This window comes from Morus notabilis, unplaced genomic scaffold (assembly GCF_000414095.1).
Source record: "Morus notabilis unplaced genomic scaffold, ASM41409v2 Scaffold2121, whole genome shotgun sequence".
NCBI classification, from domain to species: Eukaryota; Viridiplantae; Streptophyta; class Magnoliopsida; order Rosales; family Moraceae; genus Morus; species Morus notabilis.
The window spans coordinates 3678-63470 of NW_010357350.1; the positions used below are offsets into that span (position 1 = coordinate 3678).

Genomic DNA, 59793 nt, shown 5'->3' on the forward strand with positions numbered 1-59793 from the left:
ATATGATTCAGGGTCTCGGAATCCGGACCGAGTAATCAAAAGACATAAATCCATAAATAGGAGTTTGTTAAAAACTCAGGATTAAGATCATCCTATATATGACCATCAGTAGACTCAATTAGAATTTCTATGCTTAACGAAAATTATTAAAAATTCATATTGTGTCTTTGTCCTTGTTCCACATAATCTTATTATGCGAAATACACTCATTCAATATCTCACTATATTAACAATACGGATAACACCGTTCCATTCTAAATGGGAATGACATGTATTAATAATGTTTTAATTAAAGATTCCGAACTTTAATTAATTTCATCATGAACAATGTTTTTTATTATTATCCTTAAACACTATCCTCTCGTATATAATACTTATATACTATGTTTAAGGTTACATAAACAATCACGGAATTTTCATTTGATATTCATAAAATATTCATAAATATATGCACATAAAATGATGAATAAACTCTTTTATTAATTAAATAATAGATATCCTATTACATCTCATGCTTCTAGGACACTATTCCCAACATTATCAATCTCGTAACCAAAATACACAAGACATGCAGAAAAGTATGTAAACATAGTTTTAATTTCAAAGTTTTGTCTCCAAGACATCATAACCAAGTTTAGCATCATGGAGATTTCAACTAGACAAAAACCAACAATGTTACTAGGCTTTAAACATGAATATTAACTCTCCTAACCCTTTTTTCTGTGTTTCCCACAATTTATACCAACTCAATCAACGTAGAGAGGAGCAACATGCAAATCTTGAACCAAAGCATTAAACCACAATGAAAACAGAATAAGAAAAACAAGAGTAAATTCATATTACTCCGAAAAATTGATCAAAATCCTAAATTTGTATGAACCCTAGAAGGCCTGTCTTTGTGGCTTTTCACTTGTTTATGGGATTAGAACCTCATTCAGCAACAATTAAGACAAAGAGACCAAAGTTTAAACTAAAAACTGGATTTGGAGACAAAGGATAAGAAAAATCAAAGTCCCATCCCTCTTTGATCATGAAAACCGCCTGTAAAACTTCAAGGTTCTACAAGATCATTCTCAAAACTGGGTTACCTAAAGAATTTTGAAGAAATCCCTTTTGTTTTGTAACTAAATCAAAGCATTTTTTTTTTGGAAGGGAGATGGAGAGGGTCGGTAGAGAGATGAGAAGTGAGTGAAAATTTTTTTTCCTTCCTATAATATCCCATCCTCTCAACATGGCTTAAGAAGAAACATTAGTGGCTTGGCTGAAGTTCCAGCCATGCCACGTGAAAGGCAGCTGACCGCCAGATTGAAAGACACCACCCCCCCCCCCCCCCCCCCTTTTTTTCTTATATTGCAATATGGCTCCAAAATATGAAAATTCTTACAATCTTGCCCCCCAAGGCCTTACAATTTAATCCTTAAACTCCTTTATCATTTCTCTTACAATTCCTTCATACAAAATTAATACAAAATTTTAAGCCCAAAAATTAGGACGTTACACCTTCTGCCTGTGCAAAATTACCTGATCAGCTTCAACGGTGGATTCCTCGTAGTCTGCGCAAAGTGAAAACTTTCACCGGAGCCACCGTCGTCATGGACATTCGCATTCTCCTTCCAGGCACCGTAGTTGTTTTCCCGCCCAAAGTTCCCGCCACCGCCATTGCCAATAATTCTGGGCTCGCTGCAAGTCAAATTATTTGTTTGGAAAAATGTCGAAAATGAAAAGAAGAAAGAATTATATATAATTTCAAAAATGGAGAATCATCTAATAAGAAGGGTATAAGCATAATTGTGCTTTCAATTCTCACTAAATAAGTGGCACGTGACAATTCTGTCACTCATTGTAACAGAAGGATAAAACTTGTTAACGAAATAAAGTTTGGGAGAATGGATGTTGCTTTTTAAAATTCTGGGGCAAAGTATTATAATGGTCATAGTTCGGGGGGAATTTTTAAAATTAATCCTTAAGATTTTGTTTACAGAGTGTTGTTGATATTGTTTGGTATTAGTTTTAAGATTTTGTTTAGCTGGTACTTAATTGTGTTTAAATCTAATCTGGATTGTTGATATTGCTTATGAAGTGTTCTTGCAGATGATTTTTTTTAGATTTAATTTCTTCATATTAGATCTGGATTTTTGGTGGAGAAAGGATGACAGAGAATTTTGTTGCAGAGAGAGGAGAGATAGAGTGATTCTTTTTTTTTAGATTTTATTAGTATTTTTTTTACTATGTGCAAAGTATTTTTTTAATATGTGCAAAGCATTTTCTAAATTATGTTTTAAAAATTTTAGTTCCTAATTAATTAGGAAACCTCTATGGTGGAAGACTCACTTTTGCTCCATCATGGGAACACTATTTTATTACTAGTGGATTATTTTTTTTAACGGTCAGATTTACAGTAAGAGCAGTTTTATGCGGTGCGCTGTAAATTTTTAATACGGATCTGTACAGATCTGACCGTTAAAAAACTAATCTAATAGTTAAAAATATTCCACCATAAAGGTTCTCAATTAATTAACGATAAGGTATAAAAGCGATTTCACGTTTCAAAAATGCTCCAGAGTATCAAAAAGCAAGTTTTTGAAACGTTGATGTACTAGCATTAAATTATCAAAAATATAGGGTACTAAACGCATACTTTGGTATAACACAATGTGCTAAAATGATATTTTTCTTTAAAAAATTTAACTTTTTAGCTATAAATCTATAATGGGATTCTTTATGGTGGAACCCCAATAAGTGCTTCACCGATGGAGCACTATTTTTTTACTGTTGGATTACTTTTTCAACGGTCAGATATATAGCAACAACAGTTCTATGCGGCGCACTGTAAATTTTTAATATAGACTTACACAGATCTGACCGTTAAAAACTAATCCAACAGTTAAAAAAGTAGTTTTCCACTAATAGAGCACTTTTTGGGGTTCCACCATAAAGAATCTCATATATAATAGTGTATATCTATACAAGATTTATTTTTTGTTTCCTTTTTGTTCTTGAAAATATCAAAGTATCTAATAATGTTGCCATTTTTTTAAAACTTTCTCTGGTACACCAACATACCAGTAGGCTAAACTTTTTTTAAATTTTATGTCTGTCAGATTAAAAAATTTGGGCTTCCGGTACACCAGGTGTACTAGAAAATCTCTTTTTTTTATCATTTGTTTGTTGTATCTTGGATAGTTATTAGGGCACTTTATTTTTATTTTTAATGTATTAATTTCCATTTGTTACAACCATTTTCGCTCTTTAAGTTTCGTTCAAAAGTTCATAATCAAGTGAAGACATTTTCCTAAATATACTAGTTGAGTCACGTGCTATGCACATGAGAAATAAATTTATAAGTTTAATCTCGCATCAAAATACATAGTCTCCTTATTAATTCTGTTAATTAGAGTAAGAGAAAAAAAATTAAAAACTATATTGAAAAGAAATAAAATTATATAGGAGTTTTTGACAAAAAAGAAAAACAACTTAAGTATGGAGACATTTGAAATGGATTATTTTAACTAAACTAAAGTGAGGGAAAAAAGTAATTCAATGAAAGATATTGTAAAAAAACACATAGCCTCGTTAGAAGTTAAGTCTGTTAATTAGAGCAAGAGAAAAAAAATTAAAAACTATATTGTAAAGAAATAAAATTATATATGAGTTTTTAACTAAGAAAAAAACTTTAAGTATAGAGACTTTTGAAAGTGTATTTTAACTAAAATAAATTAAGGAAAAAAAGTATTTCAAAGAAATATATTATAAAAAATGTAACAGTTAAATAATGTTAGGAAAAAAAGTCAATAAGCAAACGAAAAGAAGAAAAAATAAAATTAAATAAACAAAATAAAAATATGAAAATATGAAAAGTTCAAAAAGAAAAAAAAATTAAAGTGTCACGCCCCGAGGCAGGGGTCGGTGATGTGGAGGCTCGATTAGGGGTTAAACGTGATTAAGAATAAAATATTAACAAAATTCCCAAACGAGCCCCACATGTAACGGAAATTAAATTATACATTCTAAGGGAGAGACTAAACTCAAGCCTCTAACACTGTTCAGGGCTACACCCACAGGATCTATCCACAGGATCTTCAGTATCGTACATACATGAACGTGTAAATAGAACATTACAGTCATCAACCACAGTCTAAAAATATAAATACCAGAGTTTACAGAATTTTACAATTCTTACTTTTATACACCAGGAGGATGGACACAATCCTCTCTTAATCGGGTGGTAGCAACTCAGCTACTCCGCACTACTCCTAGAGTCGCATGGGAGGGGTTTAACATTTATAAAATAATAAAACGTGAGCGAAAGGCCCAGTAGGATATATTTTGAAATAACTTTATAAATAAGTAAATAAGCAAATAAATAAATGAGTAAATGAATAAATATAGACATTCAGTTCCAACACAACAGCCGGAACCTCACATCCTTTTTCTCAAAGGAAATATAACTAAAAATCTCTGTATTACAAGCATCAGCAAGTAAGATATACTATGATAAATTACTTACACAACCAAATGCACAAGTCATATCACCCGGCTGGGGTTTCGGGTCCTACCCCTAAGGATGCACTCTCCACATCCTATCTAGGCCATCAGCCGGTTTATTGATTTGTAAGATCTCTTATCTTAAGAAATCATTCATTAAGCTTTATGAAACAGTTCAATATACTCCCCAGAATCTACAACAAGCAATGGGGGTAAAAATGTTTTTCTTTCGTAAACATGTCCTTTCTTTAAAATATTTGCAAGGCCAAAATCCTTTTGAAAATAAGCTCACAAAGGAAAGGGTAAGAAATTCTACTTCACAAGTACCAAACCTGGCTAGCGTTACACTATTCCGGCTTTCACTTCCTCAAAGTCTCTCAATCTGAGTCATCAGCTAGCACTGATACAAAACCACACTTTAGGATCCAATTCTCATTCCTAAAGCAATTCAATACCAATTAGACACTTTGATTTCCTATTAGTGTGCCATAATTCAATTACCGGTTTCACAAACCATTTCATGTTTCAAATCATCATTCCAAGGGTTTTCAATCTCAAAACATGGATTAAAGATGCTAATCCATTCACTCTAGGTCCCCAACTGAAGCTAATTTGGGTTCTCTTCAAAAACCAAGGTCAAAAAAGGTTTTTTCAGCAAAACAGGGTCAAACCCCGTGTACACCGGTCGACCGGTGACAACGCAGTGCAACACCACCGGTCGACCGGTGACAACGCAGTGCAACACCACCGGTCGACCGGTGGTGTGCACTTCAGTCAAACACATAGGTCGACCTGATGTAGTGCAGACCGGTCGACCGGTGGAATCAGGGCAGGATGGCCAAAAGGGCCGATCCGAAGAAAATCAGCACAAAGCCTGCAAATCCAAGTCTCAAATCGAAATATCTCAAAGGAAACCACTAGATCCGGGTTCTAGGTACTGAATCAAGTCTTAAGAACCCAAGATCTCCAATTTCTACCATGATTTTACTTAAAATCCATTAAAATCCATTTCGAACCAAAAATAAGTTTTTAAATCTGAAAATCCAAGAATCAAGAGAGGTTTTTCAGAAATCTTATCTCGAATCCTTCTCTTAACGTTGAAAACTTCTTTAAATCCTTTCTTGGTTCAAGATTCAGTTGATTTGAGACAAAAACATGAGAGATAGAGTGAGAGAACGAGAGAGAGTGAACGAGGGTGAAGAGAAAGAGAGAGTTGTACAGGCAGGGAAAGAAAGGACAGGTGTCCAATATTTAAAAGGCAGTCCAAAAATGTGCCCGTACACACTTCTGGGTTAAAATGTAAATATTGAGAATATTTAAATACCTTGGAATTATTTAAATTTACACGTCAGAAACATTTATTAATCCATAATCAATTAGTTAAACCAGATTAAGCACACTAATAAATCTTAATTACCTCAATTATTCTCATTTAATTCTTCGGGGTGTTACATAAAGTTATAAAGGAGTTTTATTAACAAATAAGGAGACATTCAAAAGGATTATTTTAATTAAAAGAAAGTATTTTAAAAAAAGATATTATAAAAAATATAAGAATTCTCATAGAATATTAAGAGAAAAAATAAAAAAGATAATTGTTAAAAATGAAAAATAAAGAGAAAAATTTTTTAAAATAGAAGAAAAAAAATAAGAAGAAGGATGAGACCAACACGTGGCCTCCTAAGTTAACTTGGTTGTTTTTATAGATGCTAAACTTTAGATTATATATATAGATAGTTGTGAAAAGAATAAACTATAAAGAGTTCTTGACAAAATTAAAAAAAACATAAAAAAACAAAAGAATTAAATTGTAAAAGAATTCTTTAAAAAAAATTTAAAAACAATAAAAAACAAAAAATAATAAAAGTAGAAAAAGAATAAAAGAATAAAAAAAAGAGCAAGAGAGAGTGGAGGGCTACCATATGGTAGCCTGGAAAGCGCTTTGAGGGAGCACTATAGAAAAATAGTGTAAAGATAACTTTTGATATAACAAGAATTACACGGAAAATAATTAAGAACAAACATATTTCAAGAAAATTATTTTAACCGTTGACAAAAAAAATTAAATAGAAACACACGTAAAAGAAATTACGTTTATTTGAGCAAAGTGAGAAAAGATTTTAAAAAAAAAATTACATAAACAAAAAAAATAAAAAGCAACAATTTAAAAGAATAAAGGATAAAGATTAAAATGTGAAGAAGGAAAAAAAGAGAGAAAAGGAAGGAAGAGAATAAGCTGCCACGTGACAGTCTAAGAAGACAGTACTTTTTAAGAGTTTTTGGCTCTTTTATATATTGTTAGACTAGTAAAAAGAGGCATATGCAATGCACGCGTTAGTTGCAATAAGACATGCATTTAACTATCATATTTATTGATTATTAGATAAACGATTTTATGATGCACACAAATAAGTTTTAACTATTAGTTGATTGTCATAATACAAACGTTATTTAATTTAAGCACCTTTTATTATTCCCTGAATAAGAAAAAAATTGATAATAAGTAAATAAAAAAATACAAAACGTGAAGAGCATAAGTGACTATAAAAATTAAATGTATGTCTTAAGCTCTAAGTGAGAGACGAGTAAATAATAAGTAAGTAAAAAGCATAAAAAGAGAAGGGCATAAATGAAAACTAAAATTAAACTGCTTTTACTTAAATTTTAAGTAAGGAAAAAAGAATAAATAACAAGTAAGTAAGAGATACAAAAGATAAAGGGTATAAATGTATAAAAAAAATGAAGGGTACAAATGGAAACACAAATTAAACGGTTTACTTCGTAAACTCTAAGTAAGAGAAAATAGTAGATAACAAGTAAATAAAAAGTACAAAAGCTTAAATGCATAAATGGAAACAACAATTAGCCATTTTTTCTTAAGTTCAAAATAAGAGAAAATAGTAGATAACAAATACGTGAAAACTAAAAAAGGTGAAGAGCGTAAATGGAAAAAAAAATGGTTGACAGCTGCATAATAGACAAACAATATATGAAAGACAAACACACAAGAAAGTAAAAACTAAAAAAGAAAAAGGCAAAAAAAGGGAAAAGATTCCATAAGGGTATAAATAGAAACACAAACTAAACTCTTTTTTCTTAAACTCTAACTAAGAGAAAAGAGTAAGTAAGAAAAATGTACAAAGATAAAGAACATAAATGATAATAAAAATTAACCGCTTTTTCTTGAACTCAAAATAAGAGAAAATAGTAGATAACAACTAAGTGAAAAGTAAAAAAGGTGAAAGACGAAAACGGAAAGAAAATATGCCATTATTAAAAAGAAAAGGGCAAAATTGGGAAAAAAATTCCATGAAAGGTATAATTGGAAACACAAATTAAACCATTTTTTCTTAAACTTTAAACAAGAGAAAAGAGTAAGTAAAAAATACAAAAGATGAAGGTAATAAATGGAAACAATTAAGCTCGAATAAGAGAAGAAAATAGACAATAAAAAAGTCAAAAGTAAAAAAAGTGAAGGAAAAAGAGAAATAAAATATTTCATGACAGCTGACTACTTTAAGACGCTTTTATTATATTATAAATATGAGTTAATTAGGTCACATACAACGTTGGAAAATCGCTTATTAATTTTTATGGTACTCGTTGGAGACAAGTGCTTTGCACGTGTGAATTTTGTTTGTTGAATTATTTGAAACACATATAATTTAGTTTATTTTCTTAATTTAATAATTATTCTTTTAATTAATGAGAAAAGAATATACAAGAGATTTGCAAAGTGGAAAACACTTAAGTAGGATAAATATTTATAACAGCTACATTTGAAATAAAATGATGCTTTAAAAATACTATGTTTATGTTTCTTGAAGGTATAAATTTGAGAAAAATTGTTTCGATATAGCATATAAAAAGATTGTTTTAAAGAGGCACATTTAAAGTATAAATTTCCAAAGCTAATAGGTGTCGCAAAATGTACGTTTTAATTAAAATAAGTTTTTAGTAAACAAACAATTTATGTATAGATAAATAAAACGCAATTGAAAATATATTAGAAAATTAAATAGAATAGTGATCATTAGGGCACATATGAAAAGCAAATTTTTTGTAAGTAAATTTCATTGAGAAAAATTATTGAAGTGGAGAAAATTTAGAAAGTATACTTATAAAGGTCACATTCAATAAAATAATATCTATAAATTTGTAAAAGTATTTAATTGAAATATATGTAAAAAGAATTATTGATATAATACTAAAATGAAAACAAAATTTAAAATGATAATATCATATTGGGGAACACGTAAAAGGTTGGAAGAATAATAAAATGATATTATAAGCTTAGAGGAAAAAAACTCAACAACGCTTTAAATAAATTTAGAAATTTTAGAAAACATGAAAAATGAAAGGATGAGAAGGAAAAAAAAAATGAAAAAGCACAAAAGACAAAATCATAAAAAACAAAATAACTTAATTAAATTTTTAAATACTGTTCTAAAAACAACTCTACTTTATTATATAATAATCACATAAAACTAAAATGAAAACAAAAATTAAAAGGATAATATTAAATTGGGAAAACGTAAATGGTTAAAAGGATAATAAAATGATATTAAAAGTTTAGAGGAAAAAACCTGAACAACACTTCAAATAAATTTAAAAATTTTAGAAAACATAAAAAATAAAAAGTTGAGAAGGAACCAAAAAAAAAGGAAGGGAAAAACAGCAAAAACAAAAGCACAAAACACAAAATTACAAAGAACAAAATAACTTAACTAAATTTTTAAGGGTTGTTTAGAAGCTATACTCAAACTCAAATTATGATTCTATTACAGTGATGTTATCTCACAAAGAGTTTCAATTGTAAAATTTTCTCTCTCACAAAATTCATGTCAATGAACTCAAATCATAATTTGAATATACCTTCCAAATAGACCCTAAATAGTACTCTACTTTATTACATAATAATAAATAGGATTGTTTTTATAATTGTCCCTCAAACTATGTACTATATTTCAAAAAGTTCCCTAAGGTTTCAAACAAATTCGAAACATATAGAAAACTGTCAAAATAGCCCTTCTGTTTTACATCTATTTATAATGTTAACAGCTTCGATGACGTGGCCTGTCATTCAAGGTATTAAATTCTAATTAACCTTATAATAAGTTAAATATTAAAAAACTAATCTTTAGCATGTGCGTTGTGCGTGTAATTCATTTAAAATAACAGTTTTACGCATTATTTGTTACAAAGAAAAGAAGAAAAGGAGAAAAGGACATCAATAAAAAAACAAAACAAAAGCAGGAAAACATCTCAAGTAAAAGACAATGGAAAAAAATTTATGCACAATTTATAAAACAAAAAAAGATTAAACAATTTATAAATAATTTATTTTTTTTAACGGAGCTCAATTTTTTTATTTTCATTTTAGAAAAAAATTATCTATGTTTTATCTTTTTTTCGGTGAACACCATGTGATACATGCCCACTTACATTGTTGCAATTTAAATTAGTTCTATTTATTTTTGTTTAATAACGTGTGATTTTTTTTTTATTTTATCTTAGTGTGATTTTAATTGATTTTATTTTTTTCAAATTATTTATATCAATTTTATCACAATAGTATCACAAATTCAGCACAAAACAATATTAAAACAGAAAAAATTAGACCACAAATAACTCTAAAATAAATAAATAACATAACATAATAAACAAAATAATAACAATACAAAATAAATTTTTGTACGAAAAACCATCATCTTTCTTACACGAGAGACCCACGCCCTTCCCTCTCTCTCTTCCCACGCAGGACCCACCACTCCTCTCTCTCTTTGTCTAGTAATGGAACTTTGTGTTGGCCTACAAATCAAATTCGGATTAGGAATTATACCTAGCGACCGATTATGATGATAACTTGAGTTTTTTAACCATGAACATTTATCGCTCCAAGAACACCAAAGCTTGTTTAGAAAACCCGAGCCTTCCTCATCAATTCATTGAATCTATGAAGACGTGTGTGTGGACACACTTAAAATAAAATGGGTTAACAAAAACACTCAAGAATTTCCACGAACACCAACGCATGCACGACGTGAAATTTTTGGAGAAAATTTTTCCTCTCAACTCTTGGAAGAATTCGGCCACCCTCTAAAATTAGGAGCAAAAATTGTGTTCAGAAATTGCTTTCAAATTCATTATCTCCTTATTTATAGAATAGTTGTTAGACTCCTAGAAGAAGTCTCATCTTTATCTCCAAGATAAAGCTTATCAATTATCTCCCATTTGAATTTGGAATAAAATTTCCTTTCTTTTATCCATTATGACTGGCCACATATGGGATCCTTATTCTTGTGGTAGGCACAATCTCCAGATAGGGAAGGAAGAGAAAATCATCTTTTGTCCTGCAGTTCAATTTTGACTCAAATTCAAATTTCAATTTAAGTCAAACTTATATTAATTTGAATTCTAAATTGAACAACTTATCAAATAAGTTTAAATTGATAATTCTAGATGTGTTCACACTATGTGTTCACACTGTGCCTTGCGTTCACATTATGTGAACACCTTTACATAAGTGATCTAAAATTCAAATTTAAATTTAAATAATCACATTATTTAAATAATAATTAATTCTCAATTAATTATCCTTGAGTGCTTAATTTTAGAATTCCGTAATTCCAAAATTTTCATTTTGCCCTTAAACGTCTTGTAGAATTACAAGGACGACGCGGGGACTTATGGACCTATAATTTTGAGCTCTAATAAAATTAATAATTAATTAAACATTTTAATTAATTAATTAATCTTATTAATTCCAATAGTTACTCTACTATAAACTTAGAATTGCACTCTCATAATTATAAAAATAAATTACTTCTAAACCGTGAAGTATCCATGTGATGTAGTCACTGCATATAAATCAATCCGCCATAAATAATTCATAATTAGAGTTAAGTGAAATTCGTTAACCTCTCTAATTACATCTTTATCCTTGAGTACTATTGATTCTCTAATGGACAGTGATTTATAAAACACATTCATGAATCGGAGCTCCTACTGGTCTAAGTACTGATTCAACCCTCAAGAGAATTATTTATCTACTTCTTTCTCAAGAAGGAATAGATTCCATCTCGTATAATAACATTCTCGGCTACCTACTTCATTATGTCTCCAAAATACAAGGAATAGGATTCAGGATCTCAGAATTCATACCGAGTAAATCAAAAGACACAAATATATAAATAGAAGTCTGCTAAGAACTCAGGATTAAGATCACTCTATATATGATCATCGGTAGACTCAATTAGAATTTCTATACTTAACGAAAATTATTAGAAATTCATATTGTGTCTGTGTCACTGTTTTAAATAATCTCATTATGCAAAATACACTCATTTAATATCTCACCATATTAACAGTACGGATAACATCGTTCCATTCTAAATAAGAATGACATGTATTAATAATATTTTAATTAAATATTCTGAACTTTAATTAAATTCATTACGAACATCGTTTTAATTATTATCTTTAAACATTATCCTCTCGTATATAACACTTTTATACAATGTTTAAAGTCACATAAATAAACATTAAATTTTCATTAATATTCATAAAATATTTATAAATATATACACATAAAATAATAAATAAATTATTAAATAATAAATATTTTATTATATCTCATGTACTTCTATTTCCTGAAATTGCATTCCATATTCCAATCAGATAATCATTTTTCTCAATTTTTGTTCAAACATTGTATCTTGTCAATTTTGATGCACATGGAAGAGAGAATCAGGGGAAAAAAAGGGCATTTGATAAAGTCACACAGATTGAGCAAGAACTTTAAAGCAAATACACACAAAGAAAGATTTGGGGAGGAAATAAAAAAAGATCCAATATCAATCAATATTGTCTTCGATTGATCTGGATCACGGTGGAGTTCTAGAAGCGATTCCTTTGGGTACAAAAGGAATGAATCTGGGCGAGGTCCTTTATGACATAGGAGAGCTTTGGGGAATCGGTAATGGCTAGAGGCGCTTGAGGCGTTCGACAACTCCTAACTCCGTCACTCGATTTCGCTGCCATTTTTCTTCTCCGTGGTCGTCATCGTCTTCTTCCAAGTGGGATCTGAGTTTGTTTATTTACTGATGGAGTCTTTGCTTTCCATCTCTCTAGTGCAAAAGAAGCAAAATGGAACGAAGATGGTGAATTTTACAGAGAAGAGAAGGAGAAAAAGAAGAATGAGCCTTGTCATCTAATTGGCTTAGAGAGAGAAAGAAGAGAGAGAAAAAGAAGAGAGAGAGAAAGAAAGAGGGAAAAAAAGTTAGAGAGATAGACAAGAGAGAACGGAGGAGAGAGGATTTTATCTGTTTTTTTTATTATATTCTATATCTTATATTTTTAGAAGGTATAAGCGTAATTATAATTTTAATTATTATTAAATAAGTGATACAGGTAATTTTTGTCACTCAGTGTAACGGTATGGGTAAATTTCTTAACAGAATAAAGTTTGAGGAGAGCTGATGTTATGTTTTGAAATTTGATTGGTAAAGTGTTACATGAGTCATAATTCATGTGAAATTTTTGAAATTAATCCCAAATTTAAAAATTAATATACAAAATTAATTTTTTAAATTGTATTAATAGTGTGTGTTGATTTTAATCTTAATTATAATGTTTATATAATTTTAATACAAAATAATTGAATAATTATTTATATAAAAATACAATTAATAAATAATAATCTATTATATCTAATATATATACAATATTATTAAAATTAAAAAATATAATAAAAAAACATTTTTTTTCGGGCTACTTTGGGCGGGCTCGGGCTGCCCGACCGAGCTCAGGCAGCTAAGACTAGGCCCACGGCCTGTCCAAGGAACCTCTTAGGCTCGGGTAGGCGGCCCGAATTTTTCAACTGACGGGTTCGGGTGTCAGGCATAAATTTAATTTTTTCAAGCAGTCGCGGACGATCCGTTCAAAATTTGAGCATTATCGTTGTCTCTTTCTCAAGCAAGCTCCCCATGTCTCTCATACCTTGCATGTGGGCCCCTCTGCTCCCCCTTCTCTCTCCACCAGGGAAAAAAAAAAAAAAAAAAAAAAAAAAAGAAGCCGCGTGGCTTATTTTGGGAGGGAGAAACAGACGAAAGCATTCGTCCCTCCGCTCCAAAAATGGACTCTTCCTTAGTAGATAGTATAGATAGATATAGATAAGGGTTAAAAATAATGAATAAATATAATATTGAAACCCAATTTTAATGTTCTTCTTCGTCCTCTTACTTCCCTAAAAGGCTCGAACTCCATTTCTACGGCAGAAGCTTTGATTGTGTGTCCAGATCACAAGAGATAACAATAAAGCAAATTTAGTATAAACAAGGTGATGTAGCGCCTGCTAATCTTTATGTTTAATTCAGAGATAATCTTTATGTTTAATTTAAAGAGATTATCTTTATCTTTAAATTTAAGTTTAGATAGTCTCCTTATTTTTAAAATTAGAAAGAGATTAATTAGAGATAGTTTTCTTTTTAATGATTGACATGATTGACATTTTGATAATAAAATTTTCAAAGAAATTTTCTCTCCACTTTGCTTGTTTTTCGATATTCTTTCGAATCAACAAATTACTCGCCTTCCATTTTCTAGTATTCTTTCGAATCAACAGAATTACGTGACGCCTTTTACGCTTCCACTACGTCATTTGGTATTAGAGCCTTGCTACGCTCCTCCGTCATGCCGCCCCGACGGTTTTCTAGTATTCTTTCGAATCAACAGAATTACGTGACGCCTTTTACGCTTCCACTACATCATTTGGTATTAGAGCCTTGCTACGCTCCTCCGTCATGCCGCCCCGACGTCGCCCACAACCCGCCAACGATTGGGATGAACTCTGTCAAACACTTGCCGAATTTCAGCAGAACATGCAACAATCCATGCAGCAAGCCATTCTCGCCGCCCTTTAAGCTAACACCCAGCCACCCGCTCCACCCGTTGTGCCCCCTCCGGATCACGTCCAAGATTTCAAAGACGAAGAAGAAGGAGATGCTGACATCGAAGAAAACCGATTTGTACAGTTGCAAGTCGCGCCTCCTCGTCATCGTGCTAACGTTGCTGCACCACGTTAGGAACACAACCACCGTTGGGAGTCAAGTTTCAAACTTGATATTCTCGAATTCGATGGAAGTCTCCAACCGGAAGAGTTTTTTGATTGGATTGGAGCCGTTGAAGAAATATTAAAATTTAAGGAAGTCCCAGACAATAAGAGGGTTTCTCTTGTCACTACCCGTTTTCGAGGCCGAGCCGCCACTTGGTGGCAACAACTCAAGGCAATCGGACGGTGAGTTTCTCTTCATCGGGAGACTTCACCCACAAGTTCAAAATATATTGAATCTCCTTGATCCGACAACTGTCTCCGAAGCCCATCAAAAGGCGTATTAATTGAACGACATAATCGATCCGGTGCCTCCCTTTCAAACTCGCCAGCCACTGCTGCCGCTCGCACCTCCACATGACCCCCTACTGCCGCCCTTACACCAGTCGCCGCCGCCACCCCTCGAGCTGCAGCTCCAACACCGACGTTTCCCCGTCCAGCCGCCACTGCCAACTCCATAGGTACAGGCCATCCTTCTCGTCCTAATGCTCTTCATGCTTTCTCTTGTGGAGAATCGGGTCATTGTCAAATGGCATGCCCTAACGCCGAAAGACGTGGTCTCTTAGCCGAAGGAATTGAGATGGGAGATCCTGAATTTTTTCATGAAAATTATGATTAGCACATAGAGGATAAGGAGATATTAGAAGAAATTCCAAAAGAACAAGTTTTGGGACATTCGAGTCCATTACTTATGCTTCACCGAAGTTGTTTTTATCCAAAGGCAACCGATAATTTGTTGCTGCGAATAAGTCTTTTTCATTCCACTTGCACGGTAAATGGAAAAATTTGTCATTTTATTATTGATTCGAGAAGTTGTGAGAATGTTGTCTCCGAAGAAGCCGTTCGTAAATTGGCTTTAGATTCAGAAAATCATCCCACCCCTTACAAGCTAGCTTGGTTAAAGCAAGGATCGGAAGTTTGGGTCTCTCACCGGGTTCTCGTTCCCTTTTCCATTGGAACTACCTATAAAGATAATATTTATTGCGACATAGTTCCTATGGATGCATGTCATATCCTTTTGGGGAGACCTTGGCAATATGATCGACATGTCATTCACAATGGGAAATCAAATACCTACAGTTTTCGCTTTGAAAAGCGTAAAATTATGCTGCTCCCATCAAAAGATCTGCCTAGACCTCTGTCGCTAAGCCCAGTGGACATCCGCCCAAATCAACGGACGTCCACCAACGCACAGCCGCTCGGATCTGTGCCCAAATCAGTCTTTCTTCTTACCCATTCAAAGTTTGAAGCTGCCATGCAGGAAGCCGGCATCGTATATGCACTTATTACAGCTTCGAGCATGTCTCCATCACCCAAGAATATGCCGCCCAGAATTCAAGCACTTCTCCAAGAGTTCTCAGATGTTTTTCCGGAAGAACTTCCTAATGGGCTGCCGCCGTTGCAAGACATTCAACATCAAATTGACCTTTTTCCAGGTGCTACACTTCCCAACAAGTCACACTATTGGACGAGTCAAAGTGAGCATGAAGATCTTCACCGACAAGTTGAAGAGTTGATTGCAAAAGGATATTTACAGGAAAGTCTCATTCCTTGTGTCGTCCCTGCACTCCTAATTTTGAAGAAAGATGGCTCTTGTCGCATGTGTGTGGATAGTGACACTATTAATAAGATTACCGTGAGATACCGCTTTCTGATTCCTCACCTTGATGATCTCCTTGATCAAAAAAGTGTGGCCACTATTTTCACAAAGCTAGATCTTAAGAGCAGCTACCATCAAATTCGGATTTGACCAGGGGACGAATGGAAAACAGCGTTTAAAACACATGAGGGCCTATTGAATGGTTAGTGATGCCATTCAGGCTTTCTAACGCCCCGAGCACCTTTATGAGAGTAATGAACCAAGTGCTTTGCTCGTTTATTGGTAAGTTCGTCGTTGTTTATTTTAATGATATTCTTATTTTCAGCGCTACTATGGAGGATCATCTCCGACATCTTCGAGAAGTTCTCTTAGTGATGCGGCGAGATAAATTTTATGCAGCTCTCAAAAAGTGTGAATTCGGTTCTGACCAAGTTATATTTCTTGGTTATGTTGTTTCAATGGAAGGTTTGGCAGTGGATCAAAACAAAGTGGAATCTATTTGATCATGGCTAACTCCGCGCACCGTCACCGAAGTTCGAAGCTTTCATGGGTTAGCTTCTTTCTACCGCTGGTTTATTCCCCACTTTAGTAGCATTTTAGCCCCGATTACGGATTGTATTCAGGATGGAAAATTTGCTTGGACTCTTGAGGCTGCCAAGGCTTTTGAGCTAATTAAACACAAGCTTACCATAGCCCTTATTTTGGTTTTACCGGACTTTTCTCTTACTTTTGAGCTGCATAGTGATGCCTCCAAGGTTGGTATAGGCGCCGTTCTTAGTCAACAGGGACGACCCGTTGCTTATTATAGTGAGAAGCTCTTCAGTTTACGAGCTCGTTATAGTACTTATGATGTGGAATTTTATGCAGCTGTTCAAGCCATTAAACATTGGCGTCATTATCTTTTCCACAAGGAATTTGTTCTTTACACCGACCATGACGCATTAAAACATCTCGGAAGTCAAGACAAGGTTCCGGCTCAACATGCTTCTTGGATAGCCTATCGCTAACAATTTACTTTTGTTATCAAGCATCAATCGGGTATCCTTAAGTGAGTGGCCAATGCATTAAGCTGTCGCCATTCTGTACTTGCAACACTTGATGTATCAGTACCGGAATTATCCACTTTTCCTGAATTATATCCCTCTGATCCTTTCTTTTCTCCGATTCTAGAAGCTGTACGTGGGGTTACACGCTCTGAATATGTGATGCATAATGATTTTCTCTTCTCGGGCAGCCATCTTTGTGTTCCGGATTGTAGCTTACGATTGCAAATCATAAAGGAACTACATGGAGAGGGTCATGTTGGTCGAGATAGAATGCTTCATTTGGTCTATACTTCTTATTTTTGGCCTACACTTCGCCGAGATGTGGAGCGCTACGTGGAACGTTGTCGAGTTTGTCAAACCTCCAAAGGTCATGCTTCCAACGCCAGCCTTTACATGCTGTTGACGGTAGATTTCTGTCAACTACGGATCAACTCTCTGAGAACACTCACAGCAACCTCTCACCAATTAACTAAGGGTTAATGTTGCAAAATAATGTAGGGAAGACAAGAATTTATAGTGGTTCGGCAAGATTTCTTGACCTAATCCACTTGTGAATGCACTAATACTTTGTTGATTATAATTTCTCTGCATTAGTAAAGTAGTGCGTAAAAAACTTAATGAATTCCCATGGCTCTATTTATAGGTCTTGTACACACGAGAGACCCCCTCTGCATTTCCCGAAGAGATCATTTTCTATCCCTTAATTATGGGATTTGGTAGTTGTATTTTCATGATTACTGCTTCCAAGTCAGGCTAACCACCCTTACTAGCTACCTGATTTCCTGACTTCAACAGTAGTAGTTGGCACAGTGCATCTTCTCTTGAGTTGACAGGACTATCTTTGGATTAGACCGGGCTGCTACCTCGACGTCGTGGTCTTTACCACTTCAGCAGGGCTCTCGACGCACGTTATCTCGCGTGAACTCTCAACGTATAAAGGGCACCGTAGGTACAGTTTATCCCTCCCTTAGGTACAGTTTATCCCTCGACGCTAGCAACCGATTCTCGACATGGAGGCCTCCACAAAGTCGTCCAAAGGAAGGGTCAATTCCTCGACCGTGGTGTAACAATTACCTCCTAGACTTGGACATCACGTTGTGATGTCCCAGGCTATACAGCATCGGGAATTCCATGTGGCATATTCCCTCCTATAGACTACGGCAGCTGCTTGTAGGTACAGCGCCATCATTACAGTGACTTTTTCAGGCAGTGGAGCAGTCTTGTCGATCGTGTCAACGGTTATGTCCCCCGTACCCTGGTGACATGTGGCAGTCGAAGGGGAAGTTGCAGCCATCCGATCAAATTTATTTCTCCCCCTTTTATCCCAACCGTTGGATCACGTCTCTTCAGATTCAACGTTGGATGAGGTCGGTTTGAATTCGATGGTCGAGATCTGGCATCGTTCGGACTTCTCTGAGGCTCCTGGGCTTCCCCCTGGGGTATATATATACCCCTTGAGACAACTCCACGGTCGTCCATCTTTCAGAATGCCGTTACTCTGCTGGATTTCTCCCAAAGGTTACCGTCTCTGACTTCAACTTCTGCGTGTATTTCCCATCTGTGGCTCTCCTTCTTAATCTTAAGGCTTTCATACCACTTTTCAAGAACTAGTAAGTCGTTTCGGCTCTCTTTTACTTCTCAGTGCGATTCTGAACTTGATTCCTGCCAAAACTAACATTCGAAGATAACAATATAACCATAAAATGAACTTACCCGAACAATGTTGTTGCTCATGAATCTGGGTTGAATCTTGTTGTGGTAGCACCTGCTTGGGTTTAGTTGTCCACGTCGGGGTTCTCAAACTCACTTCTGGGTTCTTGGGGACCCTTATGAGTTTTTCCTCATTTATGGGTCTAAAACCCATTCCTGGGTTGTGTGAACCTAGTATTGCTGTCCCAGGCTCTTAGATCATCTTGATCTGAGCACACTTCTCTCTTTTCAAACTTTGTTTTTGACCTTTCGACCATTAGGCTCTAACTTGGCCCTTTCTTGCTTATTTCCAGAACATGTCGCGTAAACAGGTTAGGGGTCGAGAGGTCTTCACTTCCAGGGTTAGGGATGACCCTGAAGATGCCGCATCGACGAGTACGTCTTCAGGCGATAGCGGGGACTCTCTGCTTCGCCAGGTGGATTAGTATGCCGAGGGGTCAGTCTTGACCTCTCAACCGGATGAGCTAATTCTCCTCGATGATGAGGACGATGGCCTAAGGGTCGGCCCTGCTGAGGGGCGTGGTTATGGGGTGGCGTCGACCAGTGGCATCTCAGGGATGGTGACAGACGTCAATCCGTCGAAGATAAAGCCCCAGGTGGCCATGAAGGCGTTTAAAGATGCGGGGATCGACGCCAACAATTTTTATTTGATCATCCCGACCCCCAACGATAGGGCTCATAACCCACCTGCCAGTCATATGACTGTATACACGCGCTTCCTTAGTTTTGGGCAGACTCTGCCTTTTCACCTTTTCGTGAAGGCCCTTTGTGGCCTTCACAGGATTTCCCCTGCCCAACTGTCACCCAACTGCTAGGTGACAATAAACTCCATGATCATTTTGTGGAGAAAATTTTTGGACCTTGATATAACTGTCGAGGAGTTTTTGTACTGTTATGCCCTTAGGGGTTCCCCGGTCAGAGGGGGTTTTTCTACTTAGGCGCCCACTCCAAATCTAAACCTCTAGTCTAGCCTGTCTTGGTCGAGAAGACTTCTAGTTGCCACGGGTGGAAGCCCTAGTTCTTTTTCCTCAGTGGTAACTTTAACTCTCACTCGCTCGACGGCGAGCGTCCCCTGAGGACGTAAACAATATTCAGCAAATATTGTATATCTCCTCTTTTGTTGAATTTTCGTAACATCTCCCATCTATTGAGCTATCTTACACATGTTGCTCTTTTTTGTATGTGAAGTCTGTGCTCGACCGAAGCTTTCTTCAGCAACCCTACCACGAGTCGAGCAGATCTTATCCCTTTCTGAGTCCAGCCGAAGCTCTACCGTTCTCAATACCCCAGAGAACCGTCGACTGTACGGTCTGGTAGTTACTCTCGACCCTCCGCGCCAGCCTATTGAACCTTATGCAAATCTGCTCAGCGGTAAGCTAGAACTTACTTCCCTTCATCTCTCAGTAGAAAGGGAAGGAAATGGTCGAGGAATTCTTGGATCTGACATTTTCTTTACTGTGCAGCCGTGTCGTCCACCATAAGGTACGTTGTCTCTCCGAAGCCGAGGAAGAGAGGCGGAGGGGCCTCCTCCAAGTCATCGAGTCAACCGTAGGTCCAAGTCACTCTAGCCCCGAGTGCCACTGAGGTCCCCGCCCGGGGAAAATTTGTCGTCACCCCTGCTCCCAAGAGGCTGAGGACGAAGGAGCCACAAGGCCCCTCATCAGTCGAGAGGTCCTCTCGGGCGTCTCGACGCCTGGACAAAGGGAAGGGCGCTGAGGTTGCCACGAACCTGGAGGTCCCTCCTGAACCTGAGGGGCCCCTTGTGATGCCGGGGTCGAAGATTAATGACCCTTAATTCCTTGTTTCGGACGTGGTCGACCAGGACCTGAACCGGACTATGCACCTCCCCTCTCATTTTAGCCTTCCCATCCAGGCCATCTACACGTACTTTCACCCAAACTCTTGTGACAAGTTCGTAGGGATGGACCTTCTAGAGCGTCATCATATAGCGGTGATCCACCAAATCTCGGTAGGTTTTGTTTGCTCACTTATCGACCCCCGTTCTTACATAGTTAATCTGTGATTTCTTATCCATGCCCTTTATTTTTCGTTGTCCATGCTCTCGAAGCTACGCTCCTGAACTATGTGGAGCTCGACGCTTTGCTAAGGCAGGGCATCCTGTCGAGGGCTGCGGAGGAGGAGATCTCAACTCTGCATGTTGCTCGGGAGGAGCTCTCCTCAAAATTAGAGGCTGAGAAAGCCAAAGTTAGATCTCTGGGGGCAGGCGATCGTCAAGGAAAAAAGCGATAGCTTCCAGAAGGGCCTCAATGAGGGGTGCTCCAAAGCAGTCGAGGCGTACCTTGCATCTCCCGTCTTCCAATATAAGAAAAAGGAAGTTGTCGAGGAATTCCTGGCTTCTGAGGAGTTTCGTCGTTCGGTCGACGCTCGGCTAGAGGCTTTCAAGTCATCCTAATAGTTCATGAACATAGTCGAGGAATGGGTGGAACAGTTTAAATCCTCATAAGCCTTTGAGGATCTTCTTTCCCAGAGGCTCGATGCTTACCAAGACTCTGTTGAGTTTGACGAGCTTCAACTTTCCTTGATGAAGTCTGCTGGGGACCAGATTCTCGACCGCTTCTAAAGAAAGTGCCAAGAGGTCGACTTGTCCTTCCTCAACGAGTCTGACAATGACGATGTAGAGGTGGTCGAGACAGCGCCAGGTGCCGAGGATGCTGAGCGGGTCCAGGGGATGGGGCAGCACCATAAGGACTTCTCTTTTATTTACTCATATATATAATTCCTAGAGGACCATCAGGCCTAGACATTAAATTTTTTGTTCTGTAACAGCCAAATTTTTGGTTAAGCCAGGGCTTCTTACCACCTTTACAGACCTTGGGGTGGCCTTATTGCCCCCTCGTCAAAGACAATCTTTGACTTGTCCTTGACGCAACATTGGTCGACATTTATCGGTCGACATAGATAGTAGATCTTCGAGTATGTAGAGCCAAGTAGAGTGTGATGTAGTATTTTGCATAGATCAGATAATAGAAAATTCAATCCGACTTTTATTTATGTAGAGTTTACACGTTGACTTTTCAGCCTGCAAAAAATAAAATAGACAACGAAACAAAAATGCTAAGTGTAACCTTTAGGTCGACCTTTCTCGCCGTTATTGGTAGTAAGTCTTCAGCTAGTCTGCATTTCATGTGTGCTTGATGTCTCGACCATTTATTTTTGTGAGTCGATAGGATCTATTAGCCACAACTTCCTTTATCATGTAAGGTCCTTCCCAAGTTGGGCCCAGAGCCCCAGAGTTCTTGGGCTTAGTATTTGGGGTTACCACTCGTAAGACGAGATCCCCTACTTTGAACCATTTATGCTTGACCTTTCTGTTGTAGTACCTAGCAGTTCTAGCTTGGTACGCGACGAGTCTTAACTGCGCGTCCGTGCGCCTTTCCTCTAAAAGGTCGAGCTCCAAGCCCATTCGCTCGACGTTCCTACCTCTTTCATGCCGTATCACTCGGCTGGTAGGAATGGATATCTCGACCGGAAGGACCGCTTTCACCCCATAAGCCATTGAGAATGGAGTTTCCCCTGTGGTCGTCCTGTAGGCCCATAGGACCTTTGGTAGCTCATCTGCCCACTTTCCTTTGTAGCTGTCGAGTCGCCTCTTTAGCGTAACTTTGATGATCTTATTGACCACCTCGACCTGTCCATTGGACTGGGGATATACAACAGAGGAAAAGTTTTTATGGATACCCAACAATTCACAGAATTGGTTAGTGTTATCATTGTTAAACTGTCTCCCGTTATCTGATATGAGTGAATGTGGTACACCGAACCGACAGACTATGTTGTTCTATATGAAGTTTGTACATTTTTCCTCCGATATCGTTGTTAGTGGCTCGGCTTCAACCCACTTCGTGAAGTAGTCAACAGCTACAATGGCATACTTGTATGCCCCAGGGGTCTTGTGTAATGGGCCGATGAGGTCAATCTCCCATTTAGCAAAAGGCTAAAGGGAGACTATTGACGTGAGATCTTCTGAATGCAGTCGAGGGATGAGGGCGTACCTTTGGCAGCCTTCGCATTTCTTTGCATATTCCACTGCTTCCTTTTTTAGGCTAGGCCAATAATACCCATGCCTCAGCACCTTATAAGCTACGAACTGCCCCCTCCCCCCCCCCCCCCTGGGTTCCCCCCCCCCCCCCTCGCGTGGTTTCCACACACCCTGTCATGCACTTCTAAGAGCACCCGCTTTGCCTCTTTTTCACCGAGGCACCAGAGCAGGGGCGTCAAAAATCCCTTTCGATAGAGAATATCATCGTGCATGGTGAATCTTGACGCCTGGTACCTTAGCTTCTTTGCTTGCCGTTTGTCCTCTAGGATTTCACCGTCGAGTAAATACCTGATGATCGGGTCCTTCCAGCTCGGCTGGCGACTCATCGGCATGACTTCAGGCTTCCCCTCTATGGAAGGGACTTTTAAGACTTCCACGTGTACTAGCTTCAACAGCTCAGCATCCTTTGAGGTGACTAGCCTAGCAAGGGCGTCAGCGTTGTTGTTTTCTGCCCTTGGCACTTGTTGTATGTCGTAGGCCGTGAGTTTTCCCAAGGCCTCTTTAACCTTCTTAAGGTAGACTGCCATCTTTTTGTCCCTGGTTTGATATTGGCGTTTCACCTGGTTCACGACTAGCTGTAAATCGCTGAAGATGTCTATAACCTCCACTTTTAGGTGTTCTGCTAACCGGAGTCTGTCTAGCAACGCTTCATATTCTGCTTCATTGTTAGATGCAGGGAATTCAAACCTGACCCTCTGGGGTATGTAGTACCAATCCTGCTCCACTGCCGTTGTCATTGGAGCTTCCGTCGATGTAGAGCTTCCATCTGAGAGGCCAGCCAACAACCTCTGCTTCGTCTGGCAACACCGTGAACTCAGCAACAAAGTCGGCTAGGGCTTGGCCCTTGATGACTATCTGTGGCTTGTAGTCAATGTCGAACTGGCTGAACTCTATGGACCACTTAAGGAGTCTCCCAGAAGCATTGGGCTTTTGCAGTACCTACCTGAGAGGATGGTTTGTCAAAACCTGAATGCTATATGCCTGGAAATAATGGCGTAGCTTTCTCGATGTCACCACTAGCGCGAGGGTGAGCTTTTCCATTTGCAGATACCTCATCTCTGCGTCGAGGAGGCGTTTGCTAGTGTGACACACTAGCAGCTGCACCTTCTTCTCTTCGCGAACCAGCACCGAACTTACGGCGTGTTGAGAGACCGCCAGGTACAGGCTTAGCACCTCTCCTGCCGTAGACATTTCCCAAGGTGTTCCTTTAATTGTTAGAACGCGTGTTCACACCCCTCTGTCCATTGAAACAGCTTACTTCCTCTCAGGGTGTCCAAGAATGGTATGCACTTATCTGTAGATTGCGAAATGAACCTATTGATTGCAGCAATACAGCCTGTTAGCTTCTGGACTTCTTTTGGTTTCTGTGGTGATTTCATGTCGATGAGTGCCTGCACCTTCTCCGGATTAGCTTCGATTCCTCGACTGCTCACCATGAAACCTATTGATTGCAGCAATACAGCCCGTTACATCAAGTTTTTATTTCATAACTTGTTTTTAATGATATAGATGCATTTTATGCATATCTTCTTCTTGTGCTATATTTTTTTAAATAACAAATAAAATATTCACTATTATTTATAATATTTTAAAATTATTATACTCTCTCTTCGTAACTTTCTAAATCTTTTAAGCTATAATTAATAAACTCTGACAAGTTTTAAAACTTATTTGTCTATCTTATAAAATTATTTTTATAATAAATAATAAATATAATAGTTAAATTCATGCTTTATTATAACTAGCACTTGCATTGCACGTGCTTTTTTTACTAGTAATACCATATATGATATCATCATAGATTTTTAGGGACGTTTTGGAATTGCAATATCACAAAGGACTACTTTTGTAATTACACACCTTTAGATACATCTTTAAAGAAACTAACGAAAATTAAATTTTAGGGTGTATTTAGAATTGGTTTTAAATTATTTTTGAAAACATTTCTACACATCTTTTAAGAGAAAAATGTAAACGGTTCGTGTTTGTTTAACAAATGTTTAGAAAACGTAAATGAAAACAAAAAACAGTGAAAATAGTATTTGTGAAGGAATTAAAAAATAATTGAAATTTTATTTTCTCTTTTCTGTTTTCATTTTTTAGTTCTTATTAACAATGTTATAATATTAATTAATAATTATAACAAAACACGATTTCATTTTTTTATTATACTCAAAAAAATATATTTAAAAAGTAACTAAACGTAATTTTAAAATCAGTCCCAAAATAATTCTAAAAATAATCTCATTTTTACTTTTATACTGAAAACAAAATAATTTTGAAAACGTTACCAACGGGCCCTAAGTTTTTTGTATTGTTTTAATTTCTAAACTGTATATGTTTTTAATTTTAATTTATAAGTTCTACATATTTCGTCAAATATTTAATACTAAACTAACTGAAAAATTTAAACATAAAAAGAATAAAATCTCAAAAATTAACTGTGTAATATTTAAAAAATCATATTAAAATGGGATTGAAACTAAATTTTAAAGACCACATTTGTGAGATTGGGGTTTTAACAAAATAGAGAACCAGATCTTATTCACCTCCAAAAAGGCGTCTGTTTAGTGTTTATAATGTCTTTAACTCATTTATTAATTTTCATTTTTGCCATTTCTCTCTTAATATATTTTTAAAATCTATTTAATTCGTTAATTTAAATTTTTAATTAAAATTAAAATATAATTTTATATAAAAAAATTTTATTAAAATAAAAATTAAATATAATTATTTTAAAAAAAAATTTTGTATTCGAATTCTAAACTCGAACGGTTCTTATATTTTTTTGGGTTTCTTCTTCTAGGCGTTTGGCTGCGGGAGATTTTCTTCGGTTTAATGGAGGGTTGACACTGGTTTTCTCTGTCTGGTTCGGTTGGATCGGAGTTGGATTGGTTTCTAGGTTCATTCAGATGGGAAGCTCTGGCGATGCCAGTAACAAGGGTATTGACGCGTCGGTGGGTGGGTTGGTTTGGGTCCGACGCAGAAACGGGTCATGGTGGCCGGGTCGGATATTGGGTCTCGACGAGTTGTCTGAGAATTGCTTGGTTTCCCCGAGATCGGGAACTCCCGTCAAGCTTCTGGGTCGCGAGGACGCTAGCGTGTGAGTATTCTTTTTTACTTCTTTTCTGGTTTTTGATATTGGTTTATCGATTTTTTAGTGATTCCGTTTTTGTTCTAGTACGGTTTGTTGCATTTATGGTTAGGCTCATTTGATAGTGCTATTGTGAAAAGATTGTTGTTTTTCAATGGGCTAATGGGATTTTGAAGAAGAATGATTTTCCATAGCAAGTTTGGTGGCGTTACCTTCAAACTTGTGGGTTTGATGGACTGGTAATCTTATTGGGTTAGGCTTTAGTTGGTTTTTGGTGCAAGTTGTTTGGTCATTTACAATGGTGACCGAAAGTTTTGCAAAGATGCAATCTTTGTGAGGCAATTCTTCCTTCCCAAATTTTATGTTTGGTGGGTAGCTCGAGAAATTGTTCCTTTGACACTTTGTGATAAGTTCTGTTAATGTAAGTTGTTGTCCTGTTAATAGTGTTTGGTAGCTTTAGAAAGTATAAACAGAGGATGAGAAATCCTCAACTAAGGAAATTCTGTTGGTTTATGGTATAATATGATGATACACTAGTACTGGTAGAGTCCTTTTATTTTGTTTTGTTGTCAAAGTTGGCCTGGAAACTATAACAACAACAACAAATACACCTTAATCCCAAATTAATTGGGGTCGGCTGTATGAATTTCTCATTTTCAATCTGCTCTATTAAACATGAGACCCTCCTGAAGCCTTAGATCTTGAAAGTTGTGCCTAACTACGTTGGCTCAAGTAATTCTTGGTCTACCCCTTGCTCTCTTAGAAACTATATTAAGTTTCAATTTTAGTTTGAGGGTCTGACTTAGCAGTTTTCAGGATTGTATGCCAATATGATTTTAATATAAATGTAATCTGCTGTCTTCCTGCTCCTTTTTATTGCGTGGTGATTTTCTTCTTGTTTGTTGATGAAAATGTCTTAAGAGCCTTTTCAAACGCTTATTCTTGTAATGGGGGTTTTTTTTTAGCTTTCTATTGGCTTGTAAATGTATACTGATTCTGTTATTTTTGTTTTTAGAGATTGGTATAACCTTGAAAAGTCAAAGAGGGTGAAAGCATTTCGATGCGGAGAGTATGATGATTGCATTGAAAAAGCAAAAGCTTCTGCAGCAAATTCAAATAAGAAGGCAGTAAAATATGCAAGGAGAGAAGATGCTATTCTCCATGCTCTTGAGATTGAGAATGCTCGACAGGAGAAGGATCATATGGACTTCAACACTAGAATGAATAATTTGGGTGGTGAGAATGGTAATTCAGCCAGAGAATCACCTTCCATCTCTCATTCTGGTAACGCAAATGATGATATGGATGATGATGTGAGTAACTCTGAAGAGAGTTCAGACACGGTTGGGGAATTATCTGAGTCTGGTTTATCTTTTGAAGGGCCAAATCATGTTAGTTCTTCTAAAGTGCAATCTTTGCAGGGAAGAAGGAGAACCCCAAATGATTCTGAGGATGATGGAACAGAAGGAGTGAAGCGAATGAGAGGGCTTGAGGACCTGGGAATTGGTATATCATCAAAAAGAAAGGTTCAGGTTGGAGGGCTGCTTGAGTTAGTTCAACAAGACAATGCTTCACTCTCTGATACAAACAACAGAAACTGTGTGTCTAATGAAACTACTGTTCATGGTAGCAGAGTTAGCTCATCCTTGAAAAGAAAGAGAACTCAAGTGACAAATGTTCATGAGTTTTTGAAAAAGAAAAACCGTCGGCGTCCACTGACCAAGGTTTTGGAGAGTACAGCTATGGTGTCTGTTCCTGTCATTTGTGATCAACTTCCAACTTCATGTCGTTCACCTCTTGGGGGATTATCTGATGCAAGGGTTTCTGGGTTAGAATCTACTGAATCAAAGAGGAGTGTATCCGTGGTAATAAAAAATAGCTCAGACTGTAATGGAGTTTCATGTGAGAATGGGCCCTCTTTTAATGCTTCTGATACTTCCCATATTAACAAGACGAAAGAGAATGAAAGTTCCAGCATATCTGGATTTGCAGAGAATGATTCTTCTGATAGGTTATTTGATGTTCCATTCATTGGAGAGGAAAAGCACTCTGCAGGTACACTTGATGTAGTAGTTACCTCTGAGCCTGCGGTTTTTAATTTTATCCCTGTTCCACATAATATTAGCCATTTTGATTGATGACATTGAGATGACATGCGAACACCAAAAAAACACACCCACCGGCCCCACCCCCCCACCCCAACTCTTTTCACACACACACATGCACATGCGCACACACACACAGACATCCATGCAAGTGCACACACACGAATGCAAATATGTTTACTGGGTTCCTATATCAGCCATAGTTTACCTTTGCGGGTGGGCGCGTGTTCGTACTTGTATCCTCAGTATTTCTTCTGCTTCTGTGCTTTTTCTGTTTATTATTATTGAAAATGGTATCTATTGACGCGTTCTGTGACATCTTCAATAATTTTCTCATGTTGTTTGGATCCAATAGACATGGTAAGTATGTAATTTTAGATGCTATACAAGTCATCCTGGGATCCCTTTCTCCTTTCCCTTTTCCTTTTGTTGCTATTTTAGAGTCTTTCTTATGTGCCTAAATATGAGGCTTAGTCAAGAACTTTGTGGAATTGCCTTCTGATACGAATTCTTCATCTATTCAGGTGGTTCTTCCACATTTGTTAATTGTTCATCTGGGAAGCCTCAAGCTGGCGCATTAAAAAGGCAATCTAGTCAAAGTAGTCTCGTAGAAGCTGTATTGTTGAGAAGTGAGGGCATTGACGAGACTAATTCTACCAGTTCAGAAGCTGTGCATCCTAATATTGGGCAGAGGATAGAGAAAGGTACTTCAAAGTGGCAGTTAAAAGGCAAGAGGAATTCAAGGCAAATAAGTAAAACTAGAAAACAAGACTCTACAAAATGTGTGAACATGGATGACAAATCCAATGCTTGTTTGACAGGTATAGAGCAGTCGTCGGATGGAATATCTCAGGGTTGTGATAAGAAATTGGATTGCAATTGCATAAACGGATTTTCTGGTTCTCATGACTGTGCTTTACAAACGAAGCCCTTACAAGTTGATGAAGATCAGGGTGATGGGTCCCAGGGATGGAGCAAGCATCTGTTACACAAGGAGCCTAACATTAGTGGGCTGACTGCTGAGGTGAAGCTTCTGCCTGATGGCTCACTTCCACCTCAGAGGTTACTTCCTTATCGCCAATCCCGCTTTACAGTTCACTCCAGATATCGGATGTCGGATTTCTCTATAAAAAATCTTCCTTTTGATTCCTCATTATATGAGGTTAACGTTGAGGTGAAAGCCAACTATAGGCCATCCCATGTTCCATTGGTGTCCCTAATGAGTAAGTTGCATGGTAAAGCAATAGTTGGTCACCCTCTCGCGGTGGAGTCTTTGGAGGATGGCTGCTGTGATAGTCTGTTAAGGACGGCGGAGGGTGAATTTGAAGATGCTCACATTGGTTATGTCAAGCGAAATAAAGGAAGGGGAAGAATTCCGAAGCATTTGCTATTGCAACCACAAAATTCACCACACAAATCAGCGAAAACAAAGAAATCTGGGCTATTGCCAAAGAAAATCAGGAAACTATCATCACTAACTGGTAGCAAGAAATTGGAGGAGATGAAATCAGTTGTTGAGAAACCAAAGGGTCCTGTAATAGCTTGTATTCCGCTTAAATTAGTATTTAGCAGGATAAATGAAGCAGTGAATGGCTTGGCACGGCAAACACATCGTGTATAACTAATTGCATGCGTTCCATGAAAGTCGGTTCTTGTCTGCTTGGGAAGACATTGTAGTAGCTTCATTATACCTGTGAAATTGGTTCTTTGGCATTGGCGGGTTTTTCGCTCATTTATGGACCATTGTTTTTTCTCTCTTGTTCAACCATGTTTGGTCAGCACCCACCAGGCATTATGTATTCTTTCCATTTGCAAAATGTCCCGGCATTTCGTCATCGTTGAAAGAAATTGGTAGTAGTATTACGATTAATGGAGGCTGCTTTTTGACTCTGTATATACTTGTAACATTACAGTAGTCGAAATTGTAAAGATGGTGATCTAATCTAGTAGTAGGTGTTGAATTAGGTTCCTTTCCTTTTAGTTTATGAATTTGGTTCTGGAGCTTAATAACTTCATTCCCTGCGGTACCGTCCAACTTGGAGCGCTGAGTGCGGGACATTATAAATTTATTCTTTCTTTCTGGCTTTAGTTTCTTGCGGGGAATTAGTGCATCTTCTCCTTTGCTTGTGTATGTTCTCGACTGTATCACGTATGGATAACCTGATAATAATACGAGACTTGCAACGAAGCATGAAGATGAGTCAAAGAAAGTAATATTAGTGGTGCTGAATTGTACGCAAGTGACACAAGCAGACCGACTTAAGCAACTGTGTGGGCTCAAGCAAGGACTGCAACATGATTGTTTGTTTGGGGTGGGTGTGTGTGTTTTTTTTTAAACTTATTTAGTGTCAGATACTGTCAGTTCTATATATTTTTTCTTTAAATTGATATGATTTTGATCGGATTTAACAATAAAAAAACGGTCATTTTAATAGGGAAGTCCTATTAGAGTCTCAAATTATTTTTGTTAGAATAGTATACCATTTTTATTAAGAAAGTAATATTAGCGGTGCTGAATTGTACGCAAGTGACACAAACAGGTCGACTTAAGCAACTGTGTGGGCTTAGGCAAGGACTACAACATGATTGTTTGTTTGGTGTGCGTGTGTGTGTGTTTTTTTTTTTAACTTGTTTGGTGTCAGAATCTGTCAATTCTGCATACTTTTTTAAGTTGATGTAGGGCCGGTAATATGGGTCATGATACAACAACACGACTTGAAAACGACACAAATTTCACGGGTTAGGGTTGAGAAAAAAGAGGTTCGGGTCAAAATTGAGTCGACCTGAAATTGACACGAAAAACACAGGTTAATTTCGGATTTGACCCGCTTAATCCGAACACGACACAAAACTCGTAAAAAACTAAAAAAAACATATATTTTTCATTACATATTTTTTATTTTATTATGAACTTGTGATATCATGATAGTTATACTCAACATATTATACTATTATTTGTTTAATTTTAATGGATGTTATTGTATTTTAGTGTGTTATGAATTTTAAGTTATTTCTAATATGTAAAAAACTAAATAAAAGTATATAATTTTCGTGTCAATTTCGAGTTCACGAGTCAATTTCGTGTCACGGGTTATTTTCGTGTCGTGTCAACCCGTAAAGTGGTCGTGTCATATTTGTGTTGCGGTTTTTAAAAAATTTTGTGTCACGGATCGTGTTCGGATTGACTACAAATTTAGAAATAAACGATCAAAACACGACACGTAACACGAATTGTCACCCGTAAGCTTATGTAATTTTGATTAGATCTAACAGTCAGAAAATGGTCATACCGGTGAGTCTCAAATTGTGTTTGCTAGAAATTAGGGTCCGTTTAGTTCGCTGATTCGAGTTTTTAATTCGAGTTGAGATATTACTTTATGTGAGAACTTTTTACTATAATAAAAAAGTTAAATAGGACTGTTTCTGAGAGTTTTTTACTGTAACAAAATTCGAATCGGTGAAATGAATGGTGCCTTAGAATACTATACCATTTTTATTAAGAAAGAAGAGTGGGTGTGGTTCGTGAGGAAGGTCGATCATTGATCGTGGGGGCTTGATTTTGCTAAAAAAATGCCATACTTGGATTTAGAGATAGTAGAAACTTTTTGAAAGGCTTTGCCAAACTCTTACCAACATATACTCATACGACTTTGTTCAGTAAATGAAAGACTAAAAATATTACAAATATTACAAATATCCTGAAATCGAGAACATCATCAACAACAACAACAACAAAAAAAAAAAAAAAGCATTGTTACCAAATCCAATGGATTCATATTACCAAATCCAATGGATAAGAGTGTTTAAGTTAGAAGCCCAACACTGTCTTTTAGTGCGTCTCTAGGCTTCTGATCTTGTATCTTCGTCCACAAGCTGGCAACGGGGCCGCGATGGTGGTGGAAGTAGTGTTTATTGTCGCGAGACACAAGGTCGAATCTGAGACGAAATGGGGTTTGAGTGCCTATTGTTTTTGGGCAGCTTTCCGAGCGTGTCTCTTCTGCGGCATCAGTAGTTAGGCATTTGATGATGTCAAAAGTGTTAAAAAAAAAAAAAAGATAGATGCAAGTACCGGTACTTAGTAAAATTAATATTTAAGTATCGTTTATTTCATCGATTTGAGTTTAGAATTCGAGTTTTATTACAGTAAAAAAATTTTAAAAATAATCACATTTAATTTTTTATTACAGTAAAAAATTCTTATACAAAGTCACATCTCAACTCAAATTTTATTATATGGGCCCTTAATGTACTTACTAAGAAAAATAATTAGCCAAGCAGCCTAAACATGACTTAAATAATAAGGAAAAGAAAGGACGTGTGTCTAACTCGTTTATATATATATATATATATAAACGAGTTAGACATACGTCCTTTCTTTTTTTGCACGTACTTAGTTAAACTTAAAATTTTTATGACATAAAATACAAATTAACAAGGAAAAAAAAAAGAGACGAAAATTTTTAAAAAGAGTGTATATTTAGTGATAATATGCCCGTCCTAACAAAAATTTTACACCTAACTCCACCACAAAATATAGAGCTTGAATCTTATTTTACACCTAACTCCACCACAAAATATAGAGCTTGAATCTTAATACTAGTTTAAGTGAAAAGATTATGTTTCATTATAAAAAATTTTAAATTGTAAGATAACAAAGTAAAAAAAATAAATAAATAAAGGAGTTGAAACTTAAAAATAAACGGACAAAAGTAAAACGTCTAAAAACTTACCGTTTTGAAAACCACCGTATCATGAACATAAATTATGAAATAACAAAAGAAAATTATAAAGGAGTTAAAACTTAAAAATGATAGAAAAAAATAAAACACGTAAAACTCAATGTTTAGAACTACCATATGGTAAACAACAAACTAAATATCTACTTTTTTTTATATACTTAGGATTAAGATTAGGATTTAACACAGATACAAAACAAAAGAAAGAAATAAAAAAGTTAAAAAAAATAAAGCACCAAAAAGGTTATAAAAAACAAAGAAAAAAATAAAAGAGCTAAAAGAAAAGATAAAAGAAGCAAAGAAAGGAGACACAGGAAAAAAAGCATCAAAATAGTGCGTAAATGACTGCAAAAAAATGAACAGTATTAGTTTTCACCAACTCTTTTTATATTTACTATTTACTATTTGAATAAGATAGGATTTAACATTAAAATTACGATAAAAAGTGAAAAAAGGCAACATATGATGGTCCATATTCTAGGTTATTTACTAACACATCATTTTTTTTAATTTCAAGTGTTTGAAAATGAAAAATAAAAATAAAACAAAAAGAGAAACATAAAAAAAATATTGAAAGAAGCAAAGAACCAAAACCATTTTTCAAGAAAAAAAGACTCAAAGAAATATTTAAGTAGAAATTTTTAGAAATTTTATTTTAGTGGGACAATTAGAAAGAAATTTATGAAAATAGATTTTAATATAATATTATGTTAGAGCATGATCTGAAAGAAATATTTAAGTAGGATAACAGTTGAAAAAAAAATTAATTGAGGTAAATGAAAGAAAAAGAAGTTAAAAATAAAGAAAGTATGAAGAATATAAAACTTTGAGAAAAAAGAGAAAAAGGAAAAAGTGAACATAAAAAGACCAAACAAAAACCACCAAAAGTTATAAAAAAAAAAGGTCAAAGCTACGACAAAAACGCTATCGTGTCTCACTCTTTCTACTATTTTGGTCGTTTTTTTTAGTTCCCATTTGGTATAAGGATTGAAAGTATGGTGATTTGAGTCTTTGGATTCAGAATCATGATTCATGATTTGAATCATAATTCATGGTGATTCAAACCTTTGTTTAGATGTGTGCAAGCATGATTCTGATTCTAAACTGAATCATGATTCAAACTAGTGTTTGGTTGTGTTGTTTTTTTATTTTGAACCATGACAAAAATAATAACCATCTTTTGGCCATGTAAATTACATTACGTGTAATTTTAAAAAATATATTTCAAAATATAAGTAAGAGAACGAATATTAGAGAGCAATAAATGCAAAAAATTGTAACTCAAAATTATAATAAGTAAAAACACAAATAAATGGAAAAAAAAAATAGTGCATTAGCCAAAAATTAGACAAATAACAGAGGTAAATTGTCATTGTTGTTATATATTTTCAAACTTGTCTTCCACGGCTTCCCTGGTATTCTACCCACATTTCATTCGCAAAGCGATCCCTAAAACGACACATCTTTGTACGACTAACACTACATGCTGTTACAACTGGGCCTTCAGGGACATTGCCATCATTGTCATCGTCATCAAACTCATCTTCATTGTTTGGATCTATTTCACTTACAGGTATACCATCCCGGTCGTATTGACTTAGAAGCGGATCCCCCTCATTAACCATGCGAATGAAATTATGTAGTATTGCACAGGCAACTGGAATTTTCACTTGTTTATCCATTGGATATGTATTAATAGGCTGCCTTAGGATAGGGAATCTAGCATTCCAAACCCCAAATGTTCACTCTATACAATTTCTCAACGATGAGTGTTTGTAGTTAAAAATATCCCTAGGTCCCCGAAATCCACCACTTCTCCTTATGTAATCAGGCAAATGGTAAGTCCCCCTCTGTACGGAGCGAGAAAACGATCATTGTTCACATACACTGCATCAACAACATAGTATTTTCCTGTGTAGCATATCCAAATTAGGCTGTAAATTGAAGGTCGGTAACAATAAATAGGCATAAGTAAGAAGACATAAGTGTAACCTGGTGGGATACGTGGGAACTGAGACCTAGGATTGTCAAGTGCATCCGTGAGCACTTGAGCATCGTGGGCTGAACCTTCCCAACCGGATAATATGTATGTGAACTTCATATCAAATGAACAGGCTGCCAATATGTTCTGCGAGTTCACACCCTTTCTATTTCGATAAGCCGTTGGATTATGAACACCAATTGGTGTGCAAGGTACATGAGTACCGTCAAGTGCGCCTACACAGTCCTGATCATTTCAAGCAAAAGTTTTGCACATAAGTTTCACACAAACATAATTATCGACGTATTATTAGGGGAAATCAATTATATGTAGTTAAAAATTATACGTAAAAGAGTAACACAACTTACGTCGAACCATGTACCATATCTCTGACGGTTGGCACGTAGAAATTTGGGCACTTTGTCATAATTTGGGGGCTTAATGAATTCATGTAGTGCACAAATAGCATCTAAAACTTCAGTAAACTTGTGTGATATAGTCTCCCCTGGATGTTGCCAGGCGTCTTGTGATTCATGATTACTTTGACTTTGTGAAATGATTGTTAAGAACACAAATAATTGTTCAGGTACGCTCATGTTGTATGAGGGTCGTAGCAAACCTTTCTCAGTTAGCACTTCACATAGAATCATAAAATCACTTGGTCCCATACGCACTTTGTTAAACATTGCATTCTCATTGATGTTTGCTAATAGCTCATTTACCTTGTCCATGCCCCTTAATGAAGAATTGTGCATCGGCCTTCTTACTATGTCAATAGACAAATAAGCGGCTGCAGCCGTGACAACTCCTATTGCGGCCTTAAATCTCTGTCGACGCCTTGAAGACGCTGTTCTATCGCGTTCCTCATTTTCGGGCTGCATCCTGTTGGTTTAGAGAAAAAAAAAGAAAAAAGAACAACGCAATTATTATTTGATGCAATACACTAATCAATGTGTCAAAGCAGCAGCATGGTAATATAAGCTCATCTAAGGCATGTTTATCTTTCATATCCTACAAAATGAACAAATTTTATAAAACCACTTCTTCTCTCTGATATATTGACAGACTCAAAAACGATTAGACGAAATGCACAAAATTCTCTTGACCACATGGAGATTCAAAGAAAGGAGAACAAAGAACAACATGAGAATGATGAAAAGGCAATAAATAGATACATAAACAGATCTGCCGTGTGCTCCTTTTATTTTCCAGAGCAACAACAGCCCACCACCTATTGTGTGCTCCATTTTCCAGAGCAACAAAAGGTCCCAGACCCAAGTGAACACATCTACCGTGTGCTCCATTTTCAGAACATCAGCAGCCCCCATTTTCCAGCCCACCTTCCCAAGCCATAACCTTATTTTCCAGAGCAACAAAAGGTCCCAGACCCAAGTGAACACATCTGCCGTGTGCTCCATTTCCAGAACATCAGCAGCCCCCATTTTCCAGCCCACCTTCCCAAGCCATAACCCTCCTGATATGTGCTCCATTTCCAGAGCAACAGCAGCCCACATTCCCAAGTGAACCACCCTGCCGTGTGCTCCATTTCCATAGCACCCAAGAAAAACAACAGTGACTAATGAAAAATTCTCATACACTAGTTTATAATGAAAAAACCACCATTTAATATAATATAGCAACACAGTATACAACAATAGTATAGAATACAGTCTCAAACAACAAAGAATGAAAGTAAATTGATACACCAACAATAGTCTCAAAATCTCGCTTACATACGACAACATGGTAGGTTGCACTAATCCGTGGTCTAATAGCAAGGGAAAATCAACCATTTAATTTTGTAAGTAGAAACATCATACTAGACATCTAAGGGCTAGGTGGATTGAAGGCTGGTAGAGGCTGGTGGTATGGGTTAGGGGGCTGACTATAGGGGTTTGATGGCTGCTGGAAGGACTGTGGCCACTGGGTGTATGGATTTGGATCGGGAGAGAAGTTATGAGGCCGCTGGCTATATGGATTAGGCACCTCATATGGATAGGGGGTTTTTGGCACATCAACAAAGTCGCTTAAAAAACTCTCCTAACGGGTTCATCCAGTTTATGCCATGCTACCTGCCACGTGGGAGACGCCATTATTTTTTCAAACGCATGGGCATACGTACGCGGGTTAATTCCCATTTCCTTGAGTGACGCTATAATCATATCCATTTCATTTGGTCCATTGACAGTGTTGTTACTCGGCAGGGTCTCTTTGCTTGAACGAATGTCCCTACAGAAATCAAGCAACTCCTCCCGTGAACTGTCATTGGATTTGCGTGCCCTTATCTGTTTCTTTCTTATCACCTATGATGATGAGGCGATATTAGATGTCATCTGCCTTCCAAAACTTTCCACGCGGTTGCGAAGCTCATTAGGCATCTCATCATCATCACTGTTTTGGGAAGGAACATTCTGGTGAGGTTGTGGTTGTTCATCCCCAGCAGCAACATTATCCATTGGCTCAACATGGGCGACATGGTGATATGCGGCTGAACCGGATGCCATAACTCTTGAAGGGAAAACGGCCGCCAAGTACGTCTCAGTATGCTTCAAACCGTGTGTGAAAAACGTTTTCGCTTCACGATGTCTCTAACAAAATTAGAATGAAATTTGTAAGTTTCTTACACTTAGCTACGAAAGTGTAACCTCTATCGCATTATCACTAATGGAGGCGCAATGAATCACACATATTACCTTACAAAGAGATGTCCACAGTTCCTCCGAGCATGTAAAAGTTTTAGTAATAGGATCCCACCCTACTCCAGTATGGTTTTGTAGCGTTTTATACGTTGAGTAAAGGTTTCTAAGTCAGCGGCGTTTCTCCCTCAGTCGCTCACTATCGGGTACATATCCATCGAAAAAAGTGACCATCCGAGCAGCCCATTGGTTGTAATCCCGAGAATCTGGTACCTTCCCGTGGTTTATGTCATTGTATTCGTATAGACGCTCAAGCAGAAACTCCTCTGCTGCAGGATTCCAATACAACGGCCTCTCCTCTAGGTTTTTCTTAGGCATCTACATACGCATAGGACAAGCAAGAGGAGTCCAATGCGTGCAAAAATAGGACACAAGCTTCAAACCACAAAAAAGTGAAACCCACAAAAAATCACAAACAAGAACATGAAAGAGAAGTGACCGACAATTTAAGAAGCAAAAACAGTCCACCACCGTACCACACAAGATAAAAAAACCTTCTAATATAATGAAGACACTCAAAAAAACCATCCATTTATGTGATGCCCTGTTTTTCACGCAATCTCAAAATTATCATTGCCTTTTACAACTTCTGAAACTAAAGTGGCCATACAAACGTGCCCACCAAAGAAGAAACAAGACCAAACTTGACTAACTACCACCACCAGACAAAAAAAGTAGTAAGTCAAAGATGAAGCGACCAAATCTGTGAAGATGAGAACTATAGTCCAACATTTCAGGTTTCGGAATATGAAATTATTGGTCATCAAACGCACAACAAAAACAGAGGTAAAGAACAAGGGAAAAGGTCATGTTCATGGAAAATAAAGCTTGAAAATGAGAGGGAGAGTTATCATAATATAGCAGTCATATTCACATGAGTAGAAACACTTGGCAAGATTATCAAATACTTAAACAAAAGAAAATACTAAAACTTGAAAACAAAAACTGGAAAGGATGCAATAGATCAACTAATGTTAAGAACGTGAAAAAAAATCTTTAAAAAAAAGGATCAACGAAGTGAAACAATTTTAAGAACATAAAACTCCACATGCAAATCTCAAATCAGATCCACAAAATCCACTAAAAAGATCTAGAAAATCCATCAACATAAGCAACAAAGTGAAAACAGAGGAAGCAAAATCCTCTCGTGACACACAACAAACTAATTGGCCATAAATCAATCCACTTCCTGATATGTACACACCACATAAATGTCAACAAAATAACGAAGAAGCAGGCTGTTGGAAAAACATGAGCAAGAGAAAAACCACACATGATGCCGTTCGAACATCTCCCATTCCAGGTAATGATCTTTACGCACAAAATTGAAAATAAAGTGAGGATGACATACCCGTACCTGATTCGAGTCCGATGAGGAGATGGAGGACACCGCCGGCAGAGCTCCAAAGACAGATGTAGAACTTTTGTAAATTCCCCGTCTGTTTCCTCTCCGGTGAAGGCGATAAATGGCCTTACCTTCGTAGTATCGGTGAAATTGGTACCGAATGTGGAGCTTCCGTCGATTGCTCACAATCACTCGAGCACTTGAAGCATTTCTCATCAACACCAGAAGAGGGGTCCGCCGTGGGTTGGGATGTGAATGCAAAGAGGAGTCCACAGGGACGAGGAGTGAAAACTGAAAGAAAAGATAGGAGAAAAATGAAAAAGCTGGGATGCTCTGCAAACTCACGCGTGAAGTTAACAGAGAAAGCTGGAGATTCTCTAGCCAAGGGAAAAATGGTCGGTAGGAGTACGTTGGGGTAGGAGGCCCCCCCTGATTTTGGAATCAGGATCAAGTGATCTCAAAATGCTCTCTTTTGATTCTGGGTCAGTTCCTAGATTTTGGGCCACCAAACGTAGATTCTCTCACGTGACCCAAAATCCTGAGTCAGAATACAGCTTCCAAACGGACCCTTATATTTAATGCCAGGGCAATTCAATACTAGTTATGTAGTCACCATACACTTTGAACCTACCAAGCAAAGCTACCGTAGTAAGTTATTTATCATGTATCTTACAAAATAAAATAAAATATATCGAATCACACTCCAATAATTGGTTATCACCTCAGTGGTGATCATGTAACGAATTAAAAGCCTACCTTTCCGAATGGCCAAGTAATTTACACGACTTAAGAGGACGCAAAAAATGTCCGAGTTATCATAAGCGACAATGCCATGTCGTTATTAGTCAGTAAACTCATAGACGACGTGTAGTAAAAAGGTAAAGTATATTATGGTCTTTTGGTGTCGATGGTTTAAGTGTAACATAAGGGAAGGATAGGGTAGGGGTTTGGAAGCCCAACAAGGATAGGGTTTCAAACACGAACATCTTTCTTCTGACGGCTCGCACTATCTCTCCCAACATTAGTTTTAGATCTGTCGGGTCCGGTGCCTTAGAGAATGAAAGTTAATCCGGCAGATCGCGAGGAAGAAATACCTTTTAATCGTTAAAGAGTTCGGAAGAGGGAACGCAAGCGTCCGGTTAGGCATGAAGGCCACTCTGGTACCCATCTCGCTTTATTTATTTATTTATTTTTCTTTTAAAGTTTGTTATGAAAGATTTACTTTTTCATCAGATCCTTAGGTATCTTCTTGGTTTTGCATTTTTTTCCCCGATAATGGATGGTTTTGGGCTACTTTCACTTGTCATCTGCAAACAATGAAAAAGATGAGGGGTTGTTTAGTCGGGGGATTTGTACCCGATTCGAATCATTTATGATTCGTTATTGTATTTTCTCAAAAAAAAAAAAAAAAATACACTTAAATTAAAAATAATTTTAATTCTGCACCAAACGTGTCCGAAGATTTTTTTTTAGCAAATGTTCAAAAGAATTTTAAATCGCATAAATATGTTCCAAACGTGTCCGAAATTTTTTTTTAGCAAATGTTCAAAAGAATTTTAAATCGCATAAATATGTTCACTATGCCGTAGGTTTGTTTGTTTTGATCAAAGTTTATACTTTATTTTGAGATCGTGGATTCGAAATCATAGTTTTGATGAGAATTTGATTACGGCTTTGTAGCTAGTATGTTAGACGTAAGAAGCAAGCTTCAGTATTTTTTTTTCTTTTTTGAAGTACTGTCAGTTAACTAATTGGAGTCGTTCTTAGGCATGGCAAAGAACAAATTTTGTGAAACCTGTTGGTAAAGACCAAACGGTACGAACCTGCTGATAATAATGAAGCAAACCTGCTGCTTTGTATCCCGAGCCTGTTATGGAAGAGTTCCGATGGATGGCCAATGCAATTGAAAACCAGGTAACTTACAAGTTTTGAGATTGTTGTATGCTATTGTTTGCTTTTATCATCATCAAAATAGAATGGAATTAGACATATCGTGAGGTGTACATGGATTTTTCCTTCCTAATAATTTATTTGGTGGCGATGAGCCTTGTAACAAGAGCTTTGATTGTGATGCTTGGCTTCCGAGCAGGTTCAAGCTAACAAAGTGCGCCTATACTATGCCTATGACACATTAGTATTATGTTCTCGAGCTTCTCGTTTTTAATTGCATGTTTTTCTGAAATTGATTAGCTTTCTTTTAGTATAATTTCCTCAAGAAGAGGAACAAACAAGTTGTGAACGACATGACAGTGGTTGGAAGTGAGAGGATGATTGAATGTTTGTGTGGTCGTCTTGACTTTGATAGTCCGAAGCTTTAAATTTAGATTTGAAGATTGAAATGGATTTTGAATTTTGTTTTGTTTTTTTTTTATTTTTATTTTTTTTAAGTGTGCTTTGCATAATTTGGTTGAAATCATGATTTTTTAGTAGTATTTTTTTTGGGTACCAAAGCACGATTTACCAAACACCTTCATCTGTATTAGATTCTTATAAGAAGCGAAAACTGGCTTCTAAAAGCAATGCCTAATGGGCCTTATAGGAGAGAGTGGAAGGGAGAAGCCCGGTATGGATAGATGTATATATATTTTAAGTACGATTCTCTGCGCCATTGTCAACATTAAAAAGTTTCATGAGTCTACAGCAACCATATTGACTGGATATGGATAGATGGCTGAATTTGGACCTGTTAGTCCGTAACCTAGTTGTTGCTGGCGTTGCAACCTGCAGGAGATACCAACTGAGATCGTGGTGAGTTACTTCATGACATGGCAGCTGCACTACTTCCCATCAGGATGAGGTTGCCGTTTGTGACTTTCGCAAGTGAAACAAACACAATGGTGACACAATCAAGGGAAAAGGGAGAAGCACGATATGTTTTAGAATCATTTCTCCAAAATTACCATCTCACTCAAAATTCTGGTCATTTATTTTATTCTTAAAAAGACTAATTATCTTCACTAAGTCTAAAGTTTATCCTATTAAATAATTCCCTCCAAAATTCTAAAATATTTATCTTTAATGTCGCTCGAATAATGTACTTCATGTCAACTTCTCACTTGATGTTCTAAACATGTTCATTTCACTCTGTTAACTAAATTAAAGCATTCACAAACCCACCCTTCCTTTTAGATCTGCCTATAATAGTGACGAAATGTCTGACGTAGCATTAATTGTAAGATTAAATCTAGGATTAATCTCATTTTTAGTCGCAATTGTAGGTCAAATGCTACTTTAATCTTTGAGTTATAAAACATCCCTAAATGAGTCCCTGGTCTACTTAGTCCCACATAAATCATCCATCCATTTGACTTACAATTTCAACATAAAAAGGCGGTCGGGCTCTAATATGTAAAGTCACAAAGCTAATCCTCATTAATTGGCATATGCTCACGTCTTTTTTTTCTGACAACTTTTGACATGATGATTGATTTTGGACAACTTGGTTAGATTTGGCTTATAGTTTATAGAGTTGATGCTCTTTCCTCCATCCCGCGCTATCGTTGTCGCTAGAGGTGCAAGAATGGACTGGATCGAGGTTTCAAGCCCAAAATCTTATTATGGTTGGCCTAGCCTGTACACACCTTTTTTTAAAAAGGAAAAAAATAAAAAATGCGTATAAAACTCTGAATCAGCAGGCCCTAAGACTATCGGGCTTTAAGGCCAGGCTGGGGCCAACCTTTCCCCCTTTAGAGTCGAGCTAGCTCGGCCTGAAGTTTATTTTGGGCTGCCGGTCCGAACTTTCACCTCTAGTTGTCGTCTAAGTCATTGTCATTGCGTCCACGGTCATCACTCACATTATTGCTTAATAGGTCGTCAGGTCCCTTCCAACATGATGAGCTCATGCCTCAGGCGACTACTCTTGTTGCGACTGTCTTTGCCTCATTGTTTGCTTTTGACTGGTACCAAGTAACGATTGTCCAACGCTTTCGAATTGGAGTACAACAACAACAACAAGCCTTAATCCCGACTTAATTGGGGTTGGCTATATGGATTTCACTTTTGCACGTAGCTCTGTTCGAAATTAAACTTTCCTGAAGGCCTAGATCTAGAATGTCTTTCTTAACTACTTTGGTCCACGTAATTCTTGGTCTACCTGTCTTTCTCCTAGTATTAGGTATAAGAATGTCCTCCCAAGCACGAGTTGGTGCTTCTAGCAGTCTACGTTGGACATGCCCGTACCACCTCAAGCGGCATTCGCGCACCTTATCAACCTGGCCGATGCCATTTCCTTCTTGATCTTGCTACTTTGGCCTTTTTTCTTTGTTAGTCCTTTTTTTGTAGTTTTTATTTTTTATTTTTTTGGCTTTTGTTTTTCTTTTGTGATGTCTTGGCTTTTTTTCCCATGATATGTGCATGTGTGCGGTTTTTTTTGGACTAAACCCACAATGGTCTCTAGGTTTTACTCTCAATTCCACTTGACTTTTTAAAATGTCCCACAGCTGGTTCTTAAAGTTTTAGTTTGTTTCAATTTAGGTCCTTCTGTGGTTAAATATTTGACATAATCTATTAAAATTAGGGACTAAAATTGGAAACATTTAAAGTTTAAGAGCTAAAACAATACAAAAAAATAAAATGTAAGTTCCATAAACAGTCTCTAAATTTCAAATATTTCCAATTTTAGTCGTTAATTTGCACAGATTCTGTCAAATATTTAACAATATCAACAATATCTCTAGGTGTTGAAATTTTTAGTATCGTGGCATGCTATTTCTAATGGCATGTTTACTTACCGAGATTGGGGAATGGAAGTGGGGAGTGGAAAATGTGAGTCAATCTCATGTTTATTTGTTATTTTTTATCCGGAAATAGCAATGGATTAGTAGGCCCCACTCAAATTTAGGATTGAGAAATGGGATTGGCAATCTCATGCCCCCTTTGGGATTGGGACTCACATTCCTAATATTGACATTAAATTACTATTATGCGCCCAGTTTACATGTATTTTATTTTGTTGAATAAATTAATAATATTTTTTCATTTTTAACACTTATTTTTTTTTATTTATTTTTATATTTTAAATAGTTGTGCAATAAATATTTTAATTATGATTAATTTTAATATAATAAGTACACAATTTATTTTTTGAATTAAAAATATAAAATTTACTTTAAAGATATATTAGTATTTTTATACTAGTTTATTCTGAATCTGGATGTAAGTAAATGCATGAATGAGATTTGTAGTTACTCTAATTTTGAATTTTGTCTCCAAGTAAATAACTTAATTGACTCTGATTTTTCATTCTGAATTTTACCCACTCTGAATCTGAATCTTGCCTACTTCGATTCATGCCTACTAGGTAATCATACTATAAGTGTCATGGTAGGATATCAGCCGTCGGCCTACATCGGTGGTTACTCTTGTTGGTTTCGTTTGTTATCTATATGGCATTCTCTATAAGAACTTTTTTCTAATGGCATGAATCAATTTAGAAGAAATATATGCGGCATTTCTTTCATGCACCCAAAATTGAGTAATTGTGAAAAATTACCTCATAATTAAGTTTAAAATTCAGCAAACCGATTTTAAGCCCATATTCCTTTAACGTGATCTTCTAAATTATGGTCTTTAGTTAGAAATTCTCAGAGCGATGGACAGCCTTTCTCCCACGAGATCACTGTTGCTTTGGCGGTAATTGTTTTCTTTTTTCTCATATCATAATAACTAGGCCTGTTCTGTTTACACTTTTTTTTCTCTTCACATCCCCTTTTAAATTAAAATTTTCGATTACAACCCTCACATAAAATTACAAAAAGAGATAATTATGCAAACTTAATTACAAAGTAAAATTTTAGGATTAATTACAAAAATTCTCTCTGAATTATGTCTCTTGTAATACTTTGTCCCGTGATTTTTAAAACATAACATTTGTTCTTTCTAAACAATGAAAAATTAAGAAAAATGCCCCATCTGTTTAAAAAATTTGTTATTTTTTGACACGTGTCACATAAATAACAACTTCATAAACTTTAACAAAAATGGCCCCTCCATTCAAAATAACTTCATAAATTTTTAATTCTGAAAACAAGATTCATAAAATTTTTAGTTTACATTAATTTAATGATGAATATTTCGTTATTAAAAGTCCAAATTTATTAGTTTTAAATTTTGTTTAAATTTCAAATTATAGAGTTACCAAAATACTCTTAAAATAACTTATTAAAGTGAGCTTGCTTACTCTCGCTTTGTTTTTCAAGTATTTACACAATATGTCATATAATATATGCCGGTGTTTATTTAAAAAAACTAGTTAAATTTTAATTTCCGTTAAAAATTTAATAGGGGGGTTTTTTTGGTAACATTTTATTATTTAAGGGAAACAGATGTTACATTTTAAAGATCAGGGGATAAAGTGTTATAAGAGATCTAATTCGGGAGATATTTTTGTAATTAATCCTAAATTCTATTATAAAAAAGAAACTAATGTATTTTTTTTTCCTCCACGTTTCCGTTATGTCATATTGCTAAATTATAAACTATTGCCATAACAAAGCCATAACTTTCACCTTTACTATTCTAAATGGATGTATGTTAAATTTTCTTTACGTATGACGATGTTCTTTTGCCTTTTTTCTTTTCATTTCGTGTTTATTTTTTTTTTCTATTCATCATTATTTTTTAAAGGCTAATCATCTCTTTCTTTTTTTCTTTTTCTTTTTTTTTTTTATAGTCGGGGTAGTTGTGTTTTTTCCATTTCATTTTTTCCTTGCTTTTGCTCCTATTCGGTTTTGGGAGGCTTGCACTTTCTTTTAACGTTTTGTCTTTTCCAATCATACGTCCTTTATATGCCATTGTTTTGCATGTTTGCACTTAATTTACCATATTTATTTTTTATTTATTTTTTTAATTTTTCAGTTGTTTTTTTTTAATTGTTTGTTCAAGCTTTTTCTTCATGTATGACAAAAAAGCTTCATGCCCGAAGCTTCAACTGAAAAAACAATAGAGATACCCTAAAATAAAAAAAAAAATTTAATTAGAAAAATTTTCTGAACTATAATGCGTGTAATACTTTATTCTCTGATCTTTAAAACGTAACATTTGTTTCTCCTAATTATGAATTGTTAATAAAAAAACCTCCTGTTAAAATTTTTAACAGAGAAGTAATACTTGATATATAATTCAGGGGTACTTGATAATCTTATATATTCTTAGAAAAGATTTAAATTTTTTAAAAAGGGGGTCTTGAAAAAAACTTTTTTAATTTTAATTTACATGTAATATATACTATATATATTATATAACATTTTTTAGAATGTCGATGTTTTAAAAAATGTTATTAAAGAATCAAAGATATACCATGACTTGTGTTAAAAAAATACATTGTGAATTTCAAAATTGTTAGTTTTAAGTATTTTTTGCCAGAGTTTCAATTCATTAATTAATGAGAAGAATAAGATTAAAAATTTCATTTTATTTATTGCTATATTAAATGAATATTGAAATTCGTTTTTAAGAAATGTAAATTTAAAAACAATGGGTAGAAGAGTAATTTGCATCAAATTACTTAAGAACAATCAACATTTGGGTGATAAGTGCTGGTTTTGCTAAAAACTCGAACAGAAGAGGATTTTTTTGTTAACTTTTGGGTATTTTACACATTTCTCTCCTGAACTTGTATGGTTTTAGCAACTTGCCCTATGAACTTTTAATTTTGGCATATTGACCCCTGTGTTGCGATATGTCTCATTTTGACAATGATTGTATCAAATTAGTCTCGAGAAAACACGTTTGACGAAAAATTCTAACATCCTAATTCAGATGTAATACAAATCTTTTAATTACTTAACTTTTAATCCATTAAAACTAATAAAATATTTGAGCAAATTTTGTGAAATATGGCACATTACAACAATTTTACAAGCTCGGGGTTTGATTGCCAAAATTCTAAGTTTGGGGGCTAATTTGCTAAACCATGGTAAGTTTAGGAGTTGATTGTGCTTGAGATTTGATCTTAATCTCATTTTAGTCTCTTAACTTTTAAAATGTCTCACTGTTGGCTCTTGAGGTTTTATTTTATTTCAGTTTCAGTCTTGTTTGTTAAGTATTAAGGCCCCGTTCTTTCCGCTGATTCGAGTTTAGAATTTGAGTTTTGCTATAGTAAAAAGCTCTCAGAAATAGTCACATCTAATTTTTTTGCTACAGTAAAAAGTTCTCACACAACATCACATCTCAACTCGAATTAGTGAACCGAACGGGCCCTAAATATTTGACATAATTTGTGAAAATTAGAGATTAAAATTGGAAACATCTATGGCATGTTTACCTACGCGTAATCGGAATGAACATGAATCGGAGTGGGCAGGATTCAGAGTGGGTAGGATTTGAAGTAAGGAATCGGAGTTAGAATAAGCTGTTTACTTAGTTATAGGATTTGGAATCATTCCAAATCTCATTTATACGTTTACTTACACCCAGAATCGGAATAAAAAAATGTAAAAGTACTAATATACCCTTTAAATCAATTTGATATTTTCAATTTAAAAAATATATTGTGTACTTATTATATTAAAATTAATCATAATTAAAATATTTAGTGTAATAATTAGGTACTAAAATAATAAATATAAATTGTACAACTATTTAAAATATAAAAATAAATTTTAAAAAAATTTAAATAATACAAATAAAAATAAAAAATAGTGTTAAAAATAAAATATATTATTAATTTATTAAAAAATAAAGTACATATTTATTATATTAAAGTTAACAATAATTATGCTAATATTATAATATTAGGCAAATAAAATAATAAATATATGTTGCATTTATTATTGTTTGAATTTTATTTTTAATTGTGTATTTATAAGTAAAATAAGGGTATGATAGTAAATTAATATTAATATTAGGAATGCGAGTCTTAATCCCAAGGGGAGTGTTAATCCCTTTCCTCAATCTCAAATTTGAGTGGGACCCACTAATCTCACTCCCATTCTAAGATAAAAAAGAGCAAGTAAACATGAGATTGACTCTCATTCTCCACTTCCATTCTTTAATCCTAGTAAGTAAACATGCCACTAAAGTTTAGAGATTAAAAAAAATCCAAAAAACTAAAATTAATTTCCATTGATAGACTTTAAAACTCAACTGTTTTCAATTTTGATCCCTAATTCATATAGATTTTGTTAAATATTTAATACTAGGGTAATGGAAGGACTAAAACTAAAATAGAATAAAATTTCAAGTACCAATTGTATGACGTTTTAAAGGTCAAAGATTAAGTGGAAATTAAAGGTAAACCTCAGAGACCGAGCCAAGCAAGGGGGACATCAGGTAGGAGAAATGGAAGTTTGGGCTCTAGAGGGATTTGGTGTTGCTGATATTTTACAACAGATGGTTACTTATAAATCTGATCATATTAGAGCTCGTCAAGAAGTACTTGGTACTACAATGGTTGGAGGACCAATACCTAAACCCGTGGATGCTCTCTAAGTGGCCTTAACCTCTAAGTGACGACCTTCACACACTTGTTATGACATTAGAAGAAGATTTAAACATAAGTATATAAAATATTAGCTTACGTCAGTTGCTGTGAAAGCAGAACGGCACCTCAAGGCACCATCCAGAGGTTGCAGCCCATCAAAATCCACGTGCAGCAGTGATCCATCTTTCCTTTTTGGGCGGCGAATGGTAATGTGACTTGTACGAGTGCAGGACCCACACTGCATTTCAAGTTGCAAGATTTCAAGTTACATATCGGCTAATGCTTGTTTGAACACATCAAATAACTTCAAAATAACAACTGAAAACGACCCAATATGAAGGCACAGGGCATTAAAATCATAAAAAAATCATTTAATTTCACAGTCCTGCATGTAGATTATTAGATTTTGCTCCTGTTATGCGACAAGTGACAAGTGCACTCTAACCATAACTGATTCAGTTATGTTGGAACTCTTTGGTGGGGAGCACTTTGATACTTCTCCATCTTTATGTACAAAAAGATTGTATCAAGCAATTCATAAATGACTAAAAATAGTAGGGGTTTTTCCTACACACTAGGGTCAACATAAATGAAATGAGATATAACTAAACAGGATTCAAAAATTGTTAAAATAAGATAACAGCACCTCACGCACCATTAATACAGGTTTCTTTATACGAATACAATATAAAGTTACAAAGATCACAAACCTTAGTCTTCATATTTGCGTACCAACCCCGTCCCAGTGGGAAAATATATTCATCAGAAAGTGTTATGAACTCAGATTGGTAACCACACTGTTCACACAAAATTTTCATCTCAAACATTGACGTGTTCAGAGCTCCAGTAGGGTGTATACTGAAAATTCCTTGCGTTTCAAAAATCACGCAAAGTTTGAAACTCACCATCTGCGTGAAAAGAGCATATAATTAACCCCTAAACCAGGCAAAAACATTAAGGTGATGTTTGGTTCATGTATTCAGAATCATGATTCAGAATCATTTTCGTTTTACGTGTGTATTTTGTGAGAGAAAAACACTGTAGAGAATCATAAATCATGATTCCGAATCAGGAACAAATACAAGAAACAAACGGACACTAAATCACCCTCTACATAATATGGGAGAAATTGTGAACAGATTTGGTTAATAGGAGATAATTGTTTGTTGGACACTCAAAACAAATGGGAAAAAGACAGAACGAAAAAGGAAAAAGGAAGAGAAATCCTTACCTCCTCTAAAAGCTTATAAAGGCAAAATAAAGAAACAAAGAAAATAATCGTAGAAAAACGAAAAATAATCTGCCAGAGTATATAGTGGCCAATGACATTATTAAGGGCTCTCTCAAACCAAAACTCCTAAAGTTAGTGGCCAATGACATTGTTGAGGGCTCTCTTAAACCAAAAGTCTCAATTTACATTATTAGTAAAAAATATATATCCGCAACAAGTCCATTCAGAGCAGTAGAAAGTATAAAATACTTTAGGATAAAATGAATTTGACTAAGGATATAAACCTTGAGATATCAATTCAAACGAAATTTTCACACGCCACAAGTCTTTCTAAAACAGAGGAGACCCCAAGATATCGATTTTCACAGGCTTCTAAACAACCCTCTCATAAACCCTAAGATAAAATTCAAATGTTGTGATGAGAGGGTCGTTTAGAAGCCTGTGGAAATCGATATCTTAGGGTCTCGTCTATTTTGGAAAGACTTGTGGTGTGTGAAAATTTTGTTTGAATTGATATCTCAGGGTTTATATCCTTAGTCAAATTCATTTTGTCCTAGATTATTTTATACTCTCTATGCTGCTCTGAATGGACTTGTTGTGGATATATTTTTTTTTTGCTAATAATGTAAATTGGGACTTTTGGTTTTAAGAGAGCCCTCAACAATGTCATTGGCCGCTAACTTTGGGAGTTTTGATTTGAGAGAGCCCTTAATAATGTCATTGGTCACTATGTACTCTGGCAGATTATTTTTTCGTTTTTCTACAATTGTTTTCTTTGTTTTTTTATTTTGCCTTTATAAACTTTTAGAGGAGGTGAGGATTTCTCTTCCTTTTTCCTTTTTCTTTCTGTCTTTTTTTCATCTGTTTTGAGTGTCCAACAAACAATTAGCTCCTATTAACCAAATATGTTCACAATTTCTCTCATCTTATGTAGAGGGTGATTTAATGCTTTTGCCTGGTTTAGGGGTTAATTATATGCTCTTTTCACGCAGATGGTGAGCTTCAAACTTTACGTGATTTCTAAAACGCAAGGAATTTTCAGTATACACCCTACTGGGGCTCTGAACACGATGATGTTTGAAATGAAAATTTTGTGTGAACAGTGTGGTTACCAGTCTGAGTTCATAACACTTTCTGATGAATATATCTTCCCACTGGGACGGGGTTGGTACGCAAACATGAAGACTAAGATTTGTGATCTTTGTAACTTTATATTGTATTCGTATAAAAAAAACTTGTGTTAATGGTGTGTGAAGTGCTGTTATCTTATTTTAACAGTTTTTGAATCCTATTTAGTTATATCTCATTTCACTTATGCTGACCCCAATGTGTAGGGAAAATCCCTACTATTTTTAGTCATTTATGAATTGCTTGATACAATCTTTTTTACCATAAAGATGAAGAAGTATCAAAGTGCTCCCCGCCAAAGAGTTCTAACAGAACTGAATCAGTTCTGGTTAGAGTGCACCTGTCACTTGTCGCATAACAGGAGCAAAATCTAATGTTCTACACACAGGACTGTGGAATTAAATGTTTTTTTATGTTACTAATGCCTTGTGCGATTGGGTCGTTTTCAGTTGTCACTTTTAAGTTATTTGATGGATGTTCAAACAAGCATTAGCCGATATGTAACTTGAAATCTTAAAATGCAGTGCGGGTTCTGCACTCGTACAGGTCACATTACCATTCGCCGCCCAAAAAGAAAAGATGGATCACTACTGCACGTGGATTTTGATGGACTGCAATCTCTAGATGGTGCCGTTCTGCTTTCAAAGCAACTGACGTAAGCTAATATTTTATATACTTTTGCTTAAATCTTCTTCTAATGTCATAACAAGTGTGTTAAGGCCCTCACTTAGAGAGGTTAAGGCCCTCACTGAATGTTACAATCAGGAGTTATCGAATACTCCTTCCTGTCCGTTGATTTCTCTTCATTTCCTTTGAATTCTGAACTGTTGAGCTGTGTTTAAGTGCTAATTTGAGCAAAAATCCCCCTGGTTCCCTTCCGTTTGAAGTTAATATTCTGGTGTTAGTGCGTGTGTTTGGCTTTGGGAACTCGGTTATTCTAACGAACTGTTTCTGTGCTTACAGATGCACGGGCGTGTTTCAGCCCCATTCATGCTCATGGTTGATGTTGGGGTGTTGAAGTCTCCATCTGGTGATCCAATCACTTGCTTCATGCCAGCATTCGCCGTTGACGTTGATGCTACAGACCCCCACTACATATCCACTGCAAAGGTGTTCTTTGAGAGGGCATAGATTCTGTAGTCTCGCTGGGTGTGGTTTCAAATTTGGACATTTTAGACTATTAAGATCTTGTTTTTGCTCTTACAGTTTGGTGTAACCTGGTGGAACCAGGATTTATGTTACTTTCCACATTTGGACCTTTTGGACGATATGTTGGCACGGTGACTGATGCAGGGTGCTGAAATATGTTTTGGTTGTTTGTTTTATCTCTCTACTTTAAAAAAAAAAAAAAAAATTTGGTCCAACCTTACAGATGGGACATGCCATTTAATAAAAGACGAAGCTCAGTAATTCCAAACCTAAAATTGAAAAAAAAAAAAAAAAATTGTTTAGCTTACTTCGTTGGATACAAGTATCTAAAAAACGAGGGTGTTTGTTTGTTTGTTTTTTTTTTTTTGTTTTTAGGTAGCAAACAAAAAAAAAAAAAAACCCCCCATGAGGTTTGTGGTTAAACTATGTTAGAGGTCGAGAGGTATTTCCTGTGTAAATTTTGGTTGTGTATACCTTTTGTACTTGCTGTGAAAATTAAGCTCGAATTTTCCAGAAAAAGTTAACTATCTACTATGATACTATCCTCCAATTCACCCAATATTATGCTCCGCATTAATGAACGTGAACCTGCTTTCTCGTTGATAAATAATAGGTTTCCAGTATTGAAAACTAAGTCTTATTTTTAGCTCAATTTCATGATACATTTGCCAATAGTTTTCAGAGATCTTTATTTCTAGTACGCCAGTTAACAAATGTTAAGTTATGAAGGTCTCGTTCATTTTACGATTCGAGTTTAGAATTTGAGTTTTGTTACAGTAAAAAGTTCTCAGAAACAGTCACATTTAACTTTTTTGCTACATTAAAAAGTTTACATAAAGTCACATCTCAATTTGAATTAAAAACTCGAATCAGCGAACTAAATAGGCTCGAAGTCTAATTATGTTCAGACGGTTTATTATCTTACACATAAAAAAACGTACTCGTAAGATGTGTGATTTTCTTTTATAAATTTCTTTTTCATTATAGTGAAAGCTGCAACTGCTAAAATGTAGTCTCACATTAAGGTAAATTTACATTTTATTGCTTGCGGTTACATAAAATTAGGGCGTTTAATTCTTAATTGCTAGGGTTTAAAGTAACCAATTAAAATGGCATACGCCCTATGAACAGACATGATGACAGTATCAGAAAATGAACCTTGTCAATGTGCCATCTTGTTAAATAGCTACCTAATTCATGTAGGGAAAAAAAAAAAAAAAAAACTACCTACTTTCTAATTATCTTTACCATTAGTATAACAAATACCACCTCATTGAAGCCAAAACACAAGGGGTTATAATTTTGTGGTTGCTACTTTATAAATTATATATGCACCTTATTGGTATTAATGAAGTTGGGGAAGTTTCAAAGATCGCTCCAGCCATTAAGAACTTTTGCAATGTGCCTTAATTCCATTTCTGCAAAGAGCTTCTTTTTTTTTTTTGGCAGAAACACGAAAGAGCCTATTGCATTTTGAAGAAACAATTTCTAAAATACGTTAATTAACAAAGTTAGATGTAAAGATCAATATTCTTTTTTCCCCCACAAAACCAAGTTTGCGATCTTATCCTTTGATGAGTTTGGGTCGGTTTACATGGTTCTTTTTTTCTCCGGCCGATCATGCGCCACTCTGATTCCTTTTCAGAGGTTGAAAGAAAGAAAGAAAAAAAAAAGGTTTGATTCTTTGATTGATTTTGGGTCCGGAGGAGAAAGACCCAGGTGTTTCTCCAGCCAAATGTGTTTAGGGCATCGCCATTCAACGAGATAGACGTACGTTTGGTTGGAGGATTCAAACCATGTGATTCGAATTATTTTCGATTTACGTGAATTTTTTATGAGAAAAAATACTGTAGCGAACCACGAATCATGATTCGAATCAGGGAACGAATTCTTCTATCAAACATTTAGTTACCGTCGGAATTAAGAATCTTCCTCATTTTTTTATTTTATTCTGAAGGTTTTTTTATCCCTTTATTAAAACAAATAATAATTTATGAGTATTTAGAGTGATATGGCATTGGTGGCCATGTGGCGTATGTCGTCACCGTACATTTGGATCGTGGGTTTTGACGAGTTGCGTACTTCGTTTATTTTATCGATTTAAATTTTTAATTCTAAATTTTTATTATTAAAAATTTTTAAAAAATGTTACATTTAACTTTTTTTATTATAGTTAAAAACTCTTAAAAAATATTACAACTCAGTTCGAATTGAAAACTCAAATTCACGAAATGAACTTAGGGCCCGTTTAGTTTGTTGACTCGAGTTTTTAATTCAAGTTGAGATGTAACTTTATGTGAGAGCTTTTTACTGTAGTAAAAAAGTTAGATGTAACTGTTTCTTAGAATTTTTTACTATAACAAAACTCAAATCGGTAAAATGAATAAAGTTTAATCATAACAACGCTCATTGGAGGTAAGATTATTGACCTTTCACATTCTGCCTCGTTTATTTCACCGATTCGAGTTTTCAGTTTTAGGTTTCTATAGTAAAAAATTCTCAGAAAATGTCACATCTAACTTTTTATGTTACAGTGAAAAGTTCTCATAAAATGTCACATCTCAATTCGAATTGAAAACTTAAATCCACGAAATGAACGAGACAAATAATTATAAAATACAAAACACGTGGCTGCCACGTAGAATCGTGAGTTCACAATTAGTAATAAAAATCATTTCTGTTTTTGGGGGTTGCCATCATACATGCCGTACTTCTGTGGATTACTTAGGCCTCATTCACTTCGCAGATTCGAGTTTTCAATTCGAGCTGAGATGTGACATTTTTTGAGAGCTTTTCACTGTAGCAAAAAAGGTTAGATGTGACATTTTCTAAGAGCTTTTTACTGTAGAAATCTAGAATTGAAAACTCGAATCGGTGAAATGAACGAGGTCTTAGTTAGAGATTTATTCGCCACGTGTCGATTAGTATGTGAGTTGGTGGGATTTGGGTTTTATTTGTGGTGTTGAAATACAATTATGCGCTTTCAAACCACTACACGTGACTAGCATGTGTATCTTTCCGGTGAGCTTTTTAACATATGTTTATGTGCTTAATTTTGAAATGTGGGGATTCGTTACCATTTGCTTCTCCTACTGAACTTTAAAATTTTTGAATGAGTTTTCATCTCTAATCAAAATAATATTAATATGCGAAATTGTGTTTGGTGACTTTTTTTAACCACTTTTTTTTATAAATGATTGAATTTTTTTATTTTATGAAAATGACTATTTTGTTTATACATGATTGATTTATGCACTACAATCAATCAGTGATTGACTGATTCATTATTTATTTTTTCAATGGTTTATCATTAATCAACATGTAAATTGTTGACTGAAATTGATTAATTACTAATTCTTTTTCATTAATTATTATTTAATGTTGATTAATAATAAAGAATAATTGAGTTAATCAGTGATAAATAAGAATCAATTAATAATTGACTGCTGAGTCAATCAATGATTTACCACTAAGTTAATAAAAATGACTATTTTTATAGTTTTGTAAAACTTCAATCATTTATAAAAAAAATCCCTCAAAAAAGGCTATTTATGCTAAATTCCCATATAATAATAATGGTTAGTAATCTTTTTATTATTAATTTTTGGCTTAATTGTATTTGTACACCCCAAATTATTAGTATTTGACAACTTGGATATTGAACTTTTAATTTTAACAAATAAGACCATGAATTTAAAAACTCGTTGCAATTGTGGTCTAGTAATGGAAGGAAATGGCTTGAACCCCATTAAAAACTCGTTGCAGTTGTGGTCTCGTTTCAAAAGTCTGATGTGCTTGAAAGTCCCACATTGAAAAGAGATGAAAATGTCTTCCCTTAATTATTTTATATAAAATGTTATGTATTTTATTTTTTCATCACAACTTACAAGTTAGATAGGTCTAACTTATCTTAAATGTCCATATTTAATAATATGATGAACTTCAATATAAATAAGTTTTCTAATTGAGATTAGATGTAAATCCGTAGTCCTTAAGGGTACATTCTTTTAGGCTTTATGTTTTTGTCTTTTAAGCCATTTTTTATTTTTAATTTTAACTATTTAAATATTAAATATTTGAATGGTTAAAATTTAAGAAGAAAATAGTTCACAAAATTTTTTTTAAGTAAAACAAACTGATCGATAAAAACAAATCAATTGATTAATCGACAGAAGACATTATTCTGTAATTCAATTTTGATTTTAAATTTTCAAAAATCAATATTGTCGGTTCAATTTTAAACCGACCAAAATTATTGATTTTTAACCGATAAACACCTCTAATAAGAAGGTCATTTATGACTATCACTCACTTTTAAAAAGTATGTGATATCTCTAGTAGCCTTTTTCTTAATTTTTTCTTTTCTTTCTCACTCTGTCAAATCGTGCAAAAATTAATCTCTCTCTTTTGCGTGAGGAACATATATCTTTTTGTCCTTCCTCAATTGCACGTCTTTCCGTACATTCCGTACATGATTTTCTGAAAGTGGGGAAGTGAGGAAACGTGCAAAGTTTCCTCTCGCTTTCTCTTCCTTTTTTATTATTATTATTTATATTTTGTTTTTGAGGAAACGTGCGCTGTGCACGTTTCCTCTCCTTTGTTTACTTATTTTTTATATATATAAATGAGAGATGCCAAGAGATTAAGATCATGTTCATTTCGCTGATTTAAATTTATAATAGATCATGTTTATTTCGCTGATTTAAATTTATAATTCGAGTTTTATTACAGTAAAATACTCTAAAAAATAGTTACATCTAACTTTTTACTACAATAAAAAGCTCTCACACAACGTCACATCTCAACTCGAATCAGTGAACCAAACGAGCCCTTAAGTGTGTTCGGCTGCTCCAAAAACTCAAAAAAAGGCAACTCAAGTTCTAACTTTATTTAAATTCATGTTCTTTTAAGTTTGAACTTGAATTTGAACTCAAGTTTGAGACTAAAACTCGAGTTCAAGTGTCCCTTTCAACTCAAATTCAGAAACTCGAACTCAAATTAATGAACAATATTTTTTCTATTATTAAAAATGCTATAACTTTTTCGTTTTAATCCTTATTGAGATAATTTTTTTTCTACGCGTGGACAACGAAAAGACAAATAAAACCCCACCCATATACCATATTAAAATTTTTCATCACCATTGAATTTTTATTAAAATACTATCTAAATACAAATTTAAATTTTGACTCACTCAAACACAAACTCAAAAAAAGATTCTTATCTCAAACCATAACTCAAATGTACACAACCAAATACAAACTCAAGTTACAACTTCAACTTAAATTATAACTCAAATTCAACTCAAAAATTACACTCAAGTCACACTCCAAAAGAACATGCCTTAAGAGTGTAAGAAAATCTCTGTTTTTATAAAAAGTGATTAAATTCATTCATATTAATTAAAAATAATTTTAATATTAATTAACATGTGTATTTAGAATTCTTAATTCTAAATTAATAATCATAACTCAACATGATATATATGGTTCACATTAATTTTATGAAGCCGTTGAAAGAAACCATGAACATTATAATTTTAAGCTTTAATAATTTTTGACAATTAATCAATACCTTAATTAATATATCAAAATTATTAATTCTAAATTACTCCACTATAAATTTAAAATTACACTCTTAAAATTATAAAACAATTATGTTCACAGAATTTGTATTGTCCATTGATATAGTCACTACATAGAAATTAATCATCCATAAACGGTTCATAATTAAAGCTAGAAATTTTCCATTGACCTCTTTAATTATATATTTATCCATAAGTACCATTGATCTTCTAATGAATAATATATTTTATGATCCAATCATAAAATTGAGCGCTCTTATTACTCAAGCCCCGAATCAACACTTATGGAAACCTTCATCTACTTCATTATGAAGGAATGGATTTCATCTTGTAAATTAATATTTTCGGCTATTTATTTTACTATGCTCCCAATATACCAAGACTTTGACACTATTTATATGTGTCATTACTCAATATGTCAAATAATATAATATCATAAATAGGAGTCTATTAATTACTAAGAATTAAGATTAATTCATATATGACCATCGTTGATTAATATTGAATGCACTATTTAATAACATAATTTATTAGAGATCATAATTAATTACGTTCCGGTCCTATGTAATCTTATTACATAAAGTACTTCATTCTAATAATCTCATTATTAACAATCTATGATAAGATTGTTTCATTCAGAATGTAATGAACCACACTAATAATTTAAAATTAAACATCCCAATTTTAATTTATAATTACGGACAACTTTAGATTATTTTACTTCAAATATTATCCTCTACATATAATACTTATATACAATGTTTAAAGTTACATCTAAAATAATTTAAGAATTTTTTATATTTATATAAAACATCACATGCATACAAAATAATATTAAAAAAAATTCTCATTTCATTAATAATCAGAAAAAATATTTATATTTTATTTAATTTATGAGCATATACCTAACACAACATGCGAATGACAATATATTCAGGGTGCATGCGTACAATTTGAGCTTAATTTTTATCCTTGTGATGCTATAAAGGTCGAAGATTACTTGGAAGATATTTAACTAAAATGGCGGACACACCTCTATTGTATGACTCTCGAGTAGTGGAAGATCAAAAGCAGGTTGTTCGTAAATATCAACGCAGTCTATTAGTTGACCATTTTCTCTCTGCAAATCGAAAACGTGACATATATTAGCACAAAATCAATAATTCACCCCAACTATTTTAAAATCTGTTTGGGATAGTTTATGATTGTACTTTTAAGTAGTAGAAAAAAATAAATATAAATTAAGATTTTTTTTATTAGAGTTTGAATAGTACTTAAAAAGTATTTTTATATATAAGAAGAGTTTTTAAATTTGTTTGAATAAAAATATCAAAAACACTTATTATTATAAAAAATAATATAATAAAAGAATACGTATGAGATATTTAATTTATTATTTACAAATAAAAATTTAAAAACGTAAATAAAAAACTTTTTATATGCACTTTTTTATAAGATTAAAGAGTTGATTTGTTTTAAAAATTCTTAAAAAAGTTAAAAACGCTTTAAAATTGTTCATATAAACAAGTTTAAAAACGGCTTTTAAATTAAATAAGTCAAAAACAACTTTTTTTAAACAATCTCAACCGCGCTAAACTAAACTTAAATATCATTTGAAATGAGAAAATTAATTAAAAAACATCGAAGAAGAAAATGAGATAAGAAAAGAATGCTGCGATTCCATTTGCTAGCAAACTTTCTTCTATTTACAAATTTGCCACTCAACAAAGAACCAAAAAAGCTGTAAAAATATACTCCTTATTGTGGTTTCGCGATTTTAACAACCCATATGACAAAACGACAACGTGGTTGATGTTGATTACTAATTTTAACCGAAGAAACAGTCAACTTTAAAAAAAAACAAAAAGAAAAAAAGTAGTATGGAGAGCGGAAATAAATTTTTCTAACGATAATTTTTCTTCGACCAACATTTCTTAAACTAATCTGTTAAAAAAAAAAAAAATCATTATAAAGCAACAATTTTTCACCTTCATTTATCTTCCTATTTGAACTTAATTAACTTTTCAAAGTTCAAATTCTAAAAACTTACGGTAGTATAATTAATTTGTTGTTTTGTTGAGATTGTAAGTTTGAATAATAATACCGAAAATTCTCTAATACATTCAGTGTACTTATAAGTTAAAAAAAAATTTAATAGTTAAATTTATATTTTTTTAATTTTTACATAATTTTATACAAATATAAATTATTCAAATGTAATATCTAATATACTGGGCATACAAAAAGTCTTAATAACATGTTTAAAAGTCAAATTTTAGGGTGTAATTGATATATATATATATATATATAT

At 34.7% G+C, this 59793-nt stretch overlaps 1 protein-coding gene and 1 long non-coding RNA gene across 5 annotated transcripts; both read left to right on the top strand.

Moving 5' to 3' along the window:
- Positions 1-25892: 25892 nt before the first annotated feature.
- On the top strand, positions 25893-30542 carry LOC21385411 (uncharacterized protein At1g51745). Of its 4 annotated transcripts, none has more exons than XM_024169392.1 (4): positions 25893-26115; positions 27122-28161; positions 28736-28915; positions 29033-30542. In XM_024169392.1, the coding sequence occupies exons 1-4, from the start codon at positions 25925-25927 to the stop codon at positions 29830-29832; spliced, it is 2211 nt and encodes a 736-aa protein (XP_024025160.1). In that variant the 5' UTR covers positions 25893-25924; the 3' UTR covers positions 29833-30542. The 4 variants fall into 4 exon arrangements, with proteins under 4 accessions (XP_024025160.1, XP_024025151.1, XP_024025156.1 ...); XM_024169383.1 differs by having other exon boundaries at positions 27122-27449; positions 27528-28161; positions 28736-30542; XM_024169388.1 differs by having other exon boundaries at positions 27122-27419; positions 27528-28161; positions 28736-30542.
- Positions 30543-39903: 9361 nt separating this feature from the next.
- Positions 39904-52173, top strand: LOC112092682. Its single transcript, XR_002902697.1, has 3 exons — positions 39904-40129; positions 40737-40883; positions 51713-52173. It is a non-coding gene; the product is annotated as an uncharacterized LOC112092682 (long non-coding RNA).
- Positions 52174-59793: the final 7620 nt, after the last annotated feature.

Bases quoted from the DNA above. Each gene is read 5' to 3' on its own strand.
- LOC21385411 (XM_010089813.2), top strand. From the start codon at position 25,925: ATGGGAAGCTCTGGCGATGCCAGTAACAAGGGTATTGACGCGTCGGTG. The intron at 26,116-27,121 runs GTGAGTATTCTT...TTTTGTTTTTAG, and splicing joins GGTCGCGAGGACGCTAGCGT to AGATTGGTATAACCTTGAAA. The intron at 28,162-28,735 runs GTACACTTGATG...TCATCTATTCAG, and splicing joins AGAGGAAAAGCACTCTGCAG to GTGGTTCTTCCACATTTGTT.